The sequence below is a fragment of the Metarhizium acridum genome, assembly GCF_019434415.1.
Source record: "Metarhizium acridum strain ARSEF 324 chromosome Unknown scaffold_31, whole genome shotgun sequence".
Classification (NCBI taxonomy): Eukaryota; Fungi; Ascomycota; class Sordariomycetes; order Hypocreales; family Clavicipitaceae; genus Metarhizium; species Metarhizium acridum.
The window spans coordinates 3,417,573-3,488,392 of record NW_027094018.1 but is presented as its reverse complement, the minus strand read 5'-3'; the positions used below and the strand labels follow the sequence as shown (position 1 = coordinate 3,488,392).

General features: G+C 44.1%; 11 protein-coding genes across 12 annotated transcripts; 3 read left to right on the top strand and 8 right to left on the bottom strand.

The window, feature by feature from the left end:
- Nucleotides 1-13,848: 13,848 nt before the first annotated feature.
- On the bottom strand, nt 13,849-15,618 carry cat1_1 (catalase 1; the record flags this gene model as incomplete). Its single annotated transcript, XM_007813538.2, has 1 exon — nt 13,849-15,618. The coding sequence occupies one exon, from the start codon at nt 15,616-15,618 to the stop codon at nt 13,849-13,851; it is 1,770 nt and encodes a 589-aa protein (XP_007811729.2).
- A 1,411-nt stretch (nt 15,619-17,029) lies between these two features.
- Nucleotides 17,030-17,938, bottom strand: J3458_005916 (uncharacterized protein; the record flags this gene model as incomplete). The annotated part of the gene is made up of 2 exons (XM_066119051.1): nt 17,030-17,727; nt 17,785-17,938. 2 exons carry the CDS (start codon nt 17,936-17,938, stop codon nt 17,030-17,032), a joined length of 852 nt encoding a protein of 283 aa, XP_065976573.1.
- A 997-nt stretch (nt 17,939-18,935) lies between these two features.
- Nucleotides 18,936-19,373, top strand: J3458_005915 (uncharacterized protein; the record flags this gene model as incomplete). Its single annotated transcript, XM_007813540.2, has 1 exon — nt 18,936-19,373. One exon carries the CDS (start codon nt 18,936-18,938, stop codon nt 19,371-19,373), a length of 438 nt encoding a protein of 145 aa, XP_007811731.2.
- Nucleotides 19,374-23,342: 3,969 nt separating this feature from the next.
- Nucleotides 23,343-23,915, bottom strand: J3458_022501 (uncharacterized protein). Its single transcript, XM_007813541.2, has 2 exons — nt 23,525-23,915; nt 23,343-23,470 (listed from the first exon to the last, which is right to left on the bottom strand). Exon 1 carries the CDS (start codon nt 23,878-23,880, stop codon nt 23,539-23,541), a length of 342 nt encoding a protein of 113 aa, XP_007811732.1. The 5' UTR covers nt 23,881-23,915; the 3' UTR covers nt 23,343-23,470; nt 23,525-23,538.
- A 3,201-nt stretch (nt 23,916-27,116) lies between these two features.
- On the bottom strand, nt 27,117-28,752 carry J3458_005914 (uncharacterized protein; the record flags this gene model as incomplete). The annotated part of the gene is made up of 5 exons (XM_066119050.1): nt 27,117-27,418; nt 27,475-27,634; nt 27,708-28,048; nt 28,111-28,457; nt 28,505-28,752. The coding sequence occupies 5 exons, from the start codon at nt 28,750-28,752 to the stop codon at nt 27,117-27,119; spliced, it is 1,398 nt and encodes a 465-aa protein (XP_065976572.1).
- Nucleotides 28,753-35,063: 6,311 nt separating this feature from the next.
- On the bottom strand, nt 35,064-35,547 carry J3458_005913 (uncharacterized protein; the record flags this gene model as incomplete). Its single annotated transcript, XM_007817336.2, has 2 exons — nt 35,064-35,132; nt 35,170-35,547. The coding sequence occupies 2 exons, from the start codon at nt 35,545-35,547 to the stop codon at nt 35,064-35,066; spliced, it is 447 nt and encodes a 148-aa protein (XP_007815527.2).
- A 913-nt stretch (nt 35,548-36,460) lies between these two features.
- Nucleotides 36,461-38,833, bottom strand: J3458_005912 (uncharacterized protein). Of its 2 annotated transcripts, XM_007817335.2 has the most exons (4): nt 38,562-38,833; nt 38,469-38,494; nt 37,543-38,420; nt 36,461-37,485 (listed from the first exon to the last, which is right to left on the bottom strand). In XM_007817335.2, the coding sequence occupies exons 1-4, from the start codon at nt 38,711-38,713 to the stop codon at nt 36,922-36,924; spliced, it is 1,620 nt and encodes a 539-aa protein (XP_007815526.2). In that variant the 5' UTR covers nt 38,714-38,833; the 3' UTR covers nt 36,461-36,921. The 2 variants fall into 2 exon arrangements, with proteins under 2 accessions (XP_007815526.2, XP_065976571.1); XM_066119049.1 differs by having other exon boundaries at nt 36,461-38,833.
- Nucleotides 38,834-39,192: 359 nt separating this feature from the next.
- On the bottom strand, nt 39,193-40,434 carry J3458_005911 (uncharacterized protein; the record flags this gene model as incomplete). Its single annotated transcript, XM_007817334.2, has 1 exon — nt 39,193-40,434. One exon carries the CDS (start codon nt 40,432-40,434, stop codon nt 39,193-39,195), a length of 1,242 nt encoding a protein of 413 aa, XP_007815525.2.
- A 2,065-nt stretch (nt 40,435-42,499) lies between these two features.
- On the top strand, nt 42,500-42,829 carry J3458_005910 (uncharacterized protein; the record flags this gene model as incomplete). Its single annotated transcript, XM_066119048.1, has 1 exon — nt 42,500-42,829. The coding sequence occupies one exon, from the start codon at nt 42,500-42,502 to the stop codon at nt 42,827-42,829; it is 330 nt and encodes a 109-aa protein (XP_065976570.1).
- A 950-nt stretch (nt 42,830-43,779) lies between these two features.
- Nucleotides 43,780-44,809, top strand: J3458_005909 (uncharacterized protein; the record flags this gene model as incomplete). The annotated part of the gene is made up of 2 exons (XM_007817333.2): nt 43,780-44,228; nt 44,284-44,809. 2 exons carry the CDS (start codon nt 43,780-43,782, stop codon nt 44,807-44,809), a joined length of 975 nt encoding a protein of 324 aa, XP_007815524.2.
- Nucleotides 44,810-47,353: 2,544 nt separating this feature from the next.
- Nucleotides 47,354-48,659, bottom strand: J3458_005908 (uncharacterized protein). The gene has a single exon (XM_007817332.2). The coding sequence runs from the start codon at nt 48,507-48,509 to the stop codon at nt 47,805-47,807; it is 705 nt and encodes a 234-aa protein (XP_007815523.1). The 5' UTR covers nt 48,510-48,659; the 3' UTR covers nt 47,354-47,804.
- Nucleotides 48,660-70,820: the final 22,161 nt, after the last annotated feature.

Sequence of the window (70,820 nt, the reverse complement as noted above, 5' to 3'; positions counted from 1 at the left end):
CTAGGCCTAGAATAGTACGGTATAATATAATATCTAGAGGAAACTACGTGATAGCCTTAAATACCTAGACACTAGAATAGCTACCTAACTAGCGTATTAAGGCTAACCTAAACTTAGCTTAAACCTCTATTATATACGCTTTAACAAACCGCTACTAGAATAGCTAGCCTAGTAAGTACCTTTAACCTATACGATCTAGAATATACTCTATATAATTATAGGTTATAGTAAGGTAAGGATAACCTAGAATAAAAGTAAGGGGGTTTTTCTTTCTATATAAAGGGTTTTTCTACTCGAATTACATGTAAAAGTATTAGAATAGCTATAATAGCTTTAGGGTACTTAAATAAATAAATAAATAAATATATTTAAATACCTTAAAACTTTTTATATAAAATAATATTTTATACTTTCTTTTTATATATATTATTTCTTATATTATAATAGATTTTATATTTCTTACTTAACTTTTTTATTTTTAAATTTTATTATAAAAAAGTTTTACTAAAAAAAAGCTTATATAAGTATATCATATATTAAAATAAAGCTAAAAATCACGTGATTTTAAATCTTATAAAATTAGCTTTATAGCGTTATTAACAAGTAAGTTATTAAGCTTTAAATCTCTTATTTTAAAAAAGTAAATCTTAAATTTTAGCTAAGATTTAACCTATTATAACTCACTCAATTTATAAGCTATATATATAAAAACTAATGTATTATAAAGAGCTAAATTAGCTCTATTTAAAGATATTAATTATAACCTTATAAATCTTATAATTAACGTTATATATATAATTAAAATTTCCCTTTATAATTATATATTACACTATAAATATAATTATAATATAATTAAACTACACTAAAACTATAAAAACTATATTATACTATAAACTACACTAAGAAACTATATATAATATAGTTTTTTTATTAATACTTTACCTATTAAATAAGGTGTTTTTTTTCTTTAATTAATATTTATAATTAATTAATCTAAAAAATTTTACTAGTCTTTTATAATCCCTTTACTTATATAATTTAAGGCTCTTAAATTATATTACTATTTTTATTACCCTTATTTTAAGCTATTATAAGCTTTTATTACTTTTTTTTTTTTATATAAGTACTATTATAATTATAATAATTTAAGTGTAACGTAAAGGTAATATAAGACTATTATTTTACCTTATATCCCTTTATTAGTTCTTCAAACGCTTTAATATTATTATCTTTTATATATTTTTTAATAGCTTTTAAGTTAATTCTATATAATTTATTTATTTTATATAAGCTTTTTATTTTTAACCTCTTTTTTATTAGAAAAGTTAAAAAAATAGTAATTCTTCTTAAAAATAACTAATAACTTTATTCTTAATAGATTAAAGCTTTAAAAGAAGCTAAATTTAAGGGCTTTATAGCTAAAAATAATAATATTATAAAAATACTATTAGGTAAGTTATATAATATATTTAATAGCTTTTATTTCTATTATTAAAACCTTAAAAATCTATTTAAAACTATTAATAATTATTACTAACTATTTTTACTTAACTTAATAAACGTAATAAGATAAAATTCAACTTTTAGAATAATAAATACAACTATTATACTTAAAAAAGCTATTATATTATTATAAAACGTTATAAATATAATAGCTTTTAAAGATACTAATTTAATAACGTAAGAATAGCTTAATTTAAAGACTTTATTAAGCATTTTAAAGGTTTTTAATAAGCTTATAAAGAAATTATAAAGCTAAGCTTATAATACTATAAGCTTAATATCTTTTTATATCTTTAAGATATACTTTCTTCTTAAAAATATATTAAAAGATTAAGAAAGTTAGCTTAAAAACGTAAGTTTCTGATATTTTTAAACTTCTTATATTAGAATAATTCAAATAATAATTATTCTAACTTATTTATAGAGAAACGCTTATAATTCGTTAATTAAAGCTTTTATTTTAGCTTTAAATATAGGTTTAAAGACACTAAATTACTATTTTCTAAAAAATATTAATAGTAATTATAGTTTTTAGAAGCCTTATTTATTTACTATTATATTAGACTTTAAATTAATATTAAAACGGTTAAAACTTAATTTAATATAAATTTAATTACTTTATATTTATTATTAAATAATTTAAAAATAGAATATTAAGAGTAAGTATAAATAATTATTAAAAATAACCTTTTTTTAATATCTTATAAACAATTATATCTTAGAACATATAAATTATATATAAAAGACTCTAAAAATAAGCTTATTTTAAATATAGAAATAAAAGAAGATTCTTCTTCTAGTTTTAATTTAAATAATAATCGAGTAATAATCGATTTATAATAACTAGCTAAGAAATTAATATCTTATAAAGATTTTAGGCTTAAATTAAAGCCTAGTTTATTTAATAACTTATTTTCTAAGTAAAAAAATAAAGCTATTAAAGAAACTAAAAAAAACGAGATTTTTAATTATTATAAGCTTAATTTAAAAGATAATAAATTATTTTTAACTTTTATTATAATAACCTTAACTTTATAAGCTTAATTATATAAAAAAAATATTAACTTTTAATAGGAAAATATATTTATTTAATAGGCTAATTCTATTAAATGTTTTCTAATTCTTTTAATAATAACACGAAAATATTTAGCTATTTTAGTGTAACGCGCACACGGAGTTACCTGTAAAGAGGGGCCGAATCGGGTACCACGTACAGGGAGTTACCTGTAAAAGGGGACCGAATTAGGTCTACTTATATCCTCAAATAGGGTATAAATCCCTACTAATTCTAGTTTAAATTCTATAAGTATTATTGCGTGAGAAGCGAATATAAATTAAAGCTAAAACCCTTAATAAATAAGTATAAAAGAATTAATTTAAATATTAAATAATTTAAATAAGTTTTAGTCTTATATTATTAAAAGACCTAAGAATAAAGTTCTTTCTTAATTTCTTACTTAATTATCTTATATCTTAGGTTTATCTTAATAATTCCTAAAACTTCTTAATATAATTACCTTTAAAAAGATAATAAGAACTTAAAAATAAAGCTATACGTTATATAATAATATACTAGAAAAAGAGATACTCGCTATATTCTTTACGCGTAAATTATTTACTCTTTTAACTCTTATTAAGTACTTTACTATAATTATACGAAAGGTATAATTAAAGAAGTACTTATATAAACTTAAGCGAATTTAAGAACTTAAAGCTTAAGAGTAAGAGTTACTTTAAGACTTATTCTTAAATAATAAGAGAAAGCCCTTAAAATAATAAGACTTTTTCTTTTTAAAAGAAGATTAAAGTTTAAAGATTTAAATTAAGAATCTTTTTAAGTTATCTCTTAATATAAATTAAAGAAAAAGAGATAATTAATTAAATAACCTTTAATATACTTTTAAGGGCGCTTTAAGGAAATTTAAAAAGAATTACTTTTAAATCTTATATATAATTACGTAAATAAAAAATAAATGTTATTTTTAATAGAATTAATATATTAAAAAAGTAAAGGTATATAATTTAAACGTAAATATTAATTAAAAAAAATTTAAAGTATAAACCTTAAATCTTATTTAAGATTTCGTTAATTAAAATATAATTATAATATAATAGTTAAAAGATATACGTTAAAGGGAAGACTAATTTCCTTAAGTCTTTTACGTATACTTAAATTTATTAAAAAAGTATTTCCCTTATATCTTAAAGGCGTAATAAGCACTTAGCTTCTTTATAAAACTTTACTCTTACCTTTAAAACTATATTAAAATATATACGTTAAGTATATTAAAAACTTAAGAGAAAATTATAGCTTTTATTACCTGTTTTTAGAATAATATAAAAGGTAAACGAAATAATAAGTAACCTTAAAATAAGAACTTAAATAAAAGGCCCTTTAAAACGCCTTAAAGAAACCCTAAAGACTCTTCTCTTAAAAGAGAAAGTAATTAAAAAAGGTTTTTAAAACCTAATTAAAGGCGTTTCCCGTACTAAAACTTATCTTAAAATAGAGATAATAAGAAGGCTAATAGTAAAGAGAAAAAGAATTTTACCTACTAAAAGTATAATAGTAATAAATATCTTTAAAATAAATACCTTAAAAGAGAAAGAATTAATAATATAAAAACTTAAGATAAGAAAAGGGAAAATAAAAAGAATACTATAAAAAAAGAGAATTAATTATAAATAATACCTAATTTATAACTAATAAAGATTATATTTAGGTAAAAGTTAGCCTTATAATATAAGCTATAATTTAAGAATAAAAATTAATACTTATTAAAGTAACTCTAAATATTAAAGCTCAAGTAAACTTAATTAATATTACCTTAATATAACGTGTAAGATTATACCGCTTAAATAAAATTCTATTAAGCTTTAAGGTACCTAATAATATTTATTTATAAAAGCTAAAAGTATAAGAGATACCCTTAGCTCTTATAAATTTACGAGGGAAATAAAGGGAGTTCACTTAAATCTATTATATAATACTAGATATAAGTGAGAATCTTCTTTTACTTTAAATATTAGCTCTTAAAAACGAGAATATTATTATAAACGTAAGGTTATAATAATAATAGTATAATATAAAGAAAAGTAAATATAAGGTAATTCTAATATATAAGTTTAAAAGAGAAGCTTAAAATCACGTATACGTCTTTATTATATTTAAAGTAAAAGAGGTAATATTACTATAAGGAAATAATATTAAACCCTTTTTAAAAGTAACGCCTTTACTATTAATATTACGAGAATATACTAACGTTTTTAAAGATAAAAAGGTAAGAGAATTACTATTATATTACCTAATTAATTATATAATTAACCTAGTAAAAGAAAAATTACCTTTATATAAACCTATATACTTACTTTTATTAAAGAAGCTAGTAATATTATAAGACTATTTAAATAAAAACTTAAAGGTAAGCTAAATTTAACACTTTAAAAGCCTAATAAAAGTATTAATCTTATTTATATTAAAAAAAGAATAAAACGCTTTACCTTTACGTAAACTATTAAGAATTAAATAAAGTTAATATTAAGAACTAATATTTACTTTCTTTAATTACTAAAATATTAAACTAAATATAAGAAGCTAAGGTATTCTTAAAACTAAATATTAAGAAAGCTTACTATTAAATTAAAATTAAGAAAGGGAATAAATAAAAAACCACTTTTTAAATATAATATAAATATTTTAAATACTTAATAATATCTTTTAAGTTAATTAACGCACCTATTATATTTTAAAGTTATATAAATTAAGCGCTATAAGGCTTAAATAATATTATTTATATTGTATACCTTAATAATATCTTAGTATTCTTTAAGATAAAGAAGAAATATAAAGAACACTTAACGTAAGTATTAAAACAAATAAGAAATATAAGGTTATACGCTAAATTATTTAAGTGTAAATTCTTTTAACCTTAAGTAGATTTTCTAGGGTTTATCTTATTAATAAAAGGGATCTTTATAAACCTTACTTAAATTAAAACTATTACGTTTTAATTAGAACCTAAAAGCTATTATAATATATAAGTATTCTTAGGGTTTTATAACTTTTATTAACGCTTTATTAAAGCTTACTCTTATATAATAGCTCTATTAATAGCTTTACTAAAAAGAAGTAAAAATAGGCGAAAACTAGGGAGTATAAAACTTAATTAAAAGGAAATAAAAGCGTTTTATACTTTAAAGAGTACCTTTATAAAAGCTCTATTATTATAGTATTTTAATTCTAATTAATAAACTTAAATTAAAACGAATATATTAATCTTTATAATTACAGCGATTTTATTATAATTTAAGAATAATAGAAAATAGCACCTTATTATCTTTTAATCGCAGAAATTATAAGATATAAAGACCTATTATAGCACGCTTAATTAAAAGATACTAGTAATTAAAAACGCATTTAAATATTAATAATATTATATAAATAGTATAATAAAGCTAATTAAAGTCTTAATAAACTACTATAACCTATACACGTTTATAAGTAATAAGCAGTTAAATAAAAGATAATTTTAATAGTATTTATACTTAACCCCTTTTAACTTTATAATTAAGTATTAAGTAAGAAAAAGAAACTCTATTAATACGCTATTAAAACAGCTAAATTATACGAAGAGGCCGCGTAAAGATTTTATAATTCTTAAAGGAATTTATATAAAGATAACGTAAGTAAATAAAGCGCTTATTAGATTTATTTAAGTATAAAAATATAATTTATTATTTTTAAATAAAGCACCTAATTAAGAGAGATATAATAAAAAGCTTTTACTAGAAGAAAGTCTATAAGTCTTTATAAAATCTAGTAGGTATAATAAGATGCCTTTATAAAAGGATTTACCCCCTTTAAGCTACTAATTTAACCTAGAATTAAAAGGTAGATTATAATTACCCTTACTTTAGGAGAAAATCTAGAACGTTATAAGATAGAAAAACCCTTATAAAATAAACGTAAATATACCCTTAAGAAATATAATCTTAAATGCGTAAAAAAGAGATTCTTAAATAAAAGCTAAATGTATAAGAATTTATCTTAATTAAGATTTAGTTAATAAATAGCACTTAAATAATTAAGAAATCTTAATATATTAATAACGTATATAGGTTCTATTAAATAAAGCTATTATTTAAGAATTACTTGAATTATACTATAATAACCTATTAGCTAGGTACTTTAATATAAAAAGAATAATTAAGCTATTAAAAAGAAAGTTCTATTAAATACATATAAATATAAATATAAAAGATTATATAAAGTCTTATATAATATATTAAAGAATTATAGCGTAAAGGTATTAGCCTTATAGTAAACTAGAATTACTATTAATTCCCTAAGACTTATAAGCTAAATTATTAATAGACTTTATAATAGAATTATTAAAGACCTAGTATTATAAATAAAACGTTAATACTATTCTAGTAATAGTAAACTATTATACGAAGTACTTACTATTTTACCTAGTATTAAATACTATTCTATAAATAGATTAAATATACCTATAATATCCCTATTAGAATTATATTTAATAGAGAATCTTTATTTACTAGTTATTTTTAATTAAATTTATGTTATTTAGTAAAGATTTAAAGATAACTCTTTATCGTATATTACCCTTAAATAAACGAATAAATAAAACGCGTTAATTAAATACTAGAATATTATCTTTAAGCCTTTATAATAAAGAATTAATTATATTAATCGCTTTTATTACCTATAGTATAATTCGCGTGTAATAATACTATTAATTTAATAATTAATACCTTATTAAATTAACTTTTAATAGGGTTTAAGCCTTATATATATTATAATATTAGAGATAATATTATAAAAGAGAGAGTATTAAAAGTAAGAAATTAAGTTAAAAAAATACTTTAAGTAAAATAAAAAATAAAAGAATATTAAAAGTAAGTAATAGTATTTTAGGTAAAATATTATAATAATAAATATAAACTAATATAATTTTAAAATAAAAGTCTAATATTACTTTAAACTAAGAATATAAGATTTAAGTACGAAAAAAATAAATTAATTTTAAAGTATATTAGCTCTTTTTAAATTCTTAATTAAGTTAAATAATAAGTATATTATTTAATACTTTTAATTTAATACGAGAAACTTTATAACGTCTTTTACGTAAGCCTATTAGAATAATAGTACTAATATAAAAGCACTATAAATAAGTTAAAAATACTCTTAATATTAGAGCTAAAAGATAATAAGAATAAATAAAAGGTAAAAAGTATTAAGAACTATATTTAAAAGGGAGCTTAATTATATTACCTTATAAAGTAAAAGGGATAATAATACAAGTATAACTAATAGCTTAATAATAAAGACCTTATAAATACGCCTAATATTATATGTAATTACATTACTTTACTTTTAATTATAAAAAGAAACGAAACTACGCGAGAACCTTAAAAGAGAGGTTAGCTTTAAAAAAGCACGAGAAATAAATATTAATTAAATTAATTAAATAATATAAGTAAAAAGTATAGTATTAAAGCTTATCTCCCTTTAAAATAAGCTAAATATTCTAGGTTATATTAGACCTAAGATAGAGAAACTAAATATTAGATAATTAAGCCTTAATATTAAAATTAACGCTCTTATAAGCCTTCTTCTTCTTAAAACCCTTAGTAATACTATTTTATTCTAGCTTAATTAAAAACGTTTTTATAACCTATTAAGCCTTCTTAATACCTTTAAACCCCTTTAAGTATAAAAATAAGCTATTATAAAAATCTACTAGAGTAGTATATTAAGAGTGGTAATAAATATCCTTAGAAAGAAGACGAGGAATACGCTTAAGGGTATATTTAGAACGACGCTTAGCACTCTAGAATAAGAAAGGTTAACAAGGAAATCAGGGAGGAATTAAATCTAATATTTACGCGAATATAGAGACCTCCCTAGAAGGTATAATAATTATAATTATCCTTAACCCCCTTAATAAAGCGAATATAATATAGCTTAATCTTAGTTAAGAGAGTAAAGTTAAAATTAAAGTTAATTTTAGGTAAATACTTACTTAAGTATTAGGTTATATAATAATAATACTATTAATTATTACTACGTATATTAGAATCTTTCTACTAAGCTTTAACGTAAGCTTAAATCTTTAACGTTACATTACCACTTTTATAAGATAAGCTAAACTTACCTCTTATTATTTAAATTACTTAAGCTTAAATAATAACGTTAATAGGCGTAAGATTAAGCTAATGTAAAGTCTTTTAAGTGGAAACTCGTTTTAATTTAATATTAAATACTTTAATAATATTTCTCTTTAAGGCCTTACGTTTAATTAAAGTTTTAAAGGGGTTATAAGTTAAGGTTTAATCTAATAGAACTATAAGTATAATAATTAATAGCTTTAAGAATAATATTAATTATAACGTTCTTTAAAGAATTACGTTAAAATTAAAACCTAAGAGAATAATAATAAATTACTTACTCTATTTAATAGAACTATTTAAGAAAATAATCTAATATTAGGTTAAATTTACCTTATTAAGAAAAATATACCTTTTAAATAAGCGGAAAATATCAATACGTATTACTATTAAATTAAACGCGCTTTTTTAAGTATAAGAGTATAAAGATATAACTTACACTTAAATTAATTATAATTTAAAGTAAAAGTTAAATGTAAAAGTACGTATTAAGAAAGGTAAAAAAGAGCGCGAAGAAAGCTAAGTTAAGGTATTATAAGAAGGCCCCTAATAGTATATTACGTTATACGAATTAAAATAGCCGTATTTAAATATAATAATTAAAAGGGTAGAATAAAACGTAAGTAAAAGTAATAAGAGTTAATATAAGAAACCTAATAATAATATTAATAGTAAGATTTAGGCTAAAAATAGGTTAAAATTAATAAATATATACCTATAATTCACGCTAAAGTTTTATTAATTATAATAAAATATATTTTAGTTTAATATACTTAAATAAACTATTCTTAATTTAATAATAAAAATACTTAATTAGCTATAATATTAATATAACTTTAAGTTAAAAATATAACTTATAATATTAACGCTTTATTATACTAGGGGAAAATATAAATAAAGCACTATATTAAGTATATATTTAAAATTTAAGCTTAATAAGTATTATTATAGTTTATAAGCTAAGAAACGTATATGAATTATAAGCGTAAATATTAGGTAATAGTTAAGTATAATAAGAATATAGAATATATAGAAGTTAAAAAAAGAATTTATACTTAAATAATAAGAAATAAAGCTATTAAGGGAAGAAAAAGAAGAGAGATAAGGCTAAAATAAGAAAGGAAAAAATAAGGGATAAAACTAAAAATTTATATTAAAGTAAACTTATAATTACCCTTACCTTAAATCTATAAGTTAACTCTTAAGGTAATTATACCTATTAAAATAAAGAAAAGAACCTATAAAGCTTTTCCTTAAAAAATATTAAACCTTAATTAAGAGCTTTATTAAGAATAAAAATAAGTAAAAGTAACACGTATTAACGGGATAAACGTTACGATTAAGCGATTAAAAGTAATAAGTATAACCTAATAAAATAAAGGTATAAGACTTTAAAATAGCGCCTTAAAATATAAGAATAGAAATAAAACTATAAGAACTTAAAGAGGTTAATATTATTACTCTTTTTTTTACTAGGTTTTAACGAGAATAATATACCTTTAAAGCCTACTTACATTAATAATAATTAAGAATAATTATACATTAATAATAATTAAGAATAATTATACTAAAGAGAGGGATAATTATAACGCGTATACGAAGTTACCTATAAAGAGGGGCTAAATTAAGTACCGCGTATAGGGAGTTACCTATAAAGGGGAATTAAATTAGGTTTACTTATATCTTAAAATAGGGTATAAATCCCTATTAATTTTAGTTTAAATTCTATAAGTATTATTACGTGAGAAGCGAATATAAATTAAAGCTAAAACCCTTAATAAATAAGTATAAAAGAATTAATTTAAATATTAAATAATTTAAATAAGTTTTAATCTTATATTATTAAAAGACCTAAGAATAGAGTTCTTTCCTAATTCCTTACCTAATCGTCCTATATCCTGGGTTTACCTTAACATTTAGCTACTTTAAAAGCTATAAAAGGGAATTTTAACTAAGAAGGTAATGTAATTAATAAGCGAAGAACCTCTTTAATGTATTCTAATATTTAAAAAATTTTATTATTAAAAAACTAGGCTAAAAATAAGAAAAAACGATTTAAAATAAAGAAATATTATAATTTATTCTCTTATTTTAGCTTAAATTTAAAAAAATCTAAATTAAATGAAAATTCAGCTTTTTCTAGTAATAATACAGCTATTTTTAAAGCTAAATATATATATAGTATTAAAAATAGAGAAGAAGAGAAAGATAATAATATTTATAATGTATAATAGCTTTTTATTAGTATAAAATAAAGCTTTTAATATTTTTTTTAAATTTTATAATAATAAGAAGAACTTTCACTTTATAAAGATATTTATATTAATATTATAAGTTATATATTTAAAAAGTTACTTGCATTTATATTTTTTTAAATTTAACATTTACTCTTAAGTCTTTTTATAGTATATTTTTAAATATATTACTAAGAATTAATTATATAAAAAGTAGTATTATATTAATATAATTTTAAGGTTTATAATAATATATTATTTACTATTATATTCTTAATGATTATTAAGATATTAAGTAATAAAGCTTAAAAATTTAAGTTTAATACTATATAAATTAAGAAAAAAGAACTTAAAAATAATAATAATTAAGTAATATAATTAATTAACGCGTTAATAGCTTTAAAGTATTTAATTTTATAAAATTTATATATTTAAAGTTTAAACTTTATATTTTAAATTTTTAATAATATATTTTAAATAATAAAAATATAAATAACTCTCTTATTATATAACTTATAATAATATAAATTAATGCATTTTAAAGGACTAAAATAGCTCTATTTAATTATATAAAAATGTTTCTTATAAGCCTTATAATTAGCTTTATATATATAAGTAAAAGATTTACTAGTGTTTTTCCCTAATAATACATTTATAGGTATTTTAAGAATGTAATGTATTGTATTTAAATATAATACACGAAAATATAATATAATATAAAATACAATATATAATACACTTGTATTTACTATATCTGTAAGAGCTCTACTCTTAAGCTTTAAGATAAGTACTTCTTTAATTATATCTCTTACGTAATAATAATAAAGTACTTAATAAGAGTTAATAGAGTAAATAATTTACGTGTAAGAGATATAATAGGTGTCTCTTCTCTTAATATATTACTATATAATATATAGTTTATATAGGGAAAAACTATATATAAGATAAAGGATTATAAATAACAGTTAAAATATCAATTAAAATACCTTAAAATACTAGTTAAATATAATAGCTATAAGGGCTAAGAAGATTAAGGTTCTATTTTTCTAGAAAGGCTCTAAAAAGCTCCTTATATAATTGTATAGCACGTGATATATCACGTGTTCGCAGCACGTAACTAGAGGCTACGTTGCTAGCTATAAAGCTCTTACAAATATAGTAAATACAAGTGTATTATGTATTGTATTTTGTATTGTATTGTATTTTCGTGTATTATATTTAAATACGTTACATTATAAGACTAAAATACCTATAAATGTATTTTAAGTAAAAAAAACCCTTGTTTTTTTAACTTAAAATTATAAGGCTAATTATAAGGGTTATAAGGAAAGGTTTTATATTATTAAAAAGAGCTAAATTAGCTCTTTAAAATGCCTCACTTTTTACTATTATAAGTTACCACATTAAAAAGTTATAAGGAATTAAAAATTCGCCCCGCTTTACTTACTTTTTATTTTAAGACATAACTTTAAAGCTTAATATCTCGCTTAATATTCACATTTCAAGGTTAATTTTTAAAGATGTAAAATCACGTGATTTTTAGCTTTATTTTAATATATAATATGCTTATGTAAGCACTTATTTATAATATTAGATACTTTATAGCCTTATAATATATTTATAGGTATTCTTATCTTGTAATGTACTGTAATATATTACAATATAATACAATACAATATAGTATAGTAAAAATTACAAAAAATACAATACATTTAGAGGTCTAGCTAGCTAAATCGAGCTATAATATACGGCTAAATTCCTTGCTATAATATACGGCCGAATTCCTTTATATAATAGCTTTATTTTAAGTTCTTATTATCTTTTTAAAGGTAATTATATAAGAGAAGTTTTAAGAATTATTAAGATAAACCTAAGATATAAAATAATTAAATAAGAAATTAAAAAAGAACTTTATTTTTAAGTCTTTTAATAATATAAGATTAAAACTTATTTAAATTATTTAATATTCAAATTAATTCTTTTATACTTATTTATTAAGAGGTTTAAACTTTAATTTATACTTACTTTTTACGTAATAATACTTATAGAATTTAAACTAAAATTAATAGAGATTTATATCTTATTTTAGAATATAAGTAAGCCTAATTTAATCTCTCTTTACAGGTAACCCTCTATACGCGGTGCCTAATTTAATCCCTCTTCGCAGGTAACTTCGTGTGCGCGTTATAAAAAGCGAGAGTAAAGGTCTTTTAACTATAATTATAACTTATAATAAGCTATATATAATTAAGCTTATAAGCATAACCTTAACGCTTAATTAAGTATTTAAATAAGAAAAATAAAGCTTATAATAGCTTTAATAATAAACTTAATTAAAAGGTATATTAAAATAAATTACTTATTATAAGTATTAATTACATACGCGTAATTAAATAAGAGTAAGCTTTTAATTATAAGTAAATAATTATAATAATAAGCGCACTTATAAAAAGAGCACATATAATCTTCTCTTTTATAGCGAGATATAGACTTGTATATATACATTATCATAACAATTAGTGTCCCTTAAGTGTGACAATTAATTATAGAGAAGTGATTAAATGCGGAGAAGATACATGAGCGTTGTAGGGGTTTCCTCCACCGACGACGGGAGCTAACGTGGTCGAGGCGGTGGGTTTGACCAAGATGACTTTGCTACAGTAGGCAGATGTGTGGTGATGTGGTGTCTGGTGGCATCACGGCAGTGTTGGACGCTGCGAGGGGATGATTGTGCAGGAAGCATTGGTGGATACATGCGAATACGATTCAACACCAGCGGCAATGTAGCTCTCGGTGTCATGTCATGATTTGAACGGGAAGCATTGGCATTGTGCACGACTACGATTTAACCTGCGGCAACATGCTCTCGGTACAATTTGAGACTAGCAACATGCTCTCTGGGTACAATCTTGGGAGCCATCTAATATGCAACCTGCGCAGCCAGCCCGTCCAACTCGCGTTCCCAGCATCGATGCTGGCTAACCGACCAGAAGAGCTGGTCCAAAAAGTGCTTCGCATTCTTGGTCGCCTGAACAACCTCCCGCAAGCTCTCGGGCTTGGGATGCCTCAACGTGACGACGCCGTAGCTCAGCACCGCATCGCTATCCGCGGAGAAGCGCACGCCATCCAGCTGCACGGCCTTTCCGACCAGGTCCACGGCCTCGCCCGTGGCGGCAATCGTCTTGAGATGGCCAAACGCCTCGCGTACGTAGTGCGTGACGCGGCCCATCTTGGCCAGCGCATCGACAGACTCTCTGCCGCCCGGGATGAAGACGGCGTCAAAGAGCGTGCTCCGCTGGCCTTCAAAGTGGTGGTCCGGCATGAGCCCCTTGGCCGAGTGCCTGTCCTCGCCCGCGGCAAAGATGGGCGAGCGCCGGGGGCCGAGGACGACGGGAATCGCGCGCGCGGCCCTGAGGGCTGCGACGACGGCCCCGTACGAGATGGAGTCGTAGCCGTCGGCGACGAGGACGGCGACCTTGCGCGAGGCAATCGTCACGCGCTCGGGGACGTACTCGAGCTGGCTCAGCCCGGCGGCCCTCTTGCCGTGATTCTGCCTGGGAGACTGGGCAGGGCTGGGACCGCCGACCATGGCGGCCACGGACCGCGCCAGGCCCAGGTCAATGTCGGCGAGGCGCCGGGTCAGGCGCTCGTAGACGACGGGCTCCTCGCAGTGGTCCAGCTCAAAGGAAAAGGCGGCCGTCATGTGCCTCTTCTCGACGTCCGACATGGAGTTGTAGAAGAGCTGGGCCTGCGAGACGTGGTCCCTGAACTTGTGACTCTTGGCTCGCACCTTGACGCCCCCGACCTCCTCGGGGTGGTCGACGTAGCCGCCCTCGTCGGCGGTGGCCGGCGGCTGGGCGGCGAAGCGGTTGGGCCAGTAGTTGACCTTTGCGCGCGCAATCGTGTGGCGCATGGCGCCGTCGCGGTTGAAGTTCATGACGGGGCAGACGGGCCTGTTGACGGGCAGCTCCTCCCAGTTGACGCCGAGGCGGCTGATTTGCGTGTCAAAGTAGGAGAAGTTGCGGCCCTGGAGCAGGGGGTCGTCGGAGAAGCCGACGCCGGGCACGACGTGGCTCGTGCAAAAGGCGGCCTGCTCCGTCTCGGTGAAGAACTCGTCGACGTTGCGGTTCAGCTCCAGCTCGCCGATGTAGCGCACGGGCACGAGCTCCTGCGGCCACAGCTTGGTGGCGTCGAGCACGTCAAAGTCGAAGCCGTCGGCGTCGGCGTCGCGGATGACCTGGATGCCGAACCTCCACCGGGGGTAGACGCCCCTGTCGATGGCCTCGGCGAGGTCCTTGCGGTGGAAGTCGGGGTCCTGGCCGGCAATCTTGAGGGCCTCGTCCCACACGAGCGAGTGGACGCCCAGCTCGGGCGTGAAGTGGAACTTGACCAGGTGCCGCTCGCCGCGGGCGTTTTGCAGCGTAAAGGTGTTGACGCCGAAGCCCTGCATCATCCGGAACGAGCGGGGGATGGCCCGGTCCGACATTGCCCACATGAACATGTGCGTCGCCTCGGGGTGCATGTACATGAAGTCCCAGAAGTTGTTGTGCGCCGACTGCGCCTGCGGCACCTCGCAGTCCGGCTCGGGCTTGGCCGCGTGGATGAGGTCGGGGAACTTGATGGCGTCCTGGATGAAGAAGACGGGTATGTTGTTGCCGACAATGTCCCAGTTGCCCTCTTGCGTGTACATCTTGACCGCGAACCCGCGCACGTCGCGCACCGTGTCTGCCGAGCCGCGGCTGCCGAGCACCGTCGAGAAGCGGACGAAGACGGGCGTCTCCCGGGACGTGTCGGTCAAGACGCCCGCGTGCGTCACGTCCTCGGCCGACTCGAGGAGCCGAAACGTCCCAAAGGCGCCCGTGCCGCGGGCGTGGACGACCCGTTCTGGGATTCTTTCATGGTCGAACCGGTGTATCTTGACGCGTCGTCAGTGGGAGCAGTCGGCCGTGGGGAGTTTGCAACTCTTTACCTTTTCCCGGGCAAAGGCGTCCTCGAGCAGCATGGGACCCGTCGTCTTGTCGCTGCTCACGCGCAGCCAGTCATCCGTGTTGGACTGCCTGGTCCCAAAGTCTGCCGTGATCCTGTCCTCGGGCGTGGGCTGCACCACCGAGGCCTCGAGCTGATCCGCCTTGGCTGTCTTGGTCGTCATGGCTGCGGTTTTGCTTTGGAGCATGTGGGCTGCAATCCGCTGCCGCCATCCCCGACCACGTTGGCTGGTCGACTATATATCGACGACGACGGGCAGCTCACGTTGCTGGTCCATGACATCAACCATCTGGGACAGACCAACCACGACAGCAGGACGGGTCGCAGCGTTGCATGTCGCTGTGGATGGCGGCCGCCATTGCGCCATGTTGATGTAATGATGAAGGGGGGTCAGCGGTGGCAGCGGCCGGACGAAAATGTCCGAGCCGTCCGCATCGGGATCGGGCATCGGGACCGAACGACGGTGACGCTTTGTAGTCGAGAGTACGGGGCACTGCCCCTCTGGACGACATGTAGGCTATTTCAATCTACTTTAGAATCCCAAAGCACCAGTTCCTTTCTCCCATCCAACTTACATCCCAGCACCTTCATTTACCATGATTCTCACCAGACGCGCAGCATCTCTCGCCTTGCGGCCGGGCATCACCTTGCGAGCACGTCTTCCACCGAGGAGGACATACGCCGACATTCCTGGCGCAAACAAGCCCGCGCGGCCTACCGAGATTAAAAACAAGTGTGTTCTGCATCTAGACTCGTAGTGTGTTGTGCTGACCGTCCATGTATCTAGCACCACGCTGTTGATGACGGGCTTGGCGGGGGTAGGATTGGCGGCTTGTTACTTCGTCCTTCTGGCGAAGCCAGAGGTAGTTGGTAGTGAAGCGACTGGAAAGCCAGAGAAGGCGAGGGACCCAAAGATGGCTAGAGAGAGGTAGACTTTTTCTTTTTATTTTTTTTTATTTTTTATTTTTTTTATACGAGGACCATTGGCAGTGATGCAAGTGCTCATCACCATGACCTGCAACCATGTGTTGTTCGCGAGTACGTCTCCTAGCTTCTATCCTGTACAAGAGTCCAAATACACCATCTGTTTATATCAGCAAGGTTCAATGTGCCAACTACCACGCCGTGTGCCCCCCATCGAGCACAAGATTACTCCCCGTCATGAAGCTGCTCGCGTCGCTGATCAGAAACAGCGCGGCACCCTTGAACTCGCTCGTCGTGGCCAACCGGCCCAGCATATTCTCCCTGGTCCAAATCTCCCTCAAATCGCCATCTCGCTCAAACAGCTCCCGGACCATTGGCGTTTCGATGTGGCCCGGGCTCAGGCAATTGACTCGAATCCCGCCGCTGCCGTCTTCGCGCAGAGGACTCCATTCCATGGCCAGGTTGCGCGCCAACTGGATGAGCGCCGCCTTGGACGAGTTGTACACGGGCGAGAACATGCCCTTGTTCGCCACCACGCCCGACATGCTCGCCACCAGACATATGCTCCCGCGGCACCTGTACTTGATCATGGCCCTGGCCCCGGCCTGAGCCGTCATGAAGACGCCCGTGTAGTTGGTGGCAAGCATCCTGGTGACATCCTCGAGCTTGTAGTCGAGTGCGGGCGTGGTCTGGACTATCCCCGCGGCGGCGACGACGCCGTCCAACTGCTGGTTGTCGTCGGCGATTTGCTCAATCGTGTCCTCGAGGTGTTTGGTGTCGCGGACATCCTGCTGCAGGTAGGTTAGGGATCCGCCCCATTCGGGGACGACGCGGCCTTGGGCTTCTGTCCATTCCTGGTCGGGTTCTTTCTGCATGTCCAGGCAGTAGACTGGGACTGTTGTTAGTGGTGCTCTGCACGGGGAGTCATGTTGGCGTGTGGATTTACCTTTTCCTCCTGCCTCGACGAGGGCTTCTGCCATGGCGAGGCCCAGGCCTCTTGCGCCGCCTGTTACGACGAACACTTTGCCGCCGAGGTGGAAGTCTGCGAAGCGTTTGTTTCCCACGGGCTCGTTGCGCGGGGGGGCGGCTGTGTTGGGCATGCTGGGATTTTGTGATGGGTTTTGCGACGAGGTAATCGGCTCTGAGGGTCAATACTTGTAACCATAATCATAATTGGCAAATATGGAGTGATGAAAATGTCGATTGTACAAGATGGAAAGTGAAGCCTATAAATATCGTTGCAAGGTACCGGAGCTTTTGCCCGTGGTAATAATGTCGAACTTTGACGTCATGAATGCGCAAGATTTTGAGGGGTGATTGGGAACGTCATAGAGAATACGGTTAGGAGAGATGAACGAATGCTCATCATCTCCTAGTTTAAATGCTGGGAGCTATTCGAGGTTCAAACAGAGTGGGGAAATGTTGTTGGGTACTAACCCAGGTGCATTCATTGTAAAAGTGCAGATATGGTGTTTTGATCGATGGCATATGGAGTCCCTACTCATCCATTCATCTGGTAAAGGCTGAAGATTCATTCCGCACTTTGAGCCACATCTGCCATTGTTTGGAGACCAAGCCCCTCGGTTCAAGGCGTGTGGCCGGTGTTGGTTATGCTCTGTCCGGTCATGATGGCAACATGACGACACCCGTTTCCAGCTCCTTCCCGCGACGACATGAAGGTGCTGTGCATTCGTACATTTATTCGCACATTTATTCGCTTACGGGGGCCAGAAAATATAAAGACTTGTATTTACGAAATGTACGCTTTTGCCTTTGACGGACTTGTAGATACGTATACCTCCTGCTTTACCCTTGCTGCAGCGAATGGAATCATAGCAGCTGTTATTTATACAAAATCTAGAAATCCCCCAGAGCTGTCAAATTCATACTTGTCGAATGGGACTCTTCTGTGAAACTTTGTTTTGCCCACTTGGCAAAGCCACACGAGATTGTCTGTTCCGCACTGACCTACCGAGGTCATGATCAACTTTGGCAACACCCTGACGCCATGAAATGGTCTCGGGGACCAACGGCGTACCACATTGAGCCCGGCCCTTTTAACTTGAACCTCGCCAGAATCCAGCCAGCATATTCCGCATGTCGACGCAGCACAACTTTACCATTACACTCTGCAGAGTCCAATATCGCGGCACCAAGCCCGCCTACGGAATGACATTCTGCTATTGCCCAACATGCCGACTACTGCACGGCGCGCCCTTTGCTCCGTGGGCAAATCTCCAGCGGCAGAGCTTGGAGTGGATTCGAGATGAACATGTCGTCGAGGCCAGGTTTTCCGACTTTGCTACGCGCACGTTTTGCAGGGCGTGTCGTGCCCCGATGACCATGGTTTACGAGGCGGCGCCAGACGAAGCTGGCATCGTGGCAACAACCATGGACGAAGCCAAGTCTAGTGGTGCTATTCCACGGGTCGAGCGCCACGTACATGAGCGTGACCGGCCAAGTTGGTACACGATATCGGATAGTGGTGCTCAGTATGAGGGCTTGCCGGGGGACATGAAGCACGTCAAGACGTGATGCTGGGTTTGTTTGTGTCCACCGGACATGAGCAAAGATGCCAAATTGCGCAACGAAACAGCGCCCTTTATTTTTCAACTATCCAAACACTGGCTGGCCAACTTGAAACTCCTTGACTCCTTGCAACAGGCTCGGCCGTCTTGAATCCTTCGTGTCCGGTTATCGCTGCGGATGAGCCCTAGTGTATCAGCCTTTTGCGCACAGAACTCGTCGCCGGTTATAGAATGCGGACTTACGCAATGACTGCTGTCATTAGAAATGACATCGGCCTCACATCGTCCATCGCAGCAAGTGCCAATGGGACCGAAAGCGGTTTCACAGAGGGCTCCGTATGGAAGACATTGTTTTCCTCCGATTTCTCCAGCCCGCATAGGGCTCGCTGTAGCTAACTGGGCTAAGCTGGCCACAATGGCTGTTGAAATCTTCATGTTTCTGAGCAAGTGCTTGATGCAAGATGCTCAGCTCTGGATGCGAATATTGTCGGTATTTTACTGTAAGCCCTGATACAACGCGATTTGGACGTGACAATGGTATGATGAAATGAGCTGGCTGTCGATGCTAGCTTGAAAGGATGGGGGTCGACGTTCCTTTGTACTTGTGTTGACGAGTACGTCATCAGTTGGTCGTGCAACAACATTGAAGCCGGGCATTCTCATCTAGAAGGTCCGAATTAGGTTACAAGGTTCAAACTAGGTTGCAAGGTTCAAATTAGCAGCCTAGCTAGTCAAGCAGGGACCAAATGCACGTTCAATGCGATCCATAGCCGTCCATGGTGACAACTTGTCCATGACGCAGGGTATATAGTCGGAGTGGTTGGGGACGAGAGCAATGCCAGACCAGTAGACGCCTCGCAGGTTCTTCGTTCTCGGAAGACTAGGTATCACGTTGGCGGCCGCGCTACGCCATGCGAACAGCCCACGGTACGGAAAATGGCTGGCGTTGGCAATGATTTGCTGCATTCTGTCTTGGGTCTTGTAGAATTCTGATTGACTCCGAATTTGTTGAGCCAGTTTCACGAGAAGGTCTGATACATGACTTGCAGAGACATGCGAGTTATGAGTCCCATGACCGGCTCTAGGGAGAGATGCAATATAAATGTGTACCTGCTCCGCACTTAATATGTAGCTTGCCGGTATATCGATCGGTAGATCTATCCATGATGTTCCATGGTGTGGCATTCGATACCCCCGGCTACAACAACAGAGACTGCTGCATCCAAGCAAAACACGTCTGCTGCCATGTCCCCCTCGAAACCAAGGCCAGTCTAAGCGTGGCATGACGATGTTCACGTACGGGCTATAAAGACCAGGAAGTTCCGCCAACTTCTCCCAGAGAATGATTGATGCCGGCGATGCTAGACGTCCGCCGCCGTTTTTTTGGCTCTCAACCACCCGCGTCTACTGAGCAACTGGTTTAGTTGAACGGATCAATCGACCATGTTGTCTCAGATGTTCAGAGAAAGGCGCACGACTGTCACGGGGAACACGCTGCTGGGCAGTTCCCATTTTTCTCAAGACGAATGGGCCAACGGGTCGTACCCCTGAGGATATCAGAAGCGCTGTTACCGACACTATCCAACTAATTCTTCAATGTAGAAAGACCATGAGGCCATAGCGTTACGTATAATTGATATTCCTTCGTCGACAGTTGTTAATGAGACATTTGTTAGCCATGATGGGTTCAACAAGAACGGCCAGAAGAGATCAAGTGTCAACGGAATATAAGGGGGTGTAGTTGCTGTTCAATTAGAGCGCGTTCTCTTTGTGACATTGAGCATGATCGCCCCAACTCGCCTTAGTATAAGCTTTCTCACTAGGTTAAGGTTACCTTGTACTTTTATGCGAATGCAAAGAAAGTGTGTTCAATTAGTCGCAAACCGTTTTCGTTTACACAAGTGATTTTATACTGAGGGCCGGAATTCAACCTGGCTCCTCATTTGATTTCAACACAGAGCAGCACGACGGGCACCCATTACCAGTAATGAAAACGTCAAAGATAATAAAACATATCTATACGATGCGTATTAGTCTATATTGTAATGTTCAAGCTATCCCGGCCTCTTGCTTTTCTGACGTGGCCGCCCCCAGTGCAGAAATAACACTACCGCCTCTCTAACAATATTAGTAACTGGAGGGTCTTTTCGAAGTAGCTAGGCATGCTAGGATTGTATTTGACAAAGTTCTTTAAGAACTTATTAGAGAGAGTAGGTCTATTTTCACCGTCCCAGGCAAAACTGTTCTACCGCGCGACTAATCCTCATCGACGCATCATCTACCCGTGTATGGAAAAAATTGGCCACTAGAAATACCAGCGCGTAGGTAAATGCATTTCCTAGAATAATGCCCAACAGCCACTGCAGCGTGCTCTCTCGACCAAAGTACGCCCACAGCGCTGGCGTAACAGCCTGGCCCACCATGTGCAATACAGGACCATGCACAATATACAATGAATAGCTTATCCGGCCCAGATGCTGGGCCCATCTTGCCAAGAAGGGCTTCTGCAGCACCGACGAGCTGGAGACTGCCCCTGCCCCGTGAACGATTATCTTTCTATCGCCGAAGCTCTCTGGCAAGGCGGATCCGATCCGGCGTATCCGGGACTGTCGTTGATATTCACGGCCGGAGCTGAGAGCAGATATAGACTTGAGACTAGAAACATGGAGCAAAACGACCTCCCACGACCCCAGCTGAAACTAAATCGCATGAGACACAAGAACAGGATCCAGCGAGCCACAGGGCGGCAGCGACCCAAGGCAACCCAAACCAGCATGAGAGTCAGAGATGCTCTGACCTCGTACGGAACCGTCCACAGGTGCGGGTCGGACTCATTATAATACGGCTACACGACCGATGTGCTGAAGTAGGTCCAAAGATTGAAAATGCCGGTTGTGTGATGCCACCAATCCGCCAACTGTGCCGACATGGTCGGCTGTCGATTCGGGTGATTTGGCACTGTGAACAAATGGGCCTCGATGTTTGCTTGTGAAGGCTCCCACCAGCCTAGGCGTATAGAACTGGCCGAGATGGGAGTTGCGACGAGAGGGGGAATATAGAGCCGGATCCCACGACGCATCACGCTCGAGCTTATCGACACGAATAGCTTGTCCCACTGCCTCCCGTGTATCATGGCATTGACATGGCAGCCAATGACGAGCAATACACAGACCATGGCATGCCCGGCATGATTTAGCCGTATAAATGGAAATTGTGTAAACGAATAGCTTTTGCCATTATAGCCGTAGCCTGCTTCAATATCAACAATATAAGCCCAGATTGTATGAAAAAACATGACGATTGGGCGGCTATTCCTCGCATGTCATCGAGAACGATGTTTAATGGAGTCATGGTGAATTTGGTAGTTGGTCTTTGTCTTTAGGGGTTGAAGTTGTATGGAAGAGCTGCAGTTTATTAGATTTATTAGAGCAGTATCTGAAGATAGGATCCATGGCAAGCATGATGAGCCCACAGTGTCAGATTGAGAATAGCGACGCGGGACTGAAGAGACGATTGGATAGTGGTTGAGGTAGTGCCTATCATGTTTTAACAGCACAGCCTGTGGCATGCAGTCGATTGCAAGCAGAAACAAGGTTATAAGTATCTGTATACTGTGACACCTTTACATGCTCGAGTAAGCGAGTGGCCTGGCGAGGATCGTGTTGCATGTACTGCAGCCATGCCGGCCAAGAAATACCACGCGCCTCGGCAGACATGCTACACTCACTGTAGCATACGTAAAAGTGTAATGCACAGGGGTATGTAGCTAGTTATGCCAAAGGCAAAAAGCAACGTACCCATTGGAGAGGACGGCCCTTATGAGGACCATCTCTGCCAAAGTTTAAATACGTAATCAACTTGGGGTTTTTGTTTCACGCCAGAAGACATCACATAAAGGTGAAACAGGTTGGGGCCCACGTGTCACATACAAGCCGATTGATAACCTTGCGAGCTGGCATATATTAATTGTGGCGGGCTTGTATCTGTTAGACTCTTGATCCTAGACTAGAAGACCTAATCCTCCGCCACCAACTCTCCTCGGCGACATGTCCAAGCTCTCAATCTTTGGCCATGACGGTGTCCTTGAATATTGTTTCACACTGACTAACTAGTTTCAGTATCGGCATAGTAAAAAAAACATTTAAAGCATCTTACTACCTTTCAAGTCCGCCTCAGGCCGAGCGACACCGAACACTCTTGACGGTATCAACCACCCACCCGCAAAAGTATCTGTAGCCGTCCGAGTCGATGGTAGCGATATAGCCTCCGTCGCAGCCGTTGGATTTGTAAATGTCGCAGGTAACTCCCTTCCTCGTAATCGCAGAGCAGGCATTAAAGTTGACTTTGCTCACGCACGTGTCCATGGCGCCGACGTTGGAGTATTTTCCGTGGCAGTTATAGTTGCGGTACAGTGCGATCTCGCCCTCGTCGGGATACGCGGTATAGCTGCTGCATTTGGCCATGGCTACGCTGACCGAGCCAGCGAGGGCAAAGACTAGTGAAGTGAATCGCATCGTAGCAGGTCGAGATGGGCTTGTGCCACAGTTTTTGGCGTGCTTAAATACGAGATGAGAAAAAAGAATAGTATTCGTTCTGAAGTGCGCATCGTCCCACACATATTGAAATATTCGTGCCACAACCCACTTATTTGGAGCTCGCGGACTCACATAACCCTATAGTACCCTTATTATATCTTGTGAAATATAGGAATGTAATGGGCTGGGCCTTGAGGTGGCTCTCGTGTATATGGGAGCAGTTGTCCCGACACGGGCTGGTTCGGGGCGAGCCGCTATACACTATGAAGTCTGTTCTTAACGGATCGAGATTGAAAGATTGGGACTACAATATCTATATACTTGATAATGTCAGCTTGGAGAGGTGGTCTATCTGTCGCCGCAAGGAGACAGGCCCTAGGTTTATAAGACTTTGCATCCCCATATAGGACCCCTTTTTTTCGTGAACCAATCAGCCGGAAACTTGATTCGCCAAAACATGTATAGTCAGCTGTTGGACGCACAAAGTAACCTGGCACAAGACTTGCTAGGTTCCATGTGAACATATTGACAGTGCATTATAAGAGGCCGGCGTGAAGAGCGGGGTGGTAATATGGCAACATTTGTGAGCGACGCCGCGGCTCATTTGGTTCGACACCTGTGGGTCATGGAAGGCAAGGAAAGAATAACGCAACCCATTGTTCAGTTTCTCTCTTTTGAACTTTGAATAGCTAGATATGCTCAAGTCGGATTGCCCGTCTCTCGCGTCCGCCCAGACGCGAGATTTGGAGACTCTTGTCAAAGTATGTCTGATCTGATTCAAAGTCTCGGCGACTCACCGCTCCTTCTAGCCCAGGATACTTGTGGCTCGGCATTAGCATGGCATACGGGTGATTTTTGCGAGACGTCGAGGCATTACTGCCAGCCATGCCTATGATCTTCTGTCCATGGGCCGCAAGACGAAGCGATTTCTTCGCTTCCATTAGTTCAACTAGGCGCTAGGCTAGCTTCAGGTTTTTTTAGGTTGAGCGCGGGTGAGATACGGCCACGATGTTCTTCTCTTCGAATTCCCGAAACTAGATGCTTCACCGGCACCCAAGGAGAAACGGGAGTCACATCACACACGTCTTGCAACGACATTCATGTAATGTCCGTCGCTATGCCTACTCCCCATGCTAGAGAATTCTCAGTCACAGCATCTTACGGTAGTGGATGTCAACGGAATATAAGGGGCTATAGTTGCTATTCAATTAGAGCGCGTTCTTTTTCGTGATAGTGGATCTGCCTCTGGGGTACAAACTCGGGTGCAAATCAGTATAGGGTCCAACAATTGGGGGTGGTAGGACTATGTCCCCTTTATCCGCTGAGGATCTCCTCACGGAGTCGGATGGACGCAGAATCAGGATTTGGGATACTGCACGGGTCTGCAAAAGGGGGTCTGTTATTCCCTGCCCGTCGCCGTCAAAAGCGGCGCCAAATGTCGCCGAGTTTGGAGGTCAAAACCATAATACTCGACTTTATTCCATAACAACTTGTGCAACTTTTAGGCCGCTTCTAATGGTACTGCCAGAGACAGAGACACCTTCTGCCATATTATTTTTTATTCAGTTATGCATCCAGGTCAATGCAATAGCACAAGGGCTTTCCGCCAGAGACAGTTGATGCTAACCAGTTGATACAGAGCGTATGGCCCGCCGCAAGCGTGGTGAGGAGGTTTTCAGCGACGAGGACGATATTTAAGCTCGTTTATACCCCAAAGTTACTGTAATAATCTAATAACGTTCCGCCGCCTTCTTTCTCATGACATTTTCTCCATTTTTATTTAATTTTCCTTTATACGGTAATGAGAGGGATGGTAAAGTTTTTAAAAGTTATAATGCGTCCTGGGATATGATTGGCATGCTCGGGCCACCAATAGAGATGGCCTTCTACTTTGATGAAAACAAAGCATGTGCCTACACAGATTTCTCGAAGCAGCGATGGAGGGACGGCCTTGATGAGGGCATAGAGATGCCTTTCTTCTGGCCTTGCCTTGTTCTTACATGACTATATTTTTATGGAAAATGGCATTTATATATAGAGTCTTTTCGATGAAAGAGAGGAGAACGGGCCTTGAGGTACAATCTCATGTTTGAAACGGTATATTCTCTGCAGAGTCCGTGGAGCATGGGGTTTGAGATAGCAGGTCAGGGGGTCTAGAGTAACGCGCGACAAAGCATGCAATAACATGGGATGAGGCCTGATATGTAATATTTGTTAGACACGAGGTGAGAGTTTGAGTTTATAGCGGCGACAAGGTAACAGAGTATAAAGCCAGACATGATTATCGAGATACAAGTACAACTTGCGGCAACTGCCCAGGCAATTATACGGGTCTTTCTTTCAATTCATTAGACCATCATACTCAAGTATATCTTTATGAAGCGAGTTTTCATTCTTTTACTTTTTGCAATGTCATTTGAGATTTGATTTCCGTTATCCCAGGTCACAATGGAATGAACTTGGATGTGAGGTCCATGCTACCGTACGGACCGAGTGAATTTCCATCAACTCATGATTACTTGGCAAGCAGCTGTATCTATCCCCGCTGCTGTTCCAGGTTGGATTTATGCAATTTCGTATCACACATAAGAGGGCCTTCTTCTCTGGCGAGATACTTGAGTCATCTAGTCGTGGTCGCTGCTAGGAAGTCGCGTCTGGAATCATTTCTTCCCCCCATTCAAGAGTTCAAGGGAGATGAAGACAACACTTGGCTCTCTATCGTAACAAGACGAGGTCTGAGGATGACACGATTGTCTTGCAACGTCAAATACTCGCGGCAATCATGATATTAAAAGTTTTCTCATGTAGACTGAAGGCTATCACAATCTGGAATTTCTGGGGCTAGGCTGTTTTGCCAGAGAAGTAGACGATGGAGCACACGTTTGCACGGATATTTATGTTGATGCGTCCCGCCATCTATTTGACCCTGTCTGTACTCTCAATGGTCACAAGATGTAATAGTTTTTGTTGCAATCATTGCTACTGCCGCTGCCTGAAGTCTAATAGTTTTCTTCAAAGGAGCTGTCCTGCTTGTGACTGCTGACTTCACTTTTGCCACCTTGGCTCAACATTCTCAGCGGGGAGCCATGGACAGTATTCTAGTTCTATTTACCTACGACCTGGTGAGTCGGCTTTGTTGATGAGAAGACTGATATTGGCCCTCCTCCTATTCCATCAGGATATATCCAGAGTAGGCGCAGCATAAAAAAAACTCGTCAGCTGTCAGACTCCCGTCCCCCCTCGCTCTCAGTAATTTCTTCTTCCGATTCATCTGACCTCGAGTCTCTCCGGTAATCGTGCCACTGAATTTTCGCCGCGGCTTCTTGAGCAGAGATGCGTTTCTGAGGTTCATGCTGCATGAGCCCTTCCATCACGCCTAGGAGACACGTCAATGCCTCATAGTCGTCTTTCATGTGGTATTCGTCTTCGTCACTGCCATAGGACTTTTCTGCGTGAGAAATGATAGCCAATCTGCGCGGCTCAAAGCTTTGATCGAGACGTTCGAATGCGTTGTCCGCTACCATCAACATGAGTCAAAACATCCTGGTGTCATAGGCTCTGGTCAGAACTTACGCAATGGTTTGTACTCTGTGCTTTCCTTTATCAATTGCAGCCACTTCGCGTGCCACTCTGGCCTCAACGGACCGATGACTTGGGTCTGTTTTTGGACCTCACTTGCATCATCACAAGAGGGGAACCCAAATGGTGACATTTGATAGAATAATACGTGGATCTAGAAGTGAGACCTGGTAAGGCTACCAAGCCTGCAAGTCGGATAGGGGTGTAGGACAAGTGGACTGACTTACGACGCAGCCTGCCCTCCATAAATCATGGTGGTAGTCGATGGAACCGACGAAGAAGGTTTCGGGGGATCTCAGGTCGAGGGGTTGAGCAAGACTAGCTGCCGTTGCCGTCTCACTAGTCAAGAAAGATTCTCCCCAGTCTACTAACCTGACATCCTCCTCTGCATAGTCATACCAACCGTTCCAGGAAGTCGCGGCTACGACATGCTTTGGAAGGTAGCTCGGCAACGGTTCGGTCCCTGTGTACTCGGCGACGATGGGATCCCCCCCGGGAATCTCCTGAGGTTCCTCGTCATCTTCGAGGAGCTGGTAGCATGTGAAAACCACATTACCTGAAGATATGTCTGCAAATTTTAGTCTTCGATTCTTGAATCATGTGGGCAATGGGATGAATAACAGACGATACCTCCATGTACTCTCCCGGACTCTTGGACCATATGAATTGCTTCTAGGAGCTGTCTAGAGGCCCTCAAAATGGTATCGGGGCGAAAAAGCTCCTGAATGTCATAATCATTGTAGTTATTGACCAGAAAAGATAAAGTTGGTCCGAGGAGATCGGTTACAACGCAGGTGTGCGTGCCGTTGGGTCCATGGTGCTGGAAAGTGTCCAAAAGCCGAGCGAAACACGGTGGGCTTGATGGATCGCTCGACGCATGATTCTGTTCCAGAATCCTCAAAGCTCTGACATCCTTGTCATCGTCCAAAGACTCCGTTGAGACGTAAGCCTGTTTAATTTTCAACGAGGTCCAACGCCTGCGAGAAGTTAGCCTCGCGCACTGCAAAATAATCCGCGTACTTACCCAACGTCGTTGTCTCTCGCTAGCCAGACGGTCGAGTATCCCCCGTGTCCAAGCTTATTTCTGACTGTATACCGACCGTTGTGAAAAGTATCGCCCAGTGCTACTGGGTGAAAACCTCCCGGAACATAGCGGTCAATTCGTTCATGGGGCAATACCTGTGCAATATCCTCGTATTCGTTCCACCAGCCATAACCAGGAGCGTATTTCTGGGGAGGCGGCGGTGCTTGCTTTGAGACGTCGGAAGGCATCCTCGGCGAGACTGGAAGGGACGAGCGAGGACTGCGATGCGTTGGATGTTCTGGAGACGGAGGAAAACAGAGACAAAAACCTGGGGGTGCCAAAGTACCGAAGTACCTAGTACCTTTCGTGTAACGACGACGACGACGGAACCAACAACACAACACCCACTCCCCCTTCTTTATTTCATCATACTATTACATTCTAGACTTGTTCAGGATACTGTTCGATAATCGAGCTACGATATAGACGGACTTTGTCGAGATATATTTGCTTGATTTAGTATATATGGATATGCCACAATATACACCAAAGCAGTACATGTGTGTATATATCAGAGTACTTATGATTACGTCGCTTAAAGATAAGCGCCCATACAATACCCCGACCTTGCTGGTGGATACTAGGAAAGAGGACTCAGACGACAGTCTCCCAACATTGAATCAAGGTCCGGTGACATATGTCCCGACCTCAGGTAGATCTATGCTCGGCCCGTGCTTTGCATTTGCGGCACGTTGGTTATGCCCAGTTGCATCGTCCTCTTTAATGTCACGATAGAGCAGATAGAGTAAGAACTGAACGGCTTAAAAGCTCAGTCACGATAGAAAGGAAGAACTAAGCTGGTAAAACAACAGAGCAAAGCGGACAAGATCTTCTGATATACAAAAGCGCCGTCACGAAGCATACGAGCACCAGGCAGTCTGCCCTCCCACCCTTACGACATATCTGAGCTAGACCATCTGTTTTCCAGTCATGACTTCTAATCGACGCACGGGTAAAAAGCCCGTCTTGACCGAAAGCGTCAGTGGCCGTTTCCTTTCAGGCCAATGATATCGTGGCATGCCAAGAGGAGGGCATGCATGGTGTTGCTCGCTCGCACAACACCACCAGTGCCCGACAACATATGGATCGCCTGAACAACAGACAGATGCGGCGTGCAGGATTCCTCATCAAGACTCAGTTTAAAAATATTCCAACAGCGTAGAGTTAACAGTCAAAAGAAGACGTAACTATTGTCACAGGCCACGCTACCGGCATGCGCTGCGTCGATGTGGCAGCCGCGGTGCTACCACGGCAAAACAGGAGCCGATGCTCGGTGGTGACAAGTTATTCTGAACTACAGCAGTTCCTTTGCCAAGTTGAAAACAACTGAAATACTTTCAACGCAAGCCCTGCATGCGTGACTAGGGTCAAAGGGTCTAGAAGTGTTGGAATTGTTGTTGCTTGTTGGTTGATGACGAGGCAGAACCAGCGAATACAAGGCAGAAGATATAATTGGACCGAACAGTCAGGGGACAGAAAGTGGCCCTGACGCTCTGAATCCATGCGTCGGGGTGTTGGATGAGGAGTGCAACAACTGACCGTGATCTTCTTCCATGGATTGACTCTTCGTTCGTTGTCCTTCAGAAACGCGCAACAAGCTTCATTTCTAGTCACACTCTGCTATATTCTAAGGTCCTACAAGCTTGTAAAAGACCCTGACGTAATTCTGATATTCAAAGTAGCGGTGATTTATGCATTGCCTGTAGTTCCAGCAGCTGCGTAGCTCAACTGTAACTGCAAGTGATCAAGGTGTGTTGAATGTAAAAACCTCTTTTACTCGTTCCTTTCGAAATGAAAAGTCATCGCCACTATGCACGGATACGACATTCAAGTAATAAAGCAAAGGGTAGGAATACTATCAAGCCTAAAGATTTCCCAGCCGAGACAGAGCAACTTGGCGGAAGAGCCGCAGCTGCGGAACTCCAGGCAAAAGCGCGGGCTAAGACAGTCACACCTGTTTGACTGCCAAGAACAAAGGAGGCGGTGGCTGCATAAAGTGTATAAAGTAGCTCTCGAGTGTTTGGTGCTGCTCTTACAGCAAGAGGGGGGCCATTTCACAAAGGCTGGTCAGTCAGCCTGAATTACGTGTTGGTGAATGAAATGTAGGTAACAGATGATTCGTGCAGAGATAGTTTCTTGAGCCTCAATGGATCTGACACGTCAGAATCATTCCGGACATCCGCCAAAGACGACAGATGAGTCACCCAAATACACGGACCAGCTGCAGTGTCAGCGTGCTGAACACACGGGAAAGCAACCGCGGTAAGCGATAATGCCTCTTGCAAGCCGAGCACTCTTGTGTAAAGGGGACCAGTTGGGCCCCAATTTTCGAGAGATCCCCGGAACAGTGGGATTGATCTTACTAGATATAATACAGAAACCCAGTATTCCACTAAGCAGAACCGCGTGTTCTGTACCTTGGGTTGAATTTTCTGCAATTGTGTTAAAATTGATCCGTTTCCTAGACGGATTGAGCAACGCGTTCTTTAATATTGATCACAGTTTGTCTGTAGGAGGCCTTTAAGAAGTCTGGACTTCATAACGAGAAGGTTGCCGTTGACTTCATTGCCAACTGCTGCGGGATATGCGGAAGTCGTCAGCCTGAAGTTTAGAGCCATGCACTTGGGTTAGGCGACTGATACATGGGCACCCGGGTGCCCAAATAGACTAGCGCACCCAGGTGCCCAAATTATGTCAGCACTCCTCTAGCGCTGGGACAGAACCTGTGCCCCAGCATGTTCCTGCAGCCACTGCACATTGCAGCGCCAATCAGATTGATGAAACATGGATCAGGCAGCATTCCCTGACGACGTTCTTCCACCCGAAGGCACATATGAATCACGCGAGTCCTTACTTGATGCTATCAATTCTTGGGCGAAACCTCGAGGGTACGCATTTACAACAGGGAAATCCCTCAAGACACCAAATGGCAGAGTCAGAGTAATATTCGCTTGTGATAGGAATAAACCTCCTCCAAGCCCTTCTACTGATCGAGTGCGACGCACTTCGAGCCGAAGAACTGGCTGCAAGTTTTCAGTTCTAGCCAAGCAATCGCTAGATGGTAGTACATGGGTCTTGAGCCATCGACCAGACATCGAATGTGCTAAACATAATCACGCGCCCAGCGATGATCCTTCTGCACACCCTGCCCACCGCAAGCTTGTGGGAAAAGATGCGGCGATCGTCTCCAAACTCGTGAAGTCTGGAACTGCCCCTCGAGAAATAAGGACCTACCTCCATAACCACTCAGAAACACTTGCAACTCAGCGGGATATATACAACCGGATTGCGGCAACCAGGAGAGATCTTCGCGAAGGCCAGAGCAGCATTCAAGCCCTAGTCGACCAATTAGATAACGAGGGCTTTTGGTGTCGCGTCCGCTTGGATGTAGACAATCGACTGACGGCTATCTTCTTTGCCCATCCTGACTCTGTGGCGTATTTACAATGCAACCCGGACGTATTATTGCTGGATTGTACCTACAAGACGAATAAACACGGTATGCCGCTACTCGACATGGTCGGAGTAGATTCTAGCCAGCGGTCGTTCTGTATCGCATTTGCATTTCTATCCGGTGAATCGGAAGAGGATTACTCTTGGGCGTTACAACATCTCAGGTCACTTTACCAGCGTGAACTTCCGTCAGTTGTCTTGACTGATCGATGCCTAGCTGCAATGAACGCTGCTGCACATTGGTTTCCAACGACCAAAGCGCTCCTCTGCCTCTGGCATGTCAACAAAGCGGTCCTCCAGCGCTGCCGGCCCTTTTTTGTGCAGAAAGAAAACGAAACCTCAGAGCGGGCAGAAAATGACACATGGGAAGAATTCTACACCTCCTGGCACTCGATTGTTGCTTCACCAAGTGAAAAGATATTTGACGAGCGCCTGGCCAAGTTTGAACTGAAGTATGGCGAAAAATATCCAGAGTGTGTAGGGTATATCAAGATGTATTGGCTCGAGCCGTACAAAGAGATGATCATTAAAGCATGGGTGGATATGCACTTGCATTTCGGCAATGTGGCCACCTCGAGGCAGGTGGCTTATACTATATGCAATTGACAAGACGCTAATGGAACGTTCCCAGGGCCGAGGGTATCCATTCACTGATGAAAGCACACATTAAGAAATCGAATTTGGACCTTTTCGACGTTTGGCAAGCCATGAAGCATGCCATCGCAAACCAACTCAAGGAACTTAAACATATTCGAGCTTCGCAACAGTTACGCACACCTCTAGATGTATCCGGGCTCATGTTCGAAGCAGTACGAGGTAGGGTTTCGCATGATGCTTTGCGCAAAGTCCAGGGGCAACGGCAGTTATGTCTACAAGAGCCACGTCAGATTCTATGTAGTCAGACTTTCACTTCGTCACATGGGTTGCCGTGCTCCCACACCCTCGAGAAGCTGGAAGAAGAAGCTCAGGGTCTTCTGTTAGAGCATTTTCACCCACATTGGCACTTAAAGCGAGGGGTGGCACTGCCAAAACCTGTTCTGGAACCTCGCCGGGCTGCAAACCAACTAAATAGGACTCAACCCTTAACGAGCACAAGACGCGAACCATCCGGTTTCGAGAGAATCCAGGGTAACAGAAAGGCTCCCACTTGCAGCGCATGCCACGTGGTAGGCCACATTATGACCTCGAGGTCCTGTCCGCTGAAGTTCAAGGGGTCGCCGGTAGTACCTCTGCCGGAAGCTCGAAGTTCAGTCACATTTTCAGGTGCCACGGCGGAAATGGCTCCTGCGGGTGTCTCTAAGGCCCCCCCGGAAATCGTGCCAACGACCCAGCAGTCGCAATGTTCAAATGCAGTGGCGGATGCCTTGGCAGAGATTGATCAACCCTCTTCCTTTGCAGCACGCATGCCACCCATCCGTTCATCTCCTCTCATGAGATTTAATACGTCGACTGACTTGGGGTCGCTTGCCACATCAAACAACGCGCCCGGCAGTCCGCCAATGTTGACCGTTGAAGGGCCAACGGTTGAGCAAGTCCAGTCTTTGTCTGGTGTCACCTTGGAAGAGCCGCGGTACGATTCCCCGGGTGCCATTTATGAGAGATATGTAGCTGCTAGAAATGCGTGGTACGCTGCGCAACCTGCTGGCAGCATCAAGACCAACCAGCAATATCGCAAAGCGATGGGGCTCCCACAAAGATACGACAAGCGGAGTTACGAGTGGTGCTTGGACTACAAACAAATGTCGAAGCATCGCGTCACTGCGACAGGGTCCAGAGAATGGACGAAAGAGGAAATGATGGCGTATCTAGACTGGAGCAACCAGGAAGATGAGCGGATTGAAGCCCAGGTCGCTCGGGAGATGGGTGATCATCCTTTGGCTAACAAGAGAAGAGGAATGAAAGAAATATGGAAGAGAATAGAGGTAGACAGTAATGAGCAACAAGCTTTGCACTCAGCGAATAGCGCGACGGAGGATTGCATTGTTGTCAAGTTGTAGATTAAACTGGAGAGAGTAACTAGTTGAAATGATCTTCCAGCCGGGTCTTGCGGGTCTGTCCCAGCGCTAGAGGAGTGCTGACATAATTTGGGCACCTGGGTGCGCTAGTCTATTTGGGCACCCGGGTGCCCATGTATCAGTCGCCACTTGGGTTACCCGGAAATCGTGTTCTGCAAAGCCGACATTAGCCAACGACCCGCTTGGTTCCGAGAAGGCCGGCGTCCGTTCTGTGCCCGTTTCAGGCGTACAGTGGGCTGTCATAAGTATTCGACCCCGTTGGAGATATTAAACGCCACCTGGTGGTCGAATACTTACGTCCACTAGCTATATTTCAGTGGTAAGAAGAAAGATGAATCACAAGGCGGTAATCTAACCGGGCTTAGGAGGTTGTCGAGAAGTTCAACAACGTATTGCCAGCAACAAACGATATAGAACGTCCCACCACGTTATTTCTACGCTGTGAAAATCTGTTAAGAACCTAACAGCCTAGCAATCGGAGCACCATAATGTTGAACCGAGCGGGGGGTGCAAGGAGGTAAGGATAGCGGAGTCCTCTCTGGGTTGGTTCTGTGCTTCTTCTCACAGTTAGACCGCGTATATTTGTATATAGTCTTGGATGTTAGTAATAAGAACGACGTATAAGAGAAATTGTGTCTCGGATGCTGATGGAAACAGCGTGCATCGCGTCTACGACGATCAACAGATGTCCAAGTCTTTTGGCATTAAGACATGACTAAAGACAGAGTTTGCAGCAGGGACAACAACAAGTAACAATTTCCTGAGGAAGTCCAGTAAATAACGAGGCTAATAACGTGATAGTTATGCTCCCACGTTATATTTCCTAGCAATGAGTTCTGAGTCTATGACATTCTGACCACTGCTGTGCGTAACCAAGATGCCTAGCTTGCTAGACATTTATGAGCACACTGTCGAGAGAGAACCAAGAAAATGAATCGTATGTTAAGAGGCTTCAAAGTGCCTCGTGCGAAAAAGGTAGCTTCGCGGGTCCTCGCTCGGGCGGGCGTAGAGTTCCAAGCAAGTTTCTAGACTCACAGCCTGGAATCCATACACTTCTCAGCACCGTAAAAGTTTGTGACAACGCCATTGTTTTGTGTCTCCTTTAAAGGCAAACTGTGCAGCCGTTCGTCGACATACGTCTTGAGGTACACGGTACTTGTTCGGCACTTCCGCACTGGAACAGGCCTCGTCTGCCTTGGTCGTCGCCGCCGGCTCAGGCTTAGGATTAGCAGGGGGATCCCCCATATTTTCGTTAATGAAAGAGATGTAGCGGCCGACTCTGGTATACAACATTGAAGCCTGACCACATAACTCGTAATTTTCGTCTCGGATGCCCCATGACGTGACGCCGATTACTTGTCCCGTTTCCTGGTCGATAAGAGGACTGCCACTGTCATATCGGCATGCATTCTTGCCATTTCCGCCGGCGCACACGAATGTATCTCTATCACCCTCGTCTTTATCAAGTTTCGCACAGACCCCGCGTGCGTGAATAGGAATAATAACCTTGGCCATGGTCTCAGCTGCATCGCCCATGAGACTGAACGAGGGTTCCTGTTTACCCCTTGGGTTTCTATAAGCATTTTCGCGGCAGTGCTAGGCTGTTACGGGTAGTTAATTAAACAGGGGCTGGAGTATAGGATGACGAATGCTACCGGACTGGTAATAGCATTATAACGGGAGGGTTTATTCATCCAGCACTCTGGCGAAATTAGCCTCATTTTGTGTGGGTGAGATGGCTTAGACGCCTGATGTGCTTCATGATTCATATCCAGGCAGGAACGCCGATTCGGCACAGACCACGCATATACTCGGCACATGAAGAATAGATGGCAAAGACGTCCAAGGATGGGTGGAAAGGGGTTGTTAGTTTGAGCTCCTTATATTAGAAGTCTCAGAAGTGACATGTTCTTTTACGTCGGCCTCGTTGAATGGATGCAACGGATTTTCCATGGTTAATCATGGCTTGGCCGGGTCCCCGGAGTCGGACCCTGGCTATCAACCGAACTAGCCCTGGATACCCCTCTATAATTTCCATACATATGTAGCCTTGCTATGCGTCTGCCAACCCCAGATCACAAGGTCAACGAACCAGTGTTGGGGGCAGAAGATCAGGTCGAATCTTGCCGTGTCATTCTCCCCCGTGTCACCGTTGGCGCCGGAGTCTATCCAGAACGTCTACCTTATCGCGTAGAATGTTGATACCGCTGCCTATAAGTCTCACTATAATCCAATCGTTCACATGGCTTGAATGTTGTAGAAGTAGTCTGTTGCTGTTGTCGCCCAATTATAGTTGCAGCGCCAGAAATAAACAATACATGGAAGAACTCGTTGTGGAGCCGTCAAGGTTGCAGCAGTTCGGAAACGCATATATTTGTATCAATATCTATGATAATAATATATATTCTCACCCCAAACTCTATCACCCCCCCCGCCTGCCATAAAGCTCTTTGTAGCATGCACAAAAGCATAGAAAGCCAAAAAGAAATAACGCCCACGAGGTCCTTGACGATAGCGCTCCAGCATTGTCGCCAGTTCCAAACCTCGGTCCAAACACGCCGTCCCAGCGATGGCGTAGAAGCACTGTCGCCGTCGAGAAAATGCACATCATGCTCGTCTGACAGCGGGTATAAACGCTGATGGGTATCATAACAAAACAATGCAGAGTAACAAAGATGGAACATCATACGTCAAGGGAAAGAAAAAAAAGCGAAATCAAAATGCGAGATTACTGCACCAGCGATAGCGTAGGAGCGTTGTCACTGGTGCATTCGGCTCACGAGGCGTACAGGCGTACGCCGAGAAAGAAATGTTAGGGCCCAGGTTCAGCCCCGTTGCTGATGAGGGAGACTGTTGAAGAGGCCGCTCATTATCCCGTGGCGCGACGTGTCAAGTTCGATACGCCCACTTTGACAGCCTACCAAATCCACGTTGATGCGTTTCCCGTCTGGCAGCCCCGTCCTCGGGCTCGTTCAATGCGTCGTCGTGAAGCTTTGTACTAGGCGGGCTACCAAACATTCGCAGCAACACCGTCATGACCAACGCGCTTGCGATGCTGAGACCCAGAATGCCAATCATGGTAAGGTTGCTCTTGCGGAACTGATGCGGGCCTTTAGCCGCATCTTCTGGCCAGCCTGCGTAGAGGGCATATGTTGTTGTTATGCTACCCAAGTTTCCCAAGCCGGAAACCAGGGCCGTGGCTGCGGCTACTCCGACCTCGCCGTGTCGACGCTGGAAAATCTCGGAGCTCCATGCCATGCAAATCGGCACCGTCGGGCCCAGGCCGAAGCCCACCATCAACAGGCCACCGTATCGAGCCCATCCGTTACTGGCAAACGTCGTGACGAGGAGCCCGGCAATTTGGATGCAGGCTGCGGCGGAGAAGAAGAAGGCTCGGAGGCGGTGGAAGCGGTCTGAGAGGGGCGTGACAATGACGATTGCAATGAGATCCATCTGGGAAAGATAAGTGGATTGTTTGAGGGGGGGCGGTGGGTAAACAGACCGACTTACGATCCAAATGGGCGCAAACAGTAAGCTCACTGTAATCGCACTTGCCGTGGGCTGAATTGCCGCGATAATGACTGAGCCGTATAATTGCGTTCCAATACCGACTCCCACCACTCCAAAGTACATCAGCGTCAGAGGCCACAGTCGCCAGTCCAGGAGTACCTGGACAAGATCCTTGATAGTCCACGGTCTGGGGTGGTAGACTCGACGCAAATCTTGATAATGAACAATTGCGTCGTCTCCGGTGAGAGCCTCGGGAGGATGTGGCAGCCAGCTAAGCCATTTTGACCGTTGTCGCACCTGTCCGGGAGCCAAGGGACGATCGGGCAGCCACCAGAGCAGCTTGAAGCTCAAGACAATACCAACCAGTCCGTAAATTAGGAACATCCAGCGAAAGCCAACCAGCCCGCCAAGACCATCCATGAGCTGAAAACCTGCCGATACAAGTCCGACGACGGCAGCAGATACCTGTGAGGCAGTAAAGTACATGCCAATTCTCTTGCCCGTCCTAGAGGGGGGGTAGAACAGGGTCAGGTAGTAGGCCATGCCGGGCCACATGCCGGCAATGACCATGCCGAGCAAGAAACGCAGCAGTTTTACGCTCCATGCACTTTGAACCGCGGCGAAGCAGGTCCCAACAAGGCTAGTGGCAAAGACGATTCGGGCCATCCATACTCGTGGATTGAGTCTGCTCATGACGAGATTGGACGGGAGGTCGAAGATGACATAGGACACGTAGAACAGAGCCAGGGCGGTTGACGTGTCTTTGGGCGTCAAGTGCAGGACTGACATGAGGTCGTGCTTGTCACTGACGTTCATGGTCTGCGCAATGCCAATGTTGGAACGGATGGCTGAGCACAAAAAGTAGAGAACCCAGAAGGCTATGTGATGGTGAGCTATGATTCAGCGTGACAGATGCGATGACCTACGTGGAATAATCCGCCAGTCGAGTTTCCTGGTCCGACAGGCAAGGTCAGTATGCATGGCCGCTATCGGGATGGAAGGAGACTGAGTCGACCGACCTGTACACTCGTTCCACCGTCTCAACGCCTTGATCCTGGCGGCTTCCACCGTGCGAGCAGTCGTCAACAGCTTCACAGCCCGCATCAGCTGCCTTGACGCGCGGGGCAGATGGCTCTGCGACCGAGCTTGTGGCCGTCTGTGACAGGGCCATTGTGGCCGATGCGAGGCCAATTGATGCGTGTCTAGCTAGCGGAACTGATGCTAGATGGAGTATACCGCCAGGTCAATATTTGCACGAGCAGGCAAGTTGCAGCAAACAAGAACACGAAAGAAAATTATGATGATGTGGTTGTGAAATCAAGTCTCGGCGCAAGCCACGAGAAGAAAACTTGAGCCGAACAACAATCTCAAGCTAGTTCCCAAAATGGCAAGGTGGCGTCTTGCCGCCTGCTTAATCCGAGCTGGCTTACCAAGGTACCCTTCGGTCCTTGAGTCCAGGTACAATATGCCGAGTGATGTAGTACAAACCGCAAAATAAACATTTAAGACTCTACTTGATAGTTGTTCCGCATCCGACTATACAAGTCTATATATTCGCGCTACCGGGTTGCGTTGATTTGCGCGGCAAAGCCCAATCTCGACCGCCGACACCAGACTGACGACGCGCCTTCAGCCCAGATTCTGGGTGCTTCATAAAACAGTACCAGCTAGCTTCAGAATCTCAGCGGCACTCTCGTCTGGTTTTTCCATGTTGACCCAGTGTCCAGCCCCGGGCACGAGAGTAGCGCCGCGCCAGCACTCCGGCTCAACGCTGACGCCTTGCTGCATTGCCTCGAGTCCCCCGGGAACCTGATACGTGCCCCAGTCTCTGAGGCCAGAAACGTACTTGGTGGGCATCTTGAGCTTCAGTCCAGCAAGACAGGAAAGATCCCTGGAGAGTTCGGGGTCAGTCAGCACGCGGTACCAAAGCAGCGGGCCCGTGAACGTGGTACGGGCGTATTCTTGTTCGTAGACGTCAATATCTGTATCAGTGAGCCATGGCGTGGCATGTAGCTTGGCTACTGTCTCCCGAGGTTCCTCCTCCATGTCGAGCGCAATATTCTCTCGCATCGTCTGGTGCGCACGCAGGACGTAGTAGTGCGGGAGGACGGCCAGCTCCGTCGCCGTCCAAGACGCCAGCGGTCGAGGAGGAATCTTCTGTACGTGAGCGCCAGACTTCAAGTGAAAGTAGCCCCTAAGAAAATCTCGCAGAGGGTGCCCGGTGGGATAGGTCCATTCATCTGATGCCGCGGCTGAAGCATTATACCACTTGTAATGCTTGCGCGGGGGGTCCAGCCTGGCCAGCAATGTATGCACGTCCGCGTCCTTGTCCTGTTCCCAGCGGGGTACTTTTGGATATTCAATTGCTGCAGCTAGTGTGTCTGCGGGCGAACTTCCAAAGGGACTGGCTGTGATGCCTTTCCATGTGTGCGCCATCAAGAGCAGAGACCCGACCATGTCCGGCCTCCTCAAGGCAGTGATGGAAGCCATGTACGCGCCGAGATCGTGGCCTACAAGAGTATGAATCTTTGTGTAACCCAAGGCATGGACTAGAGTGACTACGTCGCGGATTGCAGCCAACGGCCGGATTGCCTCGTCGCTGATACGACTTGAATCAGCACTGCGGGTGCGGCCAAAACCTCTCAAGTCAAAGGCGACAGCGTAGTAACCAGCGGCAGCTAGCTTCGGCAAGACGAATCGCCAGTCATATGAAAGGTTTGGGAAGCCATGGAGTAGTAAGATTAGTGGTGGAAGTCGTCGGTCGGCGGCCTCGGAATTTGGAGCCGGCAGTGATTCAAGAATGTGGAATTCGAGTCCGACTGGTGATGTGTCAACGAACCGAGAGGTAACGCCATCGGGTAGGTGCCAAGGCGGAAGCGTAGTGGGATCCATGGCCAAGATGAATGTTCGCGATGGATGTGTACTTTAAATCCATAAAATGTTTTAGACGTGTGCAGGGGGTGAAAGGGCGGGAAAATAGCATAATGAAACTATGTCGGGTGGTGCAGATGCATGTGAGATGACTTTTGGCACCAGCCACAGTAACATTGAAACTATCGATGCTTACACACCTAGTCGGCGCATTTTTTTTTCACTTATCTCATCACTTTTTGGATATTATACTCGTATCGCATAATGGAGGAATTGTTCTCTACTCACATAATGTTAGTTTAATAGAAACGTTTTTTTTTTTTCATCCTGACGAATTCCCGGCCGTCCAAGACCTGCGGCCTTGCCTCGTGTGCTCCCAACAAGCCGGCATCAGCGCCTGCCATGACAGAATCGAATGCGGCCTCGATCAAGGTGTCCTTGAGAGACGAGTCGACGTATTCAACCACGTATACCGCTACACAGCACGATAGATATGAGCCATGGGTGTGGTGCTGCTCCAAGGCCCAATCTGCAGCAATGCCCATCTCGGCGACTCCAGAATTCTACCGCTTCAGTGGCCCATTTTTGATGTCATGACATGCATATCATTCTGAGGTGCATGCCTCCTTATCTTGGAGGCTGGCTTCCTCTCAGTCGAAAGTAAGTTGCCTCACCTCTGTGATCGTACTAAAGGAGGCTTGCATTCTATGCGATGCGCAGGGCGGGAGGGTCGACAGGGCGAAAAGGATGAATGCTTGAATCACGGGTGCCCCGGCCTCCAAAAGGAAAATGAGGCGTCACGGATAACGAGGCGTTCAGAAATCCCCATCCTCTTTCTCGACACAACAACATAGTAGGAAAAAGTAGGATGTGCTGCAAGGCCCTCAGCCACACTCACTGCCTCTGGAGCAACATTGGTGCCTGGACGGCTGGCTCATATATTGGGCCGAAATCAAGCTGCTGGCCTAGGCAAAGACCCGAGACTCTGTCGACAAAACGAAATAGACCTGGAGTGATGTGTAACCCTCTGGCCGGTCGCAACCACGAACAAATCATATTCGATGGATGCGCAAGGCGAGAAAATGCACCTATTGCCACTCCGATGGCTGCTATTTTGACTGGTGAACAATGCGTTTCCGTTCCATCTACGTACATCTAGCAACGAGATGTCTGCTTGACCCATAGCCAGGAGCGTTGTAAGTATGCTTTCGATCCGACAGACGAGACGACTGCATGGCCAGACCGCGTGTCGGCTCGACCGTCATCATGTTTCGATGCCATGCCATCCGGTTCTTGTACCCGATGCAGTCAACAAGTCATGTTAAGGGCTAATAAGATAATTATCAACAGAACAAAAAGACTCCTAAACACGTGCGATAATCACTAGGCATCTACATGCATTACTCCTGGACTTATGGGGAGAACACCTGAAGCCCCAAGGCAGTTCCTCCTTGTCAAGCCTCCGGAAAAACTGGATTGCTATCCCACATCTCCAGAGGGTACAAAGGATAATGGAAATGAAGTGGTTTGGAGTGCCTTTGGTTAAACATCATATTCAATATGGTGCCCACGGCATCGCCAATGATAGGGCGCGTATAGTACCACGATGGACGGACGTCCATGTCCAATTGCATCCACTTGAATGCGAATCATGCGGAGAACTGTCAGGCCGCATCAGGCAGGAACAGGTTAGAAATGCATCTACCTTTTGTCGCCGGACATTTCTTATTGGACATATCACGACCTTGCTGCCTTGGACTCCCGAGACACTTCGGGCATGCGGGTACGAGATCCCCGTCGCAAACCAAGAAACTGGATTTCAGGGCTTCCTGGGTATGCGAGTGTATCATAGATCTGCAAGTTAACCAGTGCGTGGGCACCTGTAGCACCGCATGTCGTTTGGGAAGACACCAGTGGTGCTAAGTATCACCGTGTAAGTGACTCGTCTGAGTTTCGGCGTCGGCAGGATACAGCCCAATGCCACTTCCAAACGCAGCGCCGAAAGATTTCGTGGTGATTCGAACTTGTAGGCTTGACCTATTCCAGGTCGTCGGCGAGTCTACTACCAGTGCCTCAAACACGGGCGATGTTGACGAGGAGTGGTGCCTTCAGCCATGGCTTCAAACCACTTTCGCAACCGGTCACACCACCATCAGACGGCGACCCGATCACATGTACGAAATTCACTGATCGGCTGTGGCATATGACGTGGTCCAGTCAGAATTTCTTGTTGCCCGATATGAGAAGCCTCACGATACAAAGGGACGGCAATAGTCAGAAATCTCCTTTGCCCAAACTGGTTCGTCGTTATGGTGATGACCCGCCCGGTGTGCGGACACGAGCAACAGTCCTAGCCCATGACACCTTTTCGCCTCAGCCCAACAGTTGGGATTTCTTAGACTGCCTACCCAGGTAGTTCCCTAGGATGATTCTGTCAGTCATGGCTCGTGCCTACCCGCTCGTCGCCACTTCACGCGCCTGATACACGAACGCGGCTCGCTTGTTGGTTCAGGTCCAGGCAGGAGTGGGTTCGTCAAAGGAGGCGACGGGAGATGTATGGATAAGGAAGGCCAAGATGAAAGACAGAAGGATATCGAGCAGGGCCGCGCAGCCTTGCCACCCTGGTAAATGGACGACATCAGCCTTGGCCGGGGCTTGGAATATGCCAAGTGAGTCAGACAGGCCGTGATGCCTCATGGCGGGCCGCACGGAAACCGTGAACGCAAGTGGTGGGGTCATGCGCTGGAAGGTTGCCTAACCATGCTGCCGAGCTGATCGGGAATAAATGATGGTTGTTCTCCTCCCCTCGAGGGAACCGGGAGGGAGGAGTCAAGACGCGTATCACATGATCGTGAAGAATCAGCGCGTCGCAAGCCAGCCGCATTAGAACACATTCGACTCGCCTTGTCACTCACGGCCTTGTTCGGAGTGCTTCCACAGTGCTGGGGTACAAAGGTCGAGGGACCCACCTTTTATTCACGTGATAACTAACTACCCTCTGACTAATTCAAGCTGGCTGAACTCTGGATTTCCGCTGAGGCGGATGCCGACGGCTTGACACCTTCATACCATATTTTTCAGGCCAGCAAAACACCCCAGACGGACGCTACCACCTACTCGCTCCGTCGAGAACTGCATGACCTCTTATCGTCGGGTACGGCGAATCTGTACCAGACGCCGGTTACGACTCCCACGGGAACCTTCTACCCGGATCAGTACGCTCCGCGACATCTCGCGCGACCGGCGCCCTCTCTTCCCGGCCCACGCGGTCCACGCGGTCGCCTACTTCCGCCTCCCTTGCCGCGCAAGGCGTTGTCGCGACACCCTCGGGCGACTTCGCCTTCGTCGTATCGAGGAGCGGCAGTCATGAGTGTCGCATACGAACCTAGGTCCTTCATCCATGAGGGAGCCTATCCCCCGATAGGCGACGAACACGACCATGGTGCCGACCAACGGTATACAGACTCCGAGGTCGCCGAGCATCTCAGTCACTATACCTCTGATGCTGCACTCCTGGGAGATGATCGAAGCATCATGGATGATGGCACCGGCGTGCAAGATGCTACACGCCTAGATCTCGGCGCAACCGGTTTCTCCTCGCCCATTCAAGTTTCGCTGCATGCGCCGTCAATACCCGAGCCCATATCGGAGAGCAAAGATGCCTCACCAGGCATCGAATCACCGCCTTCGTCGCGCACAAAGTCGATCCCCAAGCCTGACAGAGACGTAGTAAAGCAGGCTGACGGCAAGTTTCACTGCCCATTGGAGGAATGCAAAGAAGAAGTCCGCGCATTTTCACGCAAGTGTGAATGGAAGTAAGTTTCATGTTAGGTGATTGCCCAATGCCGCCCAGCCGCTAACGATGCAAAGCAAACACATGGACAAGCACGAGCGACCCTACCGATGTCCCGCCCCTGGATGCGAGAACCTTCCTGGCTTCACATACTCCGGAGGCTTGCTGAGACACGAGCGCGAAGTTCATAACAAGCACGGGGGTCCCAAAAATACCGTAAACTGCCCCCATCCAAACTGCAAACGGCACACCGGCAAAGGTTTCTCAAGACAGGAGAACCTCAACGAGCATTTGCGGCGGGTGCATACCACCGGCGACGTCACGACACCTCCGGCCGACTCGGTTGCTTCACCGGAAGACAACGAAAGCGAGAAGTCTAGCATGAAGCGCAAGCGCCGCTCCAGTGGACAAGGGGATGAGCTTACGGAGCTTCGTGACGAGATCAAGCGAGTCCGCGAGGAAAATGAGAAGCTCAAGTCCGAGATGGAGCAACAATCACAGCATTCGCTTGCCATGATGGCGCAGATTGCAGAACTTCAAGACGCACTGCGACACGGCATGTCGCCACACGGCCTCGGAGCCCCAACAGCACAGATGATTTAGGGATCACAAGCTATACCCTCCGCCTCACACAGTGACAGCGTTGCACTTGATTTCATGCGACTCGGAAGGTAGTTGCGCTGAACAAAGAATCTCCCATAACCACAAAGCGAATACCAACACGATCAAACGCGGAAAAAAAAAAGGAAACGGCAATAAACGATGAATGTTTACGACCACCCCTAACCCCCCTCCAAGCGAAGACACGGAACGGATAGACGTAGTCCCACTCTACCAACTTTGATATTAATTAGCACCCTCTCCCTTCTCTGGCTAGCGGAACAACGCACCACATCCTCTGAGGTCTTTTATTTCTTTTCTCTTTATTTCTTTTTTAGCACCACGGCTAGGCGTTCGGGAGACAGGGCAGATAAACAGATAAACATGGGCAATGGTGGCATTTACAGGGAGGCAAATCAGTCGCCGAGGGAACGAACGGCGTCGCAGTGATATTTACGGAACAGCATAAGACTGTACTTTCTCAGGGTTCTTTGACCCTTGTTTATATTCCCCCCCATTCCTTGTCGCCTGGCATCTTTTTGTTCTTGGTCATCGGAACGCAAACCTTTGAAGCAATGGCTTTTGATACCCACCCTGTAGAGATGTGGAAACCGACATTTCACACCCTCGCCCTGATGATAAGGGGCTCTTCCCAGGTCGTCTGCAGGCATCCAAGGAGCCATCTCATGTAGGGCTGAGGGCGAGGAAATCTGGGAGAATGATAGGTCAAAGGGCAACGATGCGGGTGCTCTTATTTGTACGATTTAGGGAAGAGGGAGTTTGTGCCACGGCTGGCCTGGTTGATTCGGGAAACTGTTTCATTGTACTGTAAGCTATAGACGACTCACCGCTTTTCGAAATGCAGTGACTTTCGGGCAGCCGATGCAGCTGACTTTTGGGACGAATGCCTTCTTTCTCTTGATGAATTTGACTTGGGGCATGACTTCATAATGCTTTGGACTTGTTTTATTGAAAAAAGGTTCATGATGATGCCGCGTTTGGGCAGGATACGTGCAGCCTACGTGTTCCATATAGCTTGCCGTGGTCGCATCTCGATCGTATAGAGGCAACACACGCCTTTCATCTCCAAGACTATGTGTGTTCCGCCGTGGCCTTAGCCAGTCTCTTGATTGCCTACGTAGCAAGTATGGGCAGCTGCGTCACTTATGGTATTATTCTTGAGCACGGCGTCTGTCAAGCCCATCTAGAAATGATCGCGTCGGACTCGTACGGGCTGTACAGACTATGTTTAATAGCAGGGTGTTTCCTTAGGCAGAATGTTACATGTCTCACATCCAACGCGCCTTTGGGGTTTAGAAAGGAGATTGGCGTTTCTGCAACTGTTGTGAATAAATAGGGCTCTTTCAAGCCTGTTGGTCGTGATGGTTGCTTTTTCAGGGGTACTGACTATTAAGGAGGATAAAAGGGGGTCAAATTAGCAGGGCTTTTTAGTCATAAATTTAGACATCAATTGAATCATTAATATCGTCAATTTAACTTCTTTTTCTGTTGTGCAAATTGCTGTTGAAATTCCAACAATTATGCTAGTACTTGGGGTTGGTAATCAGCGCCCTCGATATGGTCCCTTTGCAGAAATACGGGTTTGCGGGGGAAAGAATGCTTTTCTGTGGAAAGTTTCCCTGAAGCCAAATGCGTAAATGGAATCGGATTACGTAGCTGAAGACTGAGGCTGTGTTGCCTCACCCTTAGGGTCGACTGCAACGCTTGGTTCGCCATTGTCGCCTGTATTGATATTTTGGCTGCTAGAAGACATTTTTCTGGCAATGACCAGGCCTGTGATTATATAGACTGAGTTTTGGTAGTTCTTTGACTCGAAATGTTGCTTTGCCGTCTTTTCCTCTACAGACTTGGAGATATACTGTGGTGTAGGGTTAAAGGACATAGTCTCTATGTGCTTTGGACCGGGCTGGCCTTTAATGGTTCCATCGTTGTATTTTTCCTTTATCATGACTATTTTACACACTTTGTCACGTCCGATTATTATTACAGTGGCGTCGTCTAATTTGAGAGCTATGGCAAGAGAAGTTTCTGAGACAACATGGACGCCATATATCCCAAACCCTCAATGACAGCCTCGCTCAGTGGGGGGTATGAACAAGATTGTTTTAAGCCTGACAGTGGTACTTGCGGACCATCAAATTGTGTTCTTTATTCAGGCCGAATTACTGTTGAATATCCCATATTCGCTAGTTCATTGCGTTGGGGCATGAAAAGGAGAATAAAATATTGTGGCATCAAGGGGATTTGAAGAGAACTGGTTACCGAAATGACCGTGTCTGTTGTTTTGATCTACAGTATGAAGCGATGATGAAAAGAGGAGAATTGGATTCAAGGTTGCGAGGAAGTTGTGTGGAAGTGCATGTCTACTCCCACGCAGAAAATACAGGTTAGTGGAGAGGGGGCTGGTTTACTTGATTCAATAATGGCGACTAAATATATAATACAACAAACTTATCCATTTTATCGCTGTCATAATAGAGGAAACAGAGACATAGAACGATACAGGAAGAGTGCCTAATAGCAGGTAAGGAGGAATGTGGATAGTTGACTGCAGTTGCATAATGACGCTGAGGTATTTATTAGGCTAGATCTTGCCGGTCCAGCGGTGATTTTGATGTGGGTGTTGGTGTCATCTACGAGAGCATGGTGATTAGAGTTCTGAGGTTTCTCCCATCTTGCCTCGTAGTGCATTAGTCGCAGTTGGAGGCTTCGTCGTGCTAATGCCGCTCGTAAGCGACATAGCGATGTTGCTGCCTGTGAAGAGTTCACCCGTTTCTCTTCTAGACCGCTGTAAAATCTATCAATCTTTACCGGTAAGTAAGCTTATTAGTCAATGAAACACAGGTGAGCCAATTCTATTCTGGTGCGATCAAGGACAAATTGCCATCATTCCGAAGTAGAAAGCTAGATATATCTCAAGTCTGCTTGAAGAGCATGGTCGAACATCTTCTTACTACTTTCCCTCGCGAACAATATCTCATTTTATCCCATTACGACAAACTGTGCCACCAGTCCGCGTAAACATGTACGCCTCCCATGCAATTCCATCCTCAATCTGCATGCCATCCGGGGCATCAGGCCCTACCCAGTCTTGAAAAGCCCGGTCACTTTGTCGAGCCCATTCATCATTCCCGCGACCATCAATATCCAGAGGAAAGAATGTGTCCGCGTTGAAATCGGCTCCGATCCGTGTAAGTAGTAGACGATCTACCCATGGCATTCGCAGCGCCTCATGACACAGCCCGGCGCCACCAATGATAAATACGCGGCCCAGAGCGGGAAGCCAATTGTCGCTGCCAAATGAGCTATTTGAGGAGCTCGAACTCGATCCCCTATACGTCTCCAGTAGAAGCTCCATTGCGCCCTCAAGACTTGTCGCTACATGAAGCGGCTCTCTCCTCAAATCACCCTGCAGCCGAGGCGGGACCTTCTCTGGGTTTCGTGTAATGACCACGTTGATTCGGCCGGGATATCTCTTGGTAGGAATCTTGTCCCACGTCTTGTAGCCCATTATCACGGCATTCATCGTTTGCGGGCCTATACTTCTTGTGGTCGTGGATTCGAAGTAGCCGCTTTCTCGCTTTAGCTTGGGCCATGGCATGCGTGTTTTGTAGCTCATCCCCATGGACTGTGTGGCAGCCACGATGATGGTTGCACTCATGCATTCGCTACCGGCGGCCATGTTGGTTGTTGCGGGTCAGGAATTGATGGTTCAGCTGGAACATCAGCTGCCTGGCTAAGCTAGAGACGGACCAAATCATTGAAATAAGAGAGGCACCGTCATACAACCACAAAATCGCGTAATGTCGGATTATATGCGGGACGCTCAGCCCACGAAGACAAAGTGAAACACAACATCACCTCTTACTGCTACCGTAGTATGCATTGCTTTTTTGTGCGTTGTGTGACGGCGGGCGGCGTGAGTAGAGCATCCGGTTTAGACTTCAGCTCAGCCTCAAGATGTATGCCGGCAGAGACGAAAGGAGTGAGGACAGCGGCGCACTCAAGTTGAGACTTCTCCACAGGGACGGCTGTGATGTAACCTGAATATTGATTATTCGCCGGCACAGAGAGCATGTAAGTGGTGGAGAGTGGAGGGAATCGCCAGCCTCAGCAAGGGTCAGCCCGTCCCCTGTGGCTCGTGCCGATATATCCGCCAATCGATCGAATTCCGTCGAGTGATGCCGTCTGCGTCGCCGGCCGGGGGGGGGGGGGGGGGGGGTGTATCAGATTGGCCGCCGCAAAAAACCTTCCATGACAAGGAATATATGACTGTCATTTTTAATACACAACAAAAAGTAGGTTGGGATATCGATCTTATTAGGAGGGGTGAGGGATACCTCGCGGGATGAGAGCGATGATTTGCTTCGTCTATACTTGCGGTAACCTCCTTCCACACGGGGCGGGCTCTATTCCAAACAGCGTGGAGCTGTCCGCATTTTTGAGATTCGCATCATCAGTTAGATAGGATTTTGATCTGAAAGCAGCAGCTGTAGTCGCACAGCAAGTCTTGTCTGCGCCAATGGTCTAGTTATTGAAAAATGAGTTGATTCGCTTGGAAAAGTAACAGACGGCTATGAAAGTATTAGATGCAGGCCGATATGAGACTCCAATGACTTGCTGCCGCACCGCTTCAGAAGGCAATCTCAGCCATCAGGCTTGCTCTTGCTATAATCGTTGCGGTTTCTCCTAAACCCGCTGCTCTCCGCAGGAAGGGGCTGCAGCATTCGCCTCTGGAAATTGCTTTATTCGCCCAAGTGGACACAAATTATTCTGCCTTGGCAATTTGAATGACGCAGGCTCAAGTAAACGTGGCATTAATGCCAGGACTCCCGGGTACACCGTTCATCTTAGACGGACAACCTATCTACCTTGTCCCGTTGCATAATACCTCGACTATTGTCAGCGTTTACGTTGCTAATAAACCTGAAGAACCTGGGGATAGGACTGTGGTACAAGAGCGACTACTTGGGGATCTCAGGCGACTGAACAAGCATGTGTGCATGTCAGAGCAGGCTAGTCTCAAATTTGTAGAACTTGGCTGGACGTGAGTTGAATCTTCCCACAGTCAAGTATAGCAAACAGGCTTCTGTACAACGTTCTCTCATCTCTTGCGCTGTCTCTTTGGGCGGCATCACCTCAATTCCCGGGCCGCAAAACGATGCAGCGAAGTCCATTCATTGAAAAAAATACTACGCCACCCCTTGCACGTTAGAGCTGTGGGTGCAAGGGGTACGATCATCCGAAGGCTGGGAGTCCTTGGGCCAAGCAACTATTAAGCCATTACATTTAGCTAGCTATCTAGTTATGCAGAGCCGTGGTCTGACCTATATGGATTCCGTGTAAGGACCTGTCGTCTTCTATGCCGCTCATCCCTCATCTTCATCTTCATACCCTCTGGTGGAGACTCGTAAAACAGGTGACCACGATCAAAGGGCGCATCCAGCATCAAGCCCTGGAGCGTTTTTACGCGAGAGACAGCTACGTAGCTTAAACCAGTCTGAAAGTCCCGACAGGAGAGATCTGTCACGATGACATCTTCAGTGATGCTCTGCGACTTGTGAACCGTAATGGCGTAGCATACGATCAGGGGAAACTGCGTGCGAGTGCAGAGAGTGCTTCCGATGAGGAAGTCCCTGTCTACTGGGAGAATCGGGACAATCTTTCTGCCATCAGCGGTGGTCAGGAACACAGGTCCACTGTACTTGTCAAACTCCATCATGATAACACAGGGAGGGTCTTGGACTGGGTCAGCCCCCGGTGCCCAGCCGATATCGTAAACGGTACCGCGAGCGCCGTTGCAGAGACCAACTGGCTGCCAAAGGTTAGATGTCAGCATCAGACGGGCGCCAATGCATATAGGGATCTGCTTCGCAAGGTTGCCCGCCTTGTCATCAGGCGCCGCAGCCGCGCCAAGGCCGACATTCTTAGCCTTGACCTGAATGACTGGCCGGCCGAGGCGGTCGAGGTGGTAGTGGTTATATTCGTTCACCCTATCTTTCGTGGCGTATACTCGCAAGGCGTTGGCGAACCTGGCGACCTCCAGATCATCTAGCTTCGCCTGTACTCGACCGGAAAGGAGTTTCCAGGACTCGACTGACAGTTGGAGGAGCCGCAATTCCTCGAGAGCTGTGCGAAACGCCTTCTGATCGTCGCCCCGTTGCCGTTGGACAACCTTCAAGAAGACTGATTTATCGAAGCGTCTATATGCGTTCCTGCCTTTGATCTCCACTCCCTGCACCTCTTTATCGTAATAGAGCGGCTTCTGTAGCACGGGTGGAAGCTGGAAGAAGTCGCCAACCAGAAGGATGTTAAGACTACCAAAGAACTCCTCATTCCTACTCGGGAACGCCTCGCGCAGGCGGTCATCGATCCAAGAAAGCTGTCGCAGTCCCAGCATGCTCTTCTCATCGATGATCAGGTAGTTGATGTCCTTCAGCTTCTTCTGGAGCTGGGCCATGTCAGTGGGCGAGAGGGGCTTGAAGTCCTTGTTGATTGGAAGGTGTAACAGGGAGTGCAAAGTAGTGCCCGATATCTGATTTCCCGCGACGCCAGTGGGCGCGGCACGCCAAACAGGTGTCCCTCTCCCGGCAGCAGCGGCTTGGAGGTGCGCGGAGAGCAAATTAATGAGGTATGACTTCCCGGTACCACCTCCACCATCCACATGGAGCAGCAACTGAGAGGGTTCCTGATTCAGGAAGTGGTCCATCACGGTATCGTATACTAAGCGCTGATCCCGGTTTAGGGAATCTCGAGCTTCCAAGGGCTGATGATCCACATCAAGGTCAAGGCGGTTTGCCGCCTTGCGTTGCTTCCAGTAGTCGCCCTTGAGAATACCGTCATCAGTATACCGTCCAACGTGAGGGGTCCAATCATAATTGATGTCGATGTCTCGGCGGCCGAGCATGTCGATATCCTCTTCCTCCAGCGGGCGGTCGGGAAGCATGCGGGCGAGTTCATGCCAGTCTTCATCCACAATGGGCTCTTCATGGACCTCAAGCTCAAATTCGTCGTCCTCAGCCCTCAATTCATTTGTATCTGGCTCCCCATAATGATCGTCCGCATGGGTGTCACGGTGCTGCTCTCTGCAAAACCTGTACGCAGCCGCGAAGGAATCGAACCGCTGCCCGCCCACGGTGAGCAACTCCTCTGGAGAGCGATGCGGATGAGCCATCATCAATTTAACACGGCAGAAGTCACCAAACTGGGGAGATGCCTCCACGGACCTGTATCGAGGAAAGTAAGACAGGACTCTCTTCTTCGCGTTGGCAGCGAGTCTCCTCCACGTCTTGAGATTATACGATTGCAGGTACTCGAGGTAAGTTGCATCCTCGTGCTGGTCATTTCTCTCGAGATACCTCCTGTAGCTGCCGACGGTCTCGTTGACATCTTCATCCACGCGATACGAACGTGCATGTTGCTCCAAAGGACGGCAGTCGACAGAGACCACCATCCGCGTGCCTTCCTGCAGAGGAATGTTAAGGAGAAGATGGGAAATCTCCTGCGCCGAGTAATCTCTCTCGGCAATCAGCTTATTCATCAGGCGAGAGGAGACGGATAATAGCGGCTGAAGGTGTGCCGTGTGCGGCAAAACCTGGTCTGCAAGCTTACAGTAAGGCTCAGTCTTCTTCTCAGATTTGCTGCAATACTTGGCAGCGTACGTAATAACCGCCTGTAGGCTGGTGCAAGGAGATATGTCGATATTGGCTAGCCAGCCTAGTATAATGGCGGGATTGAAGTGATTCATGAGGTTGTCATTCCGCGCCGCCTCGAAGACATAGTACGACTTGCCTTCCTTCCTGATCACTGCGGCCAGCTCCCGCAAGGCACGAGGAAAGTCAAAACGACACTCCCGCTCTGGATTGGCCGCATTGGCCGCCTCGATATCTGCAGCAGCGCCTTCCATATCCCTCGCCAGATCAACGGTTCTCTTCCTTACGCGTAAGCAGTATGTGGTATTGCATCTGTGGCGCTGGCAGCGGTTGACGATTTGTGAGAGACGCAGGAATGTCAGTTCTGTACTCAGTGGATCTACGCTCAGGGGGTTACCCTCACCCTGGGGCATAGTCCTAGTCGGCTCAGGATTAATGGCAGTGATGTGGAATCCCCACGTGCGTGCAAAAACATCACGAGCGGCTTCATCCACCATGTCGACTCTTGGGCAATTCTCCATCCAGTACAGGCCATGGTTGTGCGGACTGCCACGCCCTTGCCATTCATACCGATCCCAGTAATCCGTAATGTTGAACTTCTTGCTTAACACGATATCTCGAAAGAAACAGTATCGGCGGTAGAAATGGAAAGCAGCAATGTGAGGATTCTGACGCAAAAGTTGGCGCGAGAGACCCATCCTCTCGGACTCGGACGCAGCCAGCCATTCATCATATCGGGGCATGTGCTGGTAGAGACTCCGCCAGTGTAAATCTGCCGGGCTGAATGTGATGAATGCACCAGGACATCCAAGGTTGTAGGCATAGGCCTCGAGGTCCTGCCTCTTCCTGTTCCAGAAGGGGCGCGTGCCGCGAATAGGTACCGCATGTCTTGTGATTGAGTTGATTAGCACCTGCGCCTCAGGGTCCTCGCTGTGCTCCAGTGCCTGAACAAGCTGCTCCCGTGTGAGCGGTTCATGACTACCATCGTGTTGCTTCACGAAGAATTTGGACCGTGCACGGGCCTGTGACCGCATCAGAGTATTGAAGGCGACGAAGCGGAAGGTCGGGTGGCGTGCAAAACGCCCGTCATGCCAGCGCATCGCGTGCTCGATGTAGTCCTTGTAGTCGATTGACCGTAGCCGAGGCTCAACAAAGTCGGCTCTCCCGTCAGGAAAGAGGCAGGGAAAAGCTAAGGAGAGTAGGGCATGAGAGCGATTGAACTCATTAATGGGTGTGCGCCGTATATTCGGAAGCTGCAGCTCGTGCTGCACCTGCTCCTGGAAGCTTGTGGAAAGCCTTGGTTCAGCTTCTGGTTCTCCGGCAAGAATAGACCGCAGAGCATCGAGCTCCGTGTCCTTGGCCAAAAGGTCCGGCACCGCAGCCTCGTCCTCCAGGTCCGGTTCTGCCTCCTCATCTTCCTCGGGTCCAACTTCGGCAGCCTCCACCTGGCTCTGGGGGATGTCGTCCAGGACATTGCCATCTTGAGGCAATTGACTCAGCCGCTCTTCGTCGATGACGATGCATCGATAGCCAGGATGATGGCGCCGGAGGTAGTTAAGCCATATGGCAACTGGCTGGCGGCGTACACGGAACTGGCGGGTGAATTGCCGGCTAAGGTTTGCATGGGACGACGTATTGGAAGGACGGAGTAATACAGTGTTCAACTCCCGCGGCAAAAGCGGGAGTTGGTTGTACACCAAGCCAACCTCGCGGAGAAAGTGAACAACATGTCCCCGATATTTGTACTGCTGGCCCCGCACAAGCATAATATTCACGTGGACGTGAACACGGCCTATTAAAGACTCTTCAGTAGGTGTAAGCTGAGGCAATTGAGTCGGTACGGAGCCAAAATCCAACTGGTTGTCCACAGAGAAGAAGTACGGCTCTTCAGGGCCGCGTTTATCATCCTTTCGACAGCAACGCGCACAAATGCCATCAGAATCGATCTTCATCTGGAACCAACGCTCTTGACATCGACCACAAAATTGCATTTGGTCATTGTCCAGCTTTGTCCAGAACTCACGGAGGATTGCTTTATCACGACAGGTCAAGGCGCAAGCGTCCAGGTCCCCATTCCACACCGGATCTTGTGCGTGAAATACGGCCGATTCTTCAGGTGGAATCATCACTGGACTCCGGTACCGTCGTGGCGGCCCCGACGATCGAGTTTGCCTTTGAGATTTTTTTGGCCGCCCTCCTGTACCAGGGGCAGGACCACGGCGAGCACGGCGACGAGGCCCTGACTTTCTGGAAGGCTGCCGCGAGCAATAGCGAAGAGGGCTTTCGTCCAAGGCATTGCTATTATCGTTCCCGTCTTCGTCCCCTAGATCGGAATCAGACTCTACCCCTAGGTGTTCGAGGTACTTCCGTGGTCGAGCAGGTGAAAGCAGCAAGTTGAAATAGTCCTCGACGTCAACATCAGATTCAGAGAACTGTCCCCTGTCATCCGCTTCCTTGGTCATTCCATCCCCATCTGGGAGCTCATTTGCCTGTAGTCGATCTTGACTCCCAGCTACGTTCCGTGGTTAGCTTGAACAAACTGCCGGGACCACAGCACAAGGATACCTTCTCCAGGACCATCAGAACCTTCAAAGACGCCGAGTTGAGAGATTGTGGGAGTTAGTGACACAGCCTCCCCTGCACGGCGTCGTGAACGATGGTCGCGCCGAATAGTGGCCTGCTTGGCCCTGGCGCCGGCCTTGGAGGCATCATCTTGCGAGTCCTTCCCGCCCTTGTGGAACCTAACAGCCAGGTAAGAGTAGTCCACACCAGTCGTGCTGCTTCGGACAGTAGATGGATCAGAATGTGAGGCGACAGGATCGGTCGAGGGCGGCACAGGCGGTGAGGGAGCTAGAGCCCGGAAGAGCCGCGAGCTCGCTTGGGTTGGTGGGATCGGCGTCCCCAGCACTATCTGCGGCTGGCTGCCTGGCTCTCCGAACAAACTCCTAGCTGTATGTTGTTGCCGTAGCTTCTCTGGCGATGTAGGTTGGGTTCCAGATCTCTGGTTAGGAGGCGATAGGCCAGCGTCTCTGTCGGTTCTTTTCGGGGCAGATCTCTCAGCTGAGGTAGGACGGACAGCCAGCTTTCTCAATGCAAGGACGGCACCTTTGGACCTGGCACGCTTGATCAGGTTAGGGAGGCATATATAGTATATCAATGGTGTCAGTTACCTCGGAATTGCGGTGGTCCCGGCATTCCAGACAGGTTGTAGTTGGATTGGCAGATTTCCTCCTGCTAACGAAATTACTTGGTGATTTTGTTCGGTCGCAAGACGGGCAATGGACTGCCAATTCAGATCTAGGACTAATATTACCCCTAGAATCATAATCCATACCCAACCATGCGGTACATCTGTTTCAATAATGGAAGAAAGGCTGCTGGCCAAGCAAACGAACAGATCGCTGGGCAAATTTAGCGATTGTAAACGATTGTAAACGATTGTAAACGATTGTAAACAGAGAAGTAAACAAAGAAGCACCGACAGACGGTGGCTGTCCTTTACCCACTTTTCTAGAGCCACCAACCAATCCAGCCTTCTTTCGCGATTTCCCATACAAAATTTGGACCAATAGAAACTTATTTGTCAAGCCTGCACCAAACCCTCATTATTCGGAAAACTTATGGATTAATGTAGAGTCAGCCTTCGGCTGAATAAAGTCAAAGCGCGCTAGGCTCGGCCCGCTCCGGCGGATGAACGGACCAGACCCATGACCCCCTGACTACCCGACGTCAATAAAATCCGCCCAATTCAGAGCAATTTACTCGTCCTCTTTACTTTATCCCCATCTTTCCTCTTTCCAAGGGGACGAGACTGCCTGAGGGATGTGATCAAACATCATTCAAAACAAATGCGTAGGACAACCAAGTGGGGTCTGGTCGAGTCATTACGGATGAGGGCTGCGGCAGGTCGAAAGAGTGTGTACTTGACACAACATGGATTGGCCACCTGCCTATACGCAGAACTTGAGCTGAAAGCCAAATGTAGCGAGCGTCAGCATGGCATGACAACATCTTCATTGCATCACACCACGTCTACCTAGGAGCCATTTTTGCGCCAATTATACGTAGAACCGCCCATCACATGCTTCCATCCACCCATCCATCCGGAATATCTAACATGCAGTTATTCTGAGCAATGCCAGAGTAAAGGCTCCACTTAAGTCCAAGTCTTCTCTCCATCTACTCCGTACATTGTTGCTTCTCATCCCTGCTGACTTGGGTCGTACGGGGCAGTCAGTTATTTATAAGGTTGCACATGCCGACTAAAAACAAACGCTCCCACCAAGCACATCTACAAGTCTATCCAATTTACCACCTTCCTGACTTCCTTAAAATGAAACTTGTTAATCTTCTCAAAGGCCTTCTACTGGCCGCAAGCATCCCTGCTTCTCACGCAGAAATAATTTCTACTCTCGCGATAAAAGATTCCACGATTCTTCGCTCCACAGTGAGCTGCGCGGACTGCCCTGACCGCAACTGCTATGAATGCACCCTAGGCCAAAAGATGACTCTGGAGGCGAACACGGGCGGCTTGGCTTATATTCGCATGCTGATTGGCTTCCATGTTCCTGTTGAACCATCACGGATAACTCAATGTACTGTGCGACTTGGGACATTCACCTCTCCCCTGGAGTATTCTGTCAATGTGACAGTGGCTCAAGCCGTGTCTTCGCAGTGGAGCGAGGACACTGTTACTGGTCAAAACGCACCAGATTCAGGCGATCCTTTTAACTCGATTGCCGTACTACCCCATACTGAAATAGGATCTATTGATACTACGCAGGCATGCAAAAATGCCGCAAGAGACGGCCAGTTCTCAATCTATCTTGGTACGCAATTTGACCATATTGAGATTTGGTCTGCGGACTCGGGAAACCCAGCGATCTTACACATCAACCACACATGATGCTTTGCTGTATTGTGTGTAGGGAAATCGTGAATGAAACGTGGTGCTTGCAGAGACTGAGGATGCCTACAGTGGGATGCCATACGTATTTGACCATTTTAGTATTGATTTCATTCTAAATTGCGAGTGCTTGGATGATAGTAGTTCATTTGTATTAGGGTAATGTATTGGGGTAAGGGCTTTGCATAGAGGGGGCCCGCATGCTGATGACGACAAGTTCTTATTCGCAATGCCTGGGACAATGTCGTCTACACCTGCTCGGTCCGGCTACCATTTCGCCATGAATCCGAGGTTGATGAATGGTATGCAACTAGAGGGATGCAAAGGGGGATGTACGTCCCATCAAGCAAATTGGGATTTCGCTGTGGAATGGTATGGCCGCCATGCCGACGCAGACTGGACGAAGTGGTCTTTGCACGACGCGGTGGTAATTTTGCCCGCCATAAACTGACAGGTCCAATTTGGGCAATTGGAGACGAGGCAGGGCGCTTTTGAGCGCCCTTTCTCGTGCCATTATGAAGAAAAATAAACGTTTTCCACTGGGCAACGGAAACCGCACGCCTCGTAGTAGCTGGCACAAGTTTGAGTAATTTCATAACCTCCAGTGCATACTCAAGCAGAGACGCGGCTGTCCTGCGCTCGGATGTACACGAAAACTTTCGTTAGAGTATGGCGCTGCTGTTCCGCATAGCTCGGCTATCAACTCGCAACAACGCACCGCCTGACCTGGAGTTCTGGATAATGAGATTTAGTTAGTTACTCATGATACATATTGTGGCTCTCAGACTGGCATTCATAGGCCTATGTTTACCTAGCAGTGTGCAAACTTGGACTACATTAGGACCTGTTTTGTCCCATGTCCATGAGGAGTGCCGTCAACTGCAATGAGCTATTAAGCGTTCCAGCTTCCTCGATCTGACTATCTGACTATCTGACTGTCTGACTGTCTTCATCTTCTCGTTTTCAGCACGTGCTCGTCATAGGGCATTTTGATCGTAATACAAAGTAACGGTTGAGGCCAACTAGATATCAGCTATCAAGTCGTCCTAGTCGTTCCTAGTCAGGTCCTGACAAATGACGATATTAATCTCCGAACTTCCTAACTTACTCCTGTGTGCCTTTATACATCCTATTAACTAGTTTTCGCTCTTGATGCCTCGTACAAATACATGGCAAGACAAATGGACATAAGCATACCAGATTCGTGACATTGGATTTTCGACGACTTGCTCCCATGGGCAAGGCCTTTGTGACGGCAAAGACATTAAATTTTGGAAAAAGCTCATTAAAGGACGACGCCAGGGCCAACTTCGAGGATTCTCTCGCAGTGAAGATGAATCCCACCACCAAGGCCGCCCGTGCAACCCTGGAGAGATTAGCTCTCCTGAACTTGGGGATCTGGCAAAGATTTTTGCTGTCCTTGGGGGTTTAGAAAGGACAAAGGAGGGTGCCAGAGATACTTCCTATTCGACGTCAACTAGCATAGCATCAGTTCAAACCAAGCCGGCCATACTACCGGTGCCACTATCAATGCTGTTAGACTCTGTGAATTTCGATTGGTAGAATTAATCGTTGACACGGAACTTAAGAAGGAAAAAACAGGGCTCTCGTGGACTTATCCTGACTTGCCCATCGTTATACCAGAAGAGTCTCGGACGCTCTCCCTACTGCAGCCACCCTTTGAAAAATCTCTCCGGCTCGGATACAACTTCCATGTGTGAGGGAATACTATGCAGTTCTGTAGTTGGACTGTGCAGTCGTGTCGTACGGGATGGGTCACATGATTTGAACGGGGCGAAATAATTTGCAGGGTACGTGACGATGTAAGAAGCATTACGGAGACTCATTAACATTCAAGATCAAGTTTAGGCTGAAGTCCTACAAGACTGAAGACTGCGAGGAGGCCGAACATATTCCTAGTGTAATGGGCCTTAAGAGCGCCACTTATATATAAGAATTATAGAGTCAAGAAATAACATTACGACAAAAGTACAGGTTCACCGCAAATGTGCCTCCATTTGTGGAAGTCGTGATGCCGGTTTTTGGAGGTTGGGTCCACATTGGGATGCCGCTTTTGGAGGACAATTTGCAAGGCGCTTAGACGGACCTCCGTCAGCCACACACCATGTCAGCCTCGGCGCCGGGACTCCACAAAACACGGCGCTTGCATTATTGTGATATTTGATCAGGACCCAACCCCTTCGCCCAGCTGTTGAGGTGAGTTCCTGGACATCCCCTTTCATCATCCGTCAAAATATGGCTATAAAGAAAAGATCGCTGCGCGTTCAGCATCCCGCGGAATACTATCGGTCGAAGCGTACGCGGCTCGCCAAACATGGCATTGTACGAAAACGACATGCCGACACAACTAAAGTCAATATGCATGGCGTCAAGTCAAAATGGACAAGGTGAGCGGCGATTTAGCGACTCTGTAACGCCCATATCTAATTCAGCCAGGCACTGCGATCACCTGTGTACCGACGCGGTTAATCATCTCGAAAATGCCTCCAAAGAAGATATCATGACTTTTTTGCAGTGGATGCTGGACTCGTATCGCAGAATACGCAAAAGAAGCACAGTCCACGCGTACAAGAGGATTCTTTTCCAGGTTTATAGGAAGTCGGTTGGCATCGATTTCAATAAAGAGGCCAATGAAGAGATTAATGACGTGAGTTCATCGCAACGGTGGAATTACATCACACTTTTTTAGACGTCTACTTACATGCTTAATAGTATATTAATGGCTACCTCACGATTCGCTATAATCTCGACACTTCGATCAATGAGAAGCCGGTTATAGACGTCAATGATGTTTACTTAGTCCAATATCATCACTGGGTTCATGATACTTCCGTGTTCCCTGACGAACGCTAAAGAATACAACTTACACTCCTGATCCTTCTATAGGCATATACGGTAACACGTTCGAGGGTATTTGCATACAAGAAGCTAAACAAGAAAGCCTTGAATGATCATTATTTTAGAACTAAAAACGAAGACACAGAATCCGAGGACTCTGCAGACGAATAGGACCCAAAGGAAGATGACTTCAAGACAATCACCTACGGTGATGTTAAATTAATCCTCCTTAAAAATCCAGAAGGGGGAAGAGATCTACCAGCGATGGAAGTAACGCTTCGGTATACCAAAGGTTGGGAGAGAAGAGAGAATCCGTGAGCACTCCAGAATACCACCATGCCTATTATGGTCTAACAGCGGCTGCGCAGGAAAACCTTCATTTTCTATGAGGTAGATGATCTTCTATTTGATGCCGTCCTCCATCTCTCAGCTCTTGCCCTTCTAGACCAAGCATTCGAGGCAAATATTCGGACAGTTTAGGACTTTTATAAGATAAAAGTCTAGCCGCCAAGGAGGTCGCTTGAGTTTGACTGGCACAGGGAATTCAGAAACAAACCTATTTTCCGACAGGCGGTGTCAGGCAATGACGGAAAGGTCCGAACATTCGACACTGAGGCGCTGCGTTATCATACCTACCTGTACTACCTGCAGAGGTTGGGGCTTGTCACAGGATTCATGCAAATCTTAAATCCATATTACATTCGCCGAGGCTCTGGAGAAGGTATTAAAGGTAAGATGCGGTCGTTAGTTTAGGTTTCACTAACTGACTTTATCTAGCCGTTGCCACGCAGGCTCAACTTCAGCAGGTTATGTGTCATATAAACGCAGCCACTTACCAGGCGTACATAAACCAGCGTGTCTAATGTGACACTGTCGCGGCCTTCCTTGGGAGTCCCTTAAACAAGGCTTTGCTAAAAGCAGCCGGGTATATGAGCCGCTATATTAATCCACGAGCCCCAACTAATGCTAGCTATCTGGAGCTTAAAAACATTAAAACGGACCCAACGCTAGTTAAACTTATCGAACTTCGGGATACACTAAGCTAAGAAGTTCGTCGCGAGTTAGGGAGTATTAGAGAAGCAAAAACCCATGGCACGGTGCTGTATTAGATGTATCGTACCCTGGAAAACAAGGTGCGATTAACAAGAGCATATCTCCGTAAGCTGGCCAAGGCAACAACACGATAAGACTTTTTTAAAACTATCAGCACTATAGAAATAAATTCGCAATTGGAGGATGAAGCTAGTTCATTTCTTAACCCAAGTCTAAAGGCGTGAAATCCCCAACCTTCGTACAATCTAGAGGAGCGCCGACTACTAGTAGAGTTTATATGCGCTAATATAAGCAAGCTAGATAACGAGACGAAGCTAAAATATCGCATTTACACTACACACGCAATGATACGCCTGGGTAGGGAGCGGGAACCGCCGCGCGTGAAGTCCGAGGTGAAGACGGTGGTTAAAAGCTGTGATATAAACCAATGCTTCGTCTGCTTCTGGGATGAGCGCGCGCCTCCAAGCCAGAGGTTTAACAGGTTTTGCTCTCCTTATCAAGCAAGGGACCACCTGATATCCCGACATCTTAGAAGGCTTAGTGAGCAGTCGGTGTTGTGCGGCGACTGATACATGGGCACCCGGGTGCCCAAATAGACTAGCGCACCCAGGTGCCCAAATTATATCAGCACTCCTCTAGCGCTGGGACAGAACCTGTGCCCCAGCATGTTCCTGCAGCCACTGCACATTGCAGCGCCAATCAGATTGATGAAACATGGATCAGGCAGCATTCCCTGACGACGTTCTTCCACCCGAAGGCACATATGAATCACGCGAGTCCTTACTTGATGCTATCAATTCTTGGGCGAAACCTCGAGGGTACGCATTTACAACAGGGAAATCCCTCAAGACACCAAATGGCAGAGTCAGAGTAATATTCGCTTGTGATAGGAATAAACCTCCTCCAAGCCCTTCTACTGATCGAGTGCGACGCACTTCGAGCCGAAGAACTGGCTGCAAGTTTTCAGTTCTAGCCAAGCAATCGCTAGATGGTAGTACATGGGTCTTGAGCCATCGACCAGACATCGAATGTGCTAAACATAATCACGCGCCCAGCGATGATCCTTCTGCACACCCTGCCCACCGCAAGCTTGTGGGAAAAGATGCGGCGATCGTCTCCAAACTCGTGAAGTCTGGAACTGCCCCTCGAGAAATAAGGACCTACCTCCATAACCACTCAGAAACACTTGCAACTCAGCGGGATATATACAACCGGATTGCGGCAACCAGGAGAGATCTTCGCGAAGGCCAGAGCAGCATTCAAGCCCTAGTCGACCAATTAGATAACGAGGGCTTTTGGTGTCGCGTCCGCTTGGATGTAGACAATCGACTGACGGCTATCTTCTTTGCCCATCCTGACTCTGTGGCGTATTTACAATGCAACCCGGACGTATTATTGCTGGATTGTACCTACAAGACGAATAAACACGGTATGCCGCTACTCGACATGGTCGGAGTAGATTCTAGCCAGCGGTCGTTCTGTATCGCATTTGCATTTCTATCCGGTGAATCGGAAGAGGATTACTCTTGGGCGTTACAACATCTCAGGTCACTTTACCAGCGTGAACTTCCGTCAGTTGTCTTGACTGATCGATGCCTAGCTGCAATGAACGCTGCTGCACATTGGTTTCCAACGACCAAAGCGCTCCTCTGCCTCTGGCATGTCAACAAAGCGGTCCTCCAGCGCTGCCGGCCCTTTTTTGTGCAGAAAGAAAACGAAACCTCAGAGCGGGCAGAAAATGACACATGGGAAGAATTCTACACCTCCTGGCACTCGATTGTTGCTTCACCAAGTGAAAAGATATTTGACGAGCGCCTGGCCAAGTTTGAACTGAAGTATGGCGAAAAATATCCAGAGTGTGTAGGGTATATCAAGATGTATTGGCTCGAGCCGTACAAAGAGATGATCATTAAAGCATGGGTGGATATGCACTTGCATTTCGGCAATGTGGCCACCTCGAGGCAGGTGGCTTATACTATATGCAATTGACAAGACGCTAATGGAACGTTCCCAGGGCCGAGGGTATCCATTCACTGATGAAAGCACACATTAAGAAATCGAATTTGGACCTTTTCGACGTTTGGCAAGCCATGAAGCATGCCATCGCAAACCAACTCAAGGAACTTAAACATATTCGAGCTTCGCAACAGTTACGCACACCTCTAGATGTATCCGGGCTCATGTTCGAAGCAGTACGAGGTAGGGTTTCGCATGATGCTTTGCGCAAAGTCCAGGGGCAACGGCAGTTATGTCTACAAGAGCCACGTCAGATTCTATGTAGTCAGACTTTCACTTCGTCACATGGGTTGCCGTGCTCCCACACCCTCGAGAAGCTGGAAGAAGAAGCTCAGGGTCTTCTGTTAGAGCATTTTCACCCACATTGGCACTTAAAGCGAGGGGTGGCACTGCCAAAACCTGTTCTGGAACCTCGCCGGGCTGCAAACCAACTAAATAGGACTCAACCCTTAACGAGCACAAGACGCGAACCATCCGGTTTCGAGAGAATCCAGGGTAACAGAAAGGCTCCCACTTGCAGCGCATGCCACGTGGTAGGCCACATTATGACCTCGAGGTCCTGTCCGCTGAAGTTCAAGGGGTCGCCGGTAGTACCTCTGCCGGAAGCTCGAAGTTCAGTCACATTTTCAGGTGCCACGGCGGAAATGGCTCCTGCGGGTGTCTCTAAGGCCCCCCCGGAAATCGTGCCAACGACCCAGCAGTCGCAATGTTCAAATGCAGTGGCGGATGCCTTGGCAGAGATTGATCAACCCTCTTCCTTTGCAGCACGCATGCCACCCATCCGTTCATCTCCTCTCATGAGATTTAATACGTCGACTGACTTGGGGTCGCTTGCCACATCAAACAACGCGCCCGGCAGTCCGCCAATGTTGACCGTTGAAGGGCCAACGGTTGAGCAAGTCCAGTCTTTGTCTGGTGTCACCTTGGAAGAGCCGCGGTACGATTCCCCGGGTGCCATTTATGAGAGATATGTAGCTGCTAGAAATGCGTGGTACGCTGCGCAACCTGCTGGCAGCATCAAGACCAACCAGCAATATCGCAAAGCGATGGGGCTCCCACAAAGATACGACAAGCGGAGTTACGAGTGGTGCTTGGACTACAAACAAATGTCGAAGCATCGCGTCACTGCGACAGGGTCCAGAGAATGGACGAAAGAGGAAATGATGGCGTATCTAGACTGGAGCAACCAGGAAGATGAGCGGATTGAAGCCCAGGTCGCTCGGGAGATGGGTGATCATCCTTTGGCTAACAAGAGAAGAGGAATGAAAGAAATATGGAAGAGAATAGAGGTAGACAGTAATGAGCAACAAGCTTTGCACTCAGCGAATAGCGCGACGGAGGATTGCATTGTTGTCAAGTTGTAGATTAAACTGGAGAGAGTAACTAGTTGAAATGATCTTCCAGCCGGGTCTTGCGGGTCTGTCCCAGCGCTAGAGGAGTGCTGACATAATTTGGGCACCTGGGTGCGCTAGTCTATTTGGGCACCCGGGTGCCCATGTATCAGTCGCCTCGGCCCACCCCACGCTTACATAATGTTCACTGAGGAGGGAAAGATTTCTCAAGGCGAAGTCCAGCTCAGTTTTTTACTACCAGTCGCCAAATATGTCAAATAATAGTTGGTACGACGCGTCCCATTTCTCTCAATCGCCAGACTTTGAATTCACAGAAGATGGTGCCCAACGTTAGGCTACACTGCCAGTGTCGGGTCGTTTGGCAAGAAGTCACATGCCTAGAAATTGGGGCCCCATCCCTCTAAGGCTGTGATTCCCGGAATTGGGGTTAATCTTTTAACCTTGATTTTAACGTATAATTTAATATAATATAAGCGTTAAACTTAAATTAATTAAATATAATATATAAATTTAAGTAAAGACTTAATATTTTATATAAACCTTTATTTATCTTTACTTATAATATATTAAGCTAATAAAAGTAGCTTTAATACTTATAAAAGGCTTAATTATTAAGATTTACGTGAAATCTTTTTAAAAAAAATATTAATAAAAGGTTAAAATAACTTTATATTAATTTTTATAATTAGGGTAATTAATATTCTTTATTTTAATAAAATAAGCTTATTAATTAGCTTAAATAACCTTTTAATATTAGCTTTTTTAATTAATAATAATAATAATAATAATTTAAGGCTTATAATATATATTATAGCGTTTTATAAGGTGTTTTTTTTCTCTAAGAACTTATTAGTTATTAAAATAAGAGATAAAACATTAAATAATTTATCTTTTAAAGACTTATTATTAGTATATACTTAAGGGCTTTTTTATACTTTAAATAGTATCTTTTTTAATCTTTATAAAATATTAAAGAGTGTGTTTTTTCTATTATATAAGTGGTTATTAAATAATATAAAAGTTAAGGTAAGTAAGGATATATCTCTTAAATAAAAAGTTCTTATTTTCTTATGAATTTATACGTTTAATACCCTTTAAAGACTTATTATAGCTTAATTTAAGCTCTCTTAAATATTAGTATCTTAAATCTTTTATAATATAATTAAACTAATATAGAATTTATATATAAAGTTTATTTATTAGTTAAATTAAATATATATCTCTTATTTTATAGAACTTAATAAGAGATTCCTATAATTTAATAGTATTATTAGAGCGATTAATAGCACGTATATTAAGGCGTTTATTCTAGTAGCTTAATAGTAGTAATTTTAATTTTAAAAGCATTAAATATTATAAAACGTATTTATAATTATAAATTTTAAGGGATTATTTACTTACGTACTTACTAGTATTAAGGGATTAATTAATAATATTAAGTTACTTTATCTTATATTAATAAGGTCTTTTCACGTATTAAAGAAAGGGTTTTACCTTAATAATACTAGCTTTAACCTTAAAAAGGTATATTAACGCCTTTTAAAGGGAAGCGCTATTATTTTTAGAATTTTAAAGAAGAAAATTATTAGTTAATAACGTAAAAGAAGCTATATAACTATTATTACTTATAGCTTTATATATAGGTTAAATAATAGTTTAAAAAAGTAAAATGTAAATAAAAGGTAATTTATTATAATATAATAGAGTATAAGTTCTTAAATTAAATTTAATTAATTTATATTATAATAGGTTTATTTAACTTTATTACGTTAAATAGCGTTAAACTTAAGGTATTTAAAGAGATATAAATTAAAGCTTTAAAAGATAATAAGCGTTTAATACTTTTAAAAGCTTATAAGTAAGTAAATAAAGTAATTAAGGTATTTTTAATAAGGGAATTACGTGAAAATATTATAGAATAGCTTTAATAGTGTTACGACCCAGTCACAGGCTGCAGCGTAGGCCGCAGGATGGGCCGGTTGCATGAGCCACCCAGTGGCTCAGGGCACAGCGGGTGACGGATTAATGGTCGGGACGGGCCGCCAATGAGGAAGAGTTCACTGACTGTTCAGTGAACTCTAGACGAACCAGTAGCACGCATGTAACCATAGTTCACCAGGACTTCAGTGAACAATGGGTGAACACCGTAGTATATAGGGACCCCCAAATTCGCTTCATAGATAGACTCTAGCTCCTTAGCTTTCAACACACAGATCATTACATTGACTAAGCTTCGCTTACAACTCTTTGACTCTGATCACTTGGTTACGGTCTACGACCTATTACCAACGTAACACCCAACTGCTCAGATTGACTGCCCTAGTGGCTCTGCCAACATAAACTACGACCTAGTTTATCCCTTGGGAACCTAGCGTTACACGTCGAAGACTCCTATTGGACCTTCCGTGCAACAGTCGTTACACGTTGAAAGCTCTTGTTCAGACTACTACTGCGTCACTCTGAGCAATATCTGATAACTGTCAAACATGGCACCACGCGAGGCTACTACCGCATCTGGATCGAACGAAACTCGGGAGGGGCCACCAACCATCTCTGCTCACGAGATGCTCGCTGAGATCATACGCCTCCGCGAACGGGTTCAACAGATGGAAGAAGAACGACAGGAACAAGCCACGGCTGCTGCCACAATTAAAAAGGACTTGGGAGAAATCCTCAGACCCAGGGCGCCGGGACCGTACGACGGATCCCCGGGTGCACTTCAAGGATTCCTCACTCAACTCAGGGCTTACCACCGACAATTCCCAAACAAAATGGAAGAATCCTCTGCCAAGGTACTTCACGCAGGAGGATGTATGACGGGAATAGCACTAGCATGGTTTGAACCCATCATGAGGGACTACCTTAACAAGGAAAAAGACGACCGCGAAAACGAAACCAACACCATTTTCGAAAGTTACGATGAGTTCGAAAAAGCCATCAAGAAAGCCTTTGGAACAGTTGATGAAGCTAGAGCTGCCGAGTACCATATCGACGGACTCAAGCAGAAAGGATCGGCATCCGATTATGCCGCTCGCTTCAGACAACTCGCATCTCAGCTTGACTGGGAGGACGAACCTCTTATGTCAGCATTCTATAAGGGACTCAAGGAAGAAGTTAAAGATGAACTCTATAGAGAGAACAGGCCAGACAATTTATCGGACTACATCGCTATGACGGTACGGATCGACGACAGACAGTATCAGCGACGCATACAGAAAAAACAGGGTAAAGGAACCTGGAACCCTACTAAAGGAAAGAGTTACCAAGCCAATCAACGCAGGAAGCGGGACGAACCTATTGCCTATGGTCACACTCTTAATCCTGGACGAATGGAGCTTGACGCTACCAAAAAAGATGACAAAAAGGAAAAGAAGTGTTATAATTGCGGAAAACCAGGACATTTCGCCAACAAATGCAAGAAACCCAAGAAAGAATGGAAGCCAGTACCAGAAGGAGGTAAGAAACAGCTCAATGCTACTAACCAACAGAAGATCGAAATCTACGAACCAGAGGTAGAGCACAAAAACCTAAGCTGGACCTTCTGCTACGATAACAACTGCTATACCCACCTCAGTAGCAAACAAGGAACCGGATGGTTTCCGAAAGAACCCAAGAAGCCGAAGAAAACGCAAAGACAGATAAACCGGGCATTGGGAATCACGACACCACCACCACGAAAACCAAGACACGAAAAGCTACAAAGGATACCAACGCCGGAGCTTGAGGAAATACGCGCAGGAATTCAAGCAGCGCGACAAGCGGTACAAGAAGACCTGGACGAACAATCAGTGGAAAAAAGAACCCTTGCGATGACAGGACGAAAGGAGATTTTCGAACCAAAATCGCCAGAATATTTGAACGAAGACTCGCACCAAGAAATCCTCGATTGGGTGCGACAACAAGCAGAAGCAAGGAAGATTCGAAGGGAACAACAATATAGGGAGGAACAGGACGCACAAATCCTCACCACCCTCGATGAACCAGAAGATAGAGTAAAGGAAATGAGCGTCGACGACAACTGCGCAATCCTAGATACTCCAGAAGCGTCCGAAGACGAACAAAGCGAGGAAGAAACGCCTGCAAGGCTAACAGCCACACAAGAACAAGCTGTACAACGATATTTTCCCGCACCAACAGGAAAACATTTCGCAATCCCTATCATTGCGGTAGACACCACCACAATGTTAAGAAACCCGACACTATGGTACCCAGAGAGGGAAGAAGGGGACGACCCCAGACTCTCACCAAGACATAAGGACCATACACGATTAGCATGGGCATCATGCACATTTATGATGTGTCAGGCACATTTTACAACCAAGGCACGACTGGATGCATTCCCGATCCGAATGAGAGGATATCCGATCAAAGCACCATACTTCCGATGGGAACTCCTAGAATGGAGAGTGAAGATAATCAACGATGACCAAACTATGATCTTGGAACCCGATTCAAACACACCCATCAAATGCCGAGCTCATACAGACCCTACGGATGTATGTGAATCAGACACATGCCAACTGCACGTGTATACGAAGAACAAACAATGGCATCAGTATGTGTATGAGGGAAAAATCCCAACACACAGAAGAGAGTTGTTACTCAAGTCACCTCGATGTGAAACGAAAGACCACATGGTATGCCCACTACCCAATTGTTCAGAACATATGGTAGATAAGGCCAGGGAATGGCACAAGTGGCAATGTGGCACACCAGCAGCATACAAACGGGCACAACGAGCATTAGACATACTCGAACACAAAGACCCCAGGGGAATCACAGAATCAACATACCACAATGAGCAAAGGCTGGATAAGTGGTACAACGAACAGAAGTTCAACCCCAGATGCAACAAGAAATATGCGGTAAACTGCGACAACCCAAGATGCGAGAAGCATGGAGAAATGAAAGATCAAATTTACAACCGCCTATGTCAAATGTTTAACGATGGGTTTTGCTTTAAACACCCACAGAATGGAACTGGACCTACGGAATGGTACCAGGAAATGAAACGACAGATTGCAGAAGAATCTATTCCGGAAAACTCAAAAAACGAGGCACGCCATCTGTAAAAGGGCTACAGGCTGGCATGAAAAGAAAGACGCTAATGACCCTCAACGCAACCCAGAACGGACGAAGCGATAAGATGGTATTAGACGCCGAAGTCATGGGACATCGCGTTCGCATACTTGTGGACAGTGGCGCGATGGGCAACTATATCTCACCCAGAGTTGTGAATCGTTACCAACTACCGTGGAAACACAAAGAGGCACCATACGAGTTAACTGATATCGAAGGAAAACCTTTTGATTATAATGACGGGATCATTAACAGAGAGACTGATCATCTCAAAGTACAGATTCAAGATCATTCAGAAGTGATTCAACTCGATGTTATGGACGTATCGGAACACGACCTAGTGTTAGGGTACCCATGGTTATGGGAGAGTAACCCACTGATCAACTGGAGGACAGGCCAACTGAAGTGGAACGAGACTTCAGGCCAACAGAATCAGCAGATTTCGGAAGAAAGAACGAAATTTCGTCATAACTTAGCTCACGAACAGAGTTCTGAAGAAAAAGAACCTTCAAGCAAGTTATCCAAGGACCAACGACAACAAAAGAACAATACAGAAACAACGAATACAAAGAAACGAACGATTGGATCCACCGTAACGACCCCGACGGCGCTACAAACCGGAATACGAACAACAATAAATAATAAGAAGACAAGAGCCAAGATCCGAAAGGTTATTGCCGCCTTACGGAAAGACCTCGCAAACACAAATAAGAAGCTCGAAGGAGAAAAGAACAAAAACGATAAAAACGACAAAAGCTCAATAACGAAAGAAGAAAGACTCAAAAATATCCCTAAGGAATACCGGAAATACGAAAAGCTATTCGCAGAAGAATTGGAAACCGGATTACCAGAACACAGTCAATGGGACCATCAAATCGAATTGATAGATGGAAAGTCGACAACATTTCATAAGATTTACAACTTGAACGCAAAAGAACTCGAAACGCTACGAGAATACATCGACGAGATGTTAGCGAAAGGCTACATCAGAGCATCCACATCAGAAGCTGGATACCCAGTCATGTTTGTTCCAAAGAAAAACGGGAAATTGCGGTTAGTAGTGGACTATCGACGAT

Coding starts and splice junctions, on each gene's coding strand:
- J3458_022501 (XM_007813541.2), bottom strand. CDS start 23,880: ATGCGATTCACTTCACTAGTCTTTGCCCTCGCTGGCTCGGTCAGCGTA.
- J3458_005912 (XM_007817335.2), bottom strand. CDS start 38,713: ATGGCCCTGTCACAGACGGCCACAAGCTCGGTCGCAGAGCCATCTGCC. Junction 38,495..38,561: donor ACGGTGGAACGAGTGTACAG/GTCGGTCGACTC, acceptor CTGTCGGACCAG/GAAACTCGACTGGCGGATTA. Junction 38,421..38,468: donor CGACTGGCGGATTATTCCAC/GTAGGTCATCGC, acceptor ACCATCACATAG/CCTTCTGGGTTCTCTACTTT.
- J3458_005908 (XM_007817332.2), bottom strand. CDS start 48,509: ATGGCCGCCGGTAGCGAATGCATGAGTGCAACCATCATCGTGGCTGCC.